The sequence below is a fragment of the Microtus oregoni genome, unplaced genomic scaffold (genome assembly GCF_018167655.1).
Source record: "Microtus oregoni isolate MIOR12 unplaced genomic scaffold, Mior012 000053F_ref0000044, whole genome shotgun sequence".
NCBI lineage: Eukaryota > Metazoa > Chordata > Mammalia > Rodentia > Cricetidae > Microtus > Microtus oregoni.
Window position 1 is genome coordinate 8,951,959 of NW_024543829.1, and position 71,333 is coordinate 9,023,291.

General features: G+C 46.0%; 1 protein-coding gene across 2 annotated transcripts; it reads left to right on the forward strand.

Moving 5' to 3' along the window:
* Positions 1-2,226: 2,226 nt before the first annotated feature.
* Azin1 (antizyme inhibitor 1) lies at positions 2,227-32,180 on the forward strand. Of its 2 annotated transcripts, XM_041637590.1 has the most exons (13): positions 2,227-2,633; positions 6,635-6,772; positions 13,894-14,039; positions 19,339-19,534; positions 20,519-20,692; positions 22,516-22,688; positions 24,109-24,243; positions 26,125-26,206; positions 27,167-27,241; positions 27,835-27,997; positions 29,574-29,689; positions 30,209-30,423; positions 31,510-32,180. In XM_041637590.1, exons 4-13 carry the CDS (start codon positions 19,433-19,435, stop codon positions 31,619-31,621), a joined length of 1,347 nt encoding a protein of 448 aa, XP_041493524.1. In that variant the 5' UTR covers positions 2,227-2,633; positions 6,635-6,772; positions 13,894-14,039; positions 19,339-19,432; the 3' UTR covers positions 31,622-32,180. The 2 variants fall into 2 exon arrangements, with proteins under 2 accessions (XP_041493524.1, XP_041493523.1); XM_041637589.1 differs by lacking the exon at positions 13,894-14,039.
* Positions 32,181-71,333: the final 39,153 nt, after the last annotated feature.

The following is a 71,333-nucleotide window of genomic DNA, read 5'->3' on the forward strand; positions in this document are numbered from 1 at the left end:
CTCGTCTCACCCTTTCCTCTGCCAGAACACTGGCTCTCAGGATCCTGCTTCCCTGGAACATAAGCCCCAGGATTCACTCGGAACCGTTTCCTAGCAAACTCTTTCAGTTAGCTGCAGTTATTTCCTCCTTCCTTAGGTCCTTGCAACACTTGCCTTGGGATCTGCCAACAATTTGGTTGTTTTATACATGTTCTACTTCTGCTCGGATTGTAAGAAAGTATCAAATGGTGTGTTCAGGGGGAGGAGCCTCCTTGGGAAGTTGCTGTGTTCTGAAAGGATCAGAAGTTACCAAAAGTGCAGGAGCCTGAGCATGGTGGTTCATCACCTAGAATCCCAGTACTCGAGAGGTTAAGTCAGAATTGACATGAATTCAAGGCCAGCATGGGCTACATATTAGCATCCAGTCTCAAAAAAGGAAAAGGGGAGGGGAGGGGAGGGGGGGGAGAAGGAGGAAAGAGAAAGCTATATCAAGAAAAATAGGGGAAAACAAACTCAGGAATTGAGCCCACAGCTCCCAACTCCCACCTAAAACGCTCTCCACCTCTGAAAAGCTCTGGCTTTACCAAATCTGCCTCTTGCTTTCCATTCTGATGATTTGCTAATCACTGTGCCGCTTACATGATAAATGGAGTGAAAGAAGGGCTCTAACAGATCTTAACCTTGGAGTGGCATCACAGACATGGCACAGGCCCGGAATCTCAGCCCTAGAGTCGAGGAAAGAGACTGGTTAACTGGAGGTCAGCTTCAGCTACATGCTACAATCCTGCCTGCCCATCCGCTCCCATTCATTTGTGCTGAGTCTGGAGTTGCGAAGCTTTAGCAGGGGAGGACTGACTGACAGCTAGGGCTAAAATGGCCTTTGTTTTGCTTTTTTGAGACAGGGTCTCACTATGTAGTTCAGGCTGTCCTGGAACTTGCTCTTTAAACCAGGCTGGACTTGAACTCGAAGATCCACCATCTTCTGCTTTCCAAGGGCGGGGATTCACTCCACACTTCCAATCAAGAAATGGCTTGTATTTTATTCTCCCCCACCCGCACGGGGACCGAACCCAGGGCCTTGTGCTTGCCTACCACTGAGCTAATCCTTAACCCTAAGAAATGGCTTTCAAACGTGCGTGCGAGAAAAAAAAAAATTAAAAAAAAATCACCTTGAAAGCCACATAGGGCAGCATGATTTGGTAATAGATTTATTAAAGAATAGAAAAGCCAGGTGTGGCACATGCCTTTAGTCCCAGCATTTGGGAGGTAGAGACAGTGGGAAATCGACTTCAAGACTAATCTGGTCTACAGAGCATTCCAGGACAGCAAGGGCTATAGAGCAACCCTTTCTTGAGAAACAAAAGAATGAAAAAATAAAGATGACTGCAAAAGGGAAATACAGGAGGTTAAAGAGGTGTGCCTTAAAGTCGTGTAACTTCCGCAATGTCTTCAGCGCTCGTCCCGCTTTAATAGGGCTGGGTCTGACTGCAACAACCCTTTTGAAAATGAAGACAAAGAACAGCTACACTTAAAAAAAATCTACTGCACCATATTGCAACACGAGAACCTCTGAGGAACACTGTGGCACGACCAAAGCCTCTGTAACCACACCGGACTGGTCCTTGCTGGCCACGGGAAACTCGCTTCCATAAAGGAGCTCCGCATCCCGCGGAGAGGCTGGAACCTCTCCCCCGGAATACAGTCCCCGGGTACCGTCCCCGGTTTCCACACAACCTAGGGAGCCGCACCGCACGAAGAAAGCGCAGTGATGGCGCTCATCGGCCTCCCTCCCCTGAAAGGCAGGTGTCGCCCAGCCGAGGCCCCGTACGCTTCCCGAGGCAGCGGCCAGCGCGGACTAGCCGCGGGGCTCACAAAGCGGATCTCTAGCCCGCCCGCCCGCCAGCCCGCTCGCTCCGCTCGCGTGGAGCGCAGGCGCCGCCAGGGCGGGGGCGCGCTCGGCCGTCGGGCGGGATGCTCGCCCTCGGCCCCGCCCACGCGTCTCCGAGCACGCTCGGGGGAGGAGGGGGGCGGAGGGCCGCGCGAGGGCGGGAAGCGACCGGCGGGCCAGCACCTGCCAGGCCCCGGCGGTCCCCGCCCTTCGGTCCCGTAAACTGCGCCAGGCGAGCCTTCCTCTTCCGCCCCTCCCACAGTCCCCGGCGGCGGCTGGCCGTGCCCCGCGCGCGCCGCGGCCCGGCCGTCTGTGACGTAGGCAGGCCCCGCCCCTGACTATAAATACTGGCATCTCCGGCGCCGCCTTCCCACACTCTCTGGCTGAACTCTCGGCTGCGGTGCTTCCGTCTCTCTTTCTCTCTGTCTCTCTTCCCCGGGTTGTCGCCTGCTCCGCTCTCCTCATCCTTCTCGCTCTGCTGCTCTGCGGTGTGACGAGGCTGAATCCTCTCTCCCCGCCCTACGCAGTTCGCGCCTTTCCTCCTTTTTTTCCCCCCCTCTCGCGCCGCTCCCTTTTCTCCCGTTCGGCTGCCGCCGCCGCTGCTGCTCAGCTGGTGTCGGTGCCGCGCGTTTCCCCCCACGTCGTCCCCGCAGCCTATGGCCCAGGCCGCCTTGGGTATTTCTGCTCAAGGTAACCACATCCCTCTTTAAAAATTCCGCCGAAAAAGAGAAGACGCTTTACCCGACTCTTTGGGCCGTTATCTCACGTGAGTACCGGACCGAGGGAGGGAGGGAGGCCGGGAGGGTCGGGCCACGCCGCCTCCCGGCTGTCCCGTCGTCCCCCCCCCCCCCCCCACAGTGCCTGCCCCGCAGCCGGCGGCCTCGAACATGGCGGCCGCCGGCGTGTGTGGCGGCGGCCCGGGTAGAGCTCCGGCGGTGGGGCCGGACACCTGGCCATCTGGGCGGCCGCCGGCAGCCGCCGCGGTTGGGCGAGGGGGCGTGTGCGCGTGGGGCCTGCGCTCGGGGAGGGGTCGCCGTCCCCGCCCGGCGGCATGCGGGCCCCCACCCCACTCCCGTGGTGCATTGCTATTTCCGGGGAGGGGGCCCAGCGGCGAAGCCCCGAGGGGTCAGGGTCCCGCCGCTTCCCCACCTCCCCGTCCGGGTCTCCGCGCCCGCCGCGGGGGCCATGACGCCGAGTGGCCCGGCTAGGCGATGGGCTGCGGCGGCCGGGGCGCCGGGTTATGAATGGAGCGGGGCGGGCCTCGAGCCGGCATCTGGTGACAGCTGGGAGGAGGCTGGATTCTTGCGGGCGGAGGGTGAGGTGGGGGGGTGCGGAGAGCGCGGTCCCCCTCTGCTGGAGGAAAGTTGACCTCACTCGGGGCCCGGCGGCGGGGAAGCCCGGGTGTCAAGTAGCGAGCGGGTAGGCCTTTGGCCCCTTCTGGAAACCTCGGCGCTGCTGCCCCGCCCCTGCGGCTCTCCTGATTGGGTCCGGTGGCTTTCACTTACCCCAGTCACCTCCTGGAGCCTGGAGATTAGTCACCATGGCTTCGTTTTCGGGTCCTCGCCGTGATCGCGGGGCAGAAAGAGGGCGAAGGGTAGGTGGATGCGGCTTATCAAGTACAACGTTCGCTGCCGGCAGTTAGTGATGACCAAGACGGGTTTTAACCGTGTCATTTATTTTGAACGCGTGTCCTGCCTAAGAAACGAAGCTGCCGGGGACACCGTTTCCAGCCTCGGGGTGTTTGAATCTTGTGGTGGATATGTTAGGTTGTTCCGTGTTCTGATATGTTTTACTGCTCAGTCTGGGTGGGAACTGATTAACTCTTTCCCCTTCCTGAGTGCTCAGCTAAGGATTATGTGGACTGTGAACTAGCCTGGCAGAAATAGGTCTGACACACGAGAACATGCTTGTACTGGCCATGCCAATAAGGCCTGAGGCGTTCACGTTAAGTAGGAAAGAATGTTGAAATAAAATTGGAGATAATAATCAATTTATAATCAAATAATCAATTTATTTCTCTCCCAGGGTTTTAATAGGATTCTTAACAAAGAAATGAGAGTGGCAAGTCCAACTTCGACCCCCAGCTAACATTGGGCAGTGCTTGTCTTACTGTCCAACAGTTTTACTGATCTCTGTTGCAGCTTTAGTATTTCCATATATTAAATACAGCTCTGATTTTTAAAAATTGGCAATAAAATTTTCATATCTTGTTCTGTGTAATTTTTTTTGTTCTTTGAGACAGGGTTCACTTTTGTAGAGCAGACTGAGCTCGAATTTACCTCTCCCCCCTCAGCCTGGTGCTGGGATTACAGGTTTAAATAAGTCTGGCTTCTGTTTGAGTTTTAACAAAGAAGTGATACAGAGGGTTGTACCTGCAGATCGAGGAAGTTTTTTGTTTTTTTTTTTTTTTGGTTTTTTTCGAGACAGGGTTTCTCTGTAGCTTTGGAGCCTGTCCTGGCACTAGCTCTTGTAGACCAGGCTGGCCTTGAACTCACAGAGATCCGCCTGCCTCTGCCTCCCAAGTGCTGGGATTAAAGCCGTGTGCCACCACCGCCCGGCTCTCGAGGAAGTTTTTGAAGCCACCCTGGGCCACATAATAGCAAAATCCTGTGTCCAAAGAGGGGAGAAAGCTCTATAATCTAAACTGTCAAAATATAGAACATTGCTAAAACTCCAGAGCTTTTTCCTTAACTGTTTCTGTGGAGGCCTATCTGGTCTTCCATTTTGTTGTTATTTTGTTTTTAAATCAAAGAACTTAAATGGAATCAATTGAAACACATTCTTTTGTGTAAAAGACTTTTAATTAGCATGTTTTTGTATATTAATCAATAGGTTGTACCCGAATTGTGTAAATTAAAAATAAACCATTTTTTGGAAAAGTTGCAAAAATAATAGTAACATTTGTAAACATGCCAAGAGAAAAACAATTTTGAGTAGTGTCAAAAAGGACAAGGTAGGCTGACAACTTTAATCCCAGAACTTGGGAGGCAGAGGAAGGGATCTCTTGAGTTTGAAGCCAGCCTGGTCTACAAAGTGAGTTCCAGGACAGCCAGGGTTATTACACAGAGAAACTCTGTGTCAAAAAAAAAAAAAAACAAAAAAAAAAAAACAAAACCAAGGCGAGTCTGGATTTGTATCTTAGTTGGTCAAGTAGACTCAAAAGCTCTTGATGTCCTGTCGGCCTGTACCCCAGTGAGTAGGTGCACACCTGTGATCCTACCTGCCGTCCATTTTTAGTCTCAGTGCTTGGGAAAGGAGGCGGAAGGGTGAGGATTCAGTGTCACCTTTGGTTCCACAAGAGTTCCAGGGCCAGCCTAAGGCAACGTGGCCTCAGCTCATTTCTACCTCCGTAATTTACACAAATCATTATAAATGATAGTCGGGTGTTTTTCTTTCCTCCTCCATTTTGGCTTTCCAAGACAGGATTTCTCTGCGTTGCCCCAGCTATCCTAGAACTCAGGGTTAGGTGGAACTCAGCCTGCCTCTGTCTTTTGAGGGCTGAGATTAAAGGCATGAGCCACCACAGCCTGGCTAGTAATTTGTTTTCCAGTCCTGCTTTCATCCACATTTCACTCACCATTCTTTATGCCTTCTCCTTCCAGATAAGCATGTGCGTTTATCCTGTATGTAATGTCCATCTTACCCTGGGTTCCACTCTTGGTGTCTTTTATTTCATTTTATTTTTTATTTTTGGTTTTTTAAGACAGGGTTTCTCTGTAGCTTTGGAGCCTGTCCTGGAACTAGCTCTTATAGACCAGGCTGGCCTCAAACTTACAGAGCTCTGTCTGCCTCTGCCTCCCAAGTGCTGGGATTAAAGGCATGTACCACCACAGCCCGGCCACTTTTGTTATCTATTAAATTGTCTTTGGTAGCTATGTTATGTTGCCAAGGCTAAGTTTGCTGTCCAGTGTCTCTGAGTGTTTGTCTTGGGTTGCCATGAGCCTCAGCATGGCTGTGAGTAAGATATGAAGACAACAACGTCTCATCTAGGGTAACTGTTCCATTCCTTAGGGTAGCTAAGAATTACCCGATTCCCAGCATGATTTAGTTGTTTTAAGATGAGGTGTTTGAAGAATCAGAATGTTTCTGATTTTAGGTGTGTATAGCACCTCTAAATCTTAACACCATCCAGTCAGTTATTGGGGTGACTTTCTAAAGCTGGTGTGCCAAGCTTCGCATTCATTTACTTCTGGGGATAATAAAATGGATCTAGAAGGATATATGAGGAGGAAAACTTGCCCAGGGCTTTTCAAGTTACTTTTTTTTTTTTTTGAGACAGCCTCAAAAAAAAAAAAAAACAAACAAAAAAAACAGGCTCTTGTTTTTGATAATGGATGACCTTGAACTCCTGGTTCCTGGTCCCTTTGCCTCCACAGCTGCTGGGATCACAGGTGTATACCACCTTGTCCTCCTCCATTCATAAAGCTTTTTAGTATTGTAGTGGGGATTTGTAGCAAAGGATAATTTGAACTTAACCTAAAAGGTATTCCAGATAGTTTCGATACTGTGCTAGAACATTACGCATTTAAAGTCATTTAGACAGACCTTGTGTAACCTAGGATGGCCTTGAACTCAAAGTTGTCAACCTGTTTAGCCTGCTGAGTTTGGGAATCACAGTTACACGGTGTCGTGCACAGCTGGAATGCCACTTTAATAGAGCACTACTAAATAAACTAAAACTTCATCTGTTAAGTCACTTAAATTAACCTGTGTGAAGCGCAACCTAATTTTTAAAACAGAACTTTCTACTTTTCTTTATTTCTCTAGGGCGAACTTTCTGACCGAGTATACAACTACCCAGAAGGCCTAGGAGAAGTGCTGTATAGAGAGCAGTTCGACTTCAACGCTGAGCCACCTTGGGAACCTAGCTGATGATAGGGGGGTTCCATCTCCTAACTTGTCCATGTGAGTATCTTCACACCTGAGGAGACCTTAATAAAATTGAAATATTACTTCAGTATTTTTCAGAATTTGAAATTATCTCTACTTCTTGGGACTTTACAAACTTAAGTTAGAGATTACTTCCAGGTGTGGCTGGTAAGGCTGTGTGCATTGTTTACCAATGATAGGATCATTGTAGCATTTTCTTGAATAAATAATAAATAATACTACTATATTTAGTGTATTAGGAAATTGTGCTGGGGTCTGGAGTGGTTAGGATGCTCACAGCAGCCTGTAACTCCAGCTTCAGAGGGTCTGTCTTCCCATTTTGGCCTCCTGGCCCCATCATACCTGTGCACGTACTCATACATAGATTCATACCTGTGTAGATTCATACCTGTGCACGTACTCATACATAGATTCATACCTGTGTAGATTCATACCTGTGCACATACTCATACATAGTTTCATACCTGTGCACATACTTATACATAGAGGTGCACATGTACATACATATACATCCACACAAGTAAAAAGTTGAAAATATGTTTTGGAATTGTACTAGTCTTGATTTTACTATAATTTGCAAAGTGGATTTTGACTTTAGGATTTATCATATTCAATCATTTTCTTAGCAAGTATGAGTATTGGCTGAATCCAGGGCTTCCTGTACACATGTGCTGCCTGAGTAACAGTTGCTGGTATCAAAGACATGTTAGTAAAGCACTCCCTTTAGTGTGTGTGTGTGTGTGTGTGTGTGTGCGCGCGCGCGCACGCGCGTGCGTGCATGCCTGCCAGCACGTGAGCCAGAAGAGTATATGAGACATGAGGGGACAGCTTGTAGGACTTAGTGTTCTCCTTCTACCAGGTGTGTTCCAGGGCTCAGATTTACCTGGGCCGTCTTGTCAGGATTCTGCTGCCATCCCCCATGGGAAAGCTGTGTCTTAGAGCTTGAGATGGGTATGAAAGCAGTTTTAGTTCATGTCTTCCTAGTAATGGTCATTCTGCCAGTCAAAGTTGTTTTGTTTTTTGAAGAGTTTTTCATTCATAAGATGGTTTCTTCTAAGTTTGTAGAAAACTAATGGTATAGGAGCCTTTTCTAAAAGATGATGCCTGAGAGTCCCCACATGCCTCATTTGAGATAGCCAAGGTTATTTTTTAGCTACTTAATTTTGTATGTGTGGATTATTTTAAGACTTGAGCCATTGTATAAAATGTAATTTCTCAGTAAACTGGCTTAAATTTGAGAAATTCATTTATCTGTCTTAACTCTTTTTTTTTTTTTTAAGGTGTTTTTTCACTGTGTAGCCCTGACTGGCCTACAGCTCACTAAATAGACCAAGCTGGATTTGTGCTCACAGAGATCCACCTGCCTCTGCTTCCTGAGTGCTCTGATTGAGGGTGTACCCTAACATACCCAGCTGGTCCACACCTGTAATCTAGTACTGGGGCTCACTGACCAGTCAGCCAGACAGGACAGGCCTAGTTGATAAGCCCCAGGTTCCATGAGAGGTTCTGTTGGAATAACACTTGACGTTTACCTCTGGTAAATTGTGTACACACAGTGACCCACACATACAGATAATTAATGCCCTAGATTTTATGGAATTGAAATTTGGTTTTTGAAACTGAGATAGGTCTTACATGAGCAGAAACAGCACTAGAAAGATCTCAGGAGGGGCAGTTTTCGAGCAATTGCCTAGCTCATTACTCCTTGCAGTGTAGTCAATAAAGTATTTCTTTGAAAAAAGAGAAAAATTTCAGGGAAACTAAGGTCAAAGCAGTGTTTCTTTTTTGACTTTTTGGAGTCAGGATTTTTCTGTAGCTTTGGAGCCTGTCTTGCAACTTCCTCCTGTAGATCAGGTTGGCCTCGAACTTCCAAAGTTCTTCCTCCAAAGTGCTGGGATTAAAGGCATGCACCTCCACTGCCCAGCTTAAAGCATTGCTTCTTTATTTTCATTATAAAGTAAATTTGGGAAAATAGATTGAATGAAAATGTTCTAGAGCTATACTACTTAGTTCTAAGTATAGTTCTAGAACACACTTACAGTCTGAGAATTTGGAAGGTAGAGAGTTGATCAGGAACTTGTGGCTTGTCTGGACTACATAAGATTCTGACTCATTCATAATAATTTTAGACTCATTTGCCTTAACCTCGCCACTGTTAGGATTACAGGCCTGTGTCACCAAACCTTGCTTAGACTAGTTCTTTTGGTTCTAAGTAGGCACATTAATTTTTCTTTTATTTATGTATTCCTTATATTGGTATGGGTAATAATAATTGTGAAAATTCAACAACCTGAAGCAACAATCTGCATTGTTTAGTGGTTTGTTTGCTACTTAATAGCATGCTTGCTACCAAATTATTTCCAAGCCACATTTTTAATTTCTATTAATTTTAATCTGGTCTGCTTTTGATTTATTATCAAATAATATTATCAAAATGTTCTCCCAAGGTTATTTTGCTTCGTGTTTTTTTTGAGACAGGGTTTCTCTAACATCCCTGGCTGTCCTGGAGACCAGGCTGGTCTCCAACTCACAGAAATCCACTTAACCTCTGCCTCTTGAGTGCTGAGATTAATGGCGTGTGCCACCACACCTGGCTTAAATTGGTTTATTTTTAAGTATCTTTTGGCACCAAGATACTTGGTGCAGAATGTTTGGAGGCTCAAGGTCTTCCATAACAGTAAGAGCTTATCTCAACAGTAGAAAATATATGTCTTTTGAAGTGGATCTGATTGCCACTTTTTCTTTTGATCAGTTGGAATTTTAAAAGATCATTTATTCATATTTACATTTTGTGGTGGGTGTTGGGGGGGGGGTGCACGTGCTGTTGCACATTTACAGTCAGTGGACAACTGACCTCACTCTTCTCTCCACCCTGGGAATCACTCAGGTTTCCAGGCTTGCCTGGCAAGTACCTGTTCTTGAGAAGATTTAACAGATTGTAGAATAGGATGTACAGATGGTATGTGTGAAAGTTAGAGGGCACTGTATAGCGTCTGTTCTTTATCCTTTTAAAAATACTTAAATTTGTTTATTGAGGTATGTGTGTATGTATATATCTGGACATGTGCCACAGACAGACGAACCTGTAGGGGCTGATTCTCACCTTCCCCCATGTGGTCCTGAGAATTGAACATAGGTGTCAGGCTTGCTGCAAGTGCCACACCATCTGGATAGCCAACTAATTTGGGAGAAAAACTTGACCTGAATTTGTGCTGACTTGAAGCAATTTTTATTGTTTATTTAGTGTTAATGTTCGTGAATTTTACTGTAGAAATACAGAGAGTTGTTCTCTTGTAAGCTGATACATAATATCTAACATGTACTACATGACTGCTGAAATTTGACAAGTTAATAAGTTCGGAAAGACATTGTTTCAAGGGTTTCACTAGAATAACAAACATGGTACCTCTCAGAAGTACAGTGTCTTTGTGTATGATAATTTGTGTCACTGAACACTGGGATCCTGGGATGAATCTTCTGGGGAGCCACAAAATATCGGGAAACTATTGGGAGAACTTAAAACACTGGTTTCCTGGAAATACCTCATAACATTGCTAAATATGTGACTGTAAGAAATGTATCTGAGCTGTCTCCATTGGGATCTTTTGTGCAGGTATTATAGACGCCATGATTGGGCATCAGGATGGGTTTTCTCTTCTCCCTGACCTTTTGTGTGTTTGGGGTGTGTGTGTTTGGGAGGGAGGGGGTGTACCGCTATTATACCCAAGGCTTGCCTGGAAATTACTGACTCCTGCTTCAAACTCCTCTAAGTATTAGAATTATAGGCTTATATCATCATACCTGGCTTCATGATAAGGTTTTGAGTCAGCCATCAATTTTAAGCTAGTTTATTTCATTAAGTATATGAAAACTAGATATTCTCACACAGTACGTCAGTCTCCGTAGCCTGCAGCCCCCCAAAAGGCTGATTTTTGAACTTCAGATTATAGCCTAAGTGCTGGAATGACAGGCATGTACCTCATAATCTATCAGACTCCTTTCAGGGGCTTGAGCGGTTCTCAGAGGAGGATAGTTAGATGGAGGAATTAATGATGACTACCAGTGCTTCACCATACTTTTTACTGAGCTGATCTTGTTTTTGGGTTTTCTCCTGATTACCTCTACAAAAAAAATTTTTGAGCGATTAATCAGTGATTAAAAATTATTAAAAAAATAAGGCATTATGTTCGAAGAAAGATTTGAAAATGTTTGAAAAGCTTTGAAAATGTAAAGGCTAGATAAATTGGCTGTTTTGAGATGACCATTTTCCAGTTAACCTTATAGGAATAATATTTCGGGGTCATCGATGCTAATGTTTGCAATTTGTTAGCATGCTAATTGAAGCGGGTTTCCTTTGTCTTGTTTTTGAGAGTTTCTATATGTAATCCTGACTAGCCTGGAACTTGCCATATAGATCAAACTGGCCCCAAACTCTCAGAGATCCACCTGTAGGCATGTGCCACCAAATCGAGCCAGAAGCAGAATTTTGGCTTTTTCTCTGATAATAAATACTGTTACTTTATGGCAGGAGTAGTCTTACGTGTCTTTTGAGGACATGTTGTGGAATGGTATTACTTTTTAGCTTTTGGAACACTCTGTATTGCCTGCTGTTCTAGAACTCCAGGATAATTACTATGAATGGAGCACCATTAATAGACTTAACCGACTGCTAACACTGATGTGATTATCACACTCAGACTCAATGGATACTCCCTCAGGTTTTTCTGGCTTGTAAGGGTGTGAGGTTGTATATTCTTATATATTCTAGTTGGGTTTTTTAGTTAAACATTGTTAAGATGTGGCATCGTATGACTATGGTCATGTAGACTGAAACTAGTATTGACTGTATGTTGTAAATTAAATTTTTAGTTCTTGCTGAGCAAGATGTAATGATTATTGCAGAGATCTCACTCAGTTTGTAAAGAATTATAATAAGGGGTCTGGAGAGATGGCTCAGCGGTTAAGAGCATTGCCTGCTCTTCCAAAGGTCCTGAGTTCAATTCCTGGCAACCACACGGTGGCTCACAACCATTTGTAATGAGATCTGGTGCCCTCTTCTGACCTGCAGGCAGAATAGTGTATACTGAATGAATGAATGAATGAATGAATGAATGAAGAAAGAAAGAAAGGAAAGAAAGAAAGAAAGGCATTATAATAAGTATAATTTTGGGCTGGTGCACTGAATGGCTTAGTTGACAAGGGTCCTTGCCACTGAGAAGCAAAGCAAGCCTGGTAGTGTGAGTTCAATCCCTGGAAGCCATATAAGGTGGAGGAAACAAACTGGCTCTCCAGCGTCCATGGTGGCATGTGCACACTCAATGATGAGTAGAATTAAAATGGGTGTTTTCCTTTTTTGCTTTTTGTTTGCCGTTTTGAGACGTCTCTGTATGTATGTCCTGTGTACTCAAACTCTCAGAGATCCACCTGCTTCTGCCTCCTGGTACTGGATTAAAGTTGTGTGCCACTATATCTGGCTCTCTGTATTTTCTTAGCTTGTAGTCTAGTGCAGCATAATTAACATGTTAAATTTGGTGTGAACAAAAGTAGGTTGGTATTTTTTGCTATGTTGGACATGAACACCATAATAGTCCTGAAATAGTCTTCTGACTGAACAGTTTTGTCCTAATAACTCCCGAAGAGCTCTGAGTTGGACATATCCCTTATGTATATGTTAGTACATAATGGGAAAACAAGTAAAAGATTTAAACTACTTGCCACTCAAAATCTTAATAGTTGTAGTTATGTGCCCCTAGACTGATGAACGTCTTGTCTAGTTTACCACACTCAGGATAGTGTCACTTGTACCATACTATAAAGTAGCATACATTTAAGCAGCAATTCTACATGTATAAGTATAACATGACTCTAAAATTCCATTATTTTATCATTAAGGTATTTTATTATTTGAAGCTTGGGAGATGGCTCAGCAATTTAGAGCTTTTGCAGAGAACCCAATTTCGGTTTCCAGAAAGCACCTGTGGCTGGTAGTTCACAACGACCTGTAACTCCAGCTCCGGGGCATTCCAGTTCTCTCTAGCCTTCCTAGATACCATTGTTCATATGCACAGAGACATATATACATAGCTTAAAATGAATCCAAAAAAGGGGGACGAGGGCAACTGGAGGTATTGCTCCGTGGTTACAGCACTTAGTGCTGTTTTCAGGGAATGTGAATTAGATTCCAGCAACTGTGTGAGATAGCTTTTATATCAGTGTGCGTCTCCAGCTCCAGGGTCCAATGGTTTTCATAGGCATATGCTCATGTGTGCATACAAATAAAACATGGACACACAGTTTTAAAAAAAAATGAAGACCAGATTGACCTTGAAGAGAGCCTACCTTCCCCTGTCCTCCAAGTATTGAGATCAAGGTGTTCACTGCCAGTCCTGGCAAAATAAAATTTTTAAAAAAGATTTTTTAATGTTTATTGTGAGTTATCTTAGAATTTGAAGTAAGTTGGTCTCATTTCCTTAGTCCTTTCTTCCCTCATATCTCCTGCTCTTTCTTGTTCTCTTTTAATATAACTCTTTGTGGAAATGTTTTCTGTCTAGGCATAGTGAATTGTTTCATCCCTGGAAAATTGTTTTTATTGTCATTATTAGCTTTCCAGTTACTGTTTGTTGAGGGCAAACCCTGTTCTGGATCTCATGAGTACCCCATGCAGGTTGTTTTCGGTCTGTCAATCACAAAAGTACTGTGAACTTTTATCTCCCACGGGAGCTTCTTGGCTACCTTCTTTAGTATGTAGCTTCCTGGTGCTTTTTCTCCTCCTGAAGGTTATAGTGCCAGTCATCCTGTAGAGGCCTCTCCTAGTAGTTTTTAGACAGGTTTCTTCCAGAGTTACCTTGTGTGGTAAGTAACATGCTCTGTTGCAGGTGGAATGCAGGGAGGGGCTTAGACACCCTTGTTATTTTTAAAGTTGAGCTGTTTAGTGCTTACGTGAAGAAAAATAGAAATGGCTGCAGTTAGCCACTGTACAGCAACTGTAGCAGTTTACATTTCAGAGACATTGTTTCCATTTGAGTGAGTAAAGGTCCTGCTGAGAAGTGGTTGGCCTTTAGTAAGGTCAAGCTTCCTGATTAGGTGTCTGCCAAACAATACTCTCAACCTTTCAGCTCTCCCTGTTCTACTTCCAGGGAGGTCTTCACTTCAGAAACCCAAGACTCATATTCATCCAGCCTGGTGTCAAGTGGGCTGTTGCTGCCAGAATTATCTTGTGATTATATGAAAGATGTATCAGTTTCTTCTGAAGTGCAATCAACCATAGAAGCCTTTGTAGCAGGTGTGTAACACGGCAAGTGCCCAGCTGCCACAACCTTCACTTTTGAAAGTGAGCATGAGGACTCGGTCACCTCATGTCAGACTCCAGGGAGCAGTGTGGTTCTCGGAGCCATTGTTTCTTTTGGCAGCTTCTTCGTGGAAAGTGTATTCTCAAAACACCAACACACAGGTGGAAATAAGACATAGTTTTTTTTTTTTTTCAGAAGTGAGTCCAAAGGAAATTATTTACAAAAGTAGTACTGTGATTTCAGCAACACTAAATGAGCTTTTATTCAATCAGACTTTAATAAAAGTTTTAGTTGCTAGATAGCTTTCAGCGTGGTAGTGACTCGAGAATGTTTCCTAGTAACTGCTCTGGGCTTCTGGGTCCTGTTGTGCCCTCTGCTCACTCAGTTTAACCTTCCTGTCTCAGACCAGCACACCCAGCAAGTTTATTCTTGTGAAAAGAATGGGAAGGTTTAGAAGACAGCTTTTTGGGGAGGATTAACTTGTACTTTCCGACCCGTGGTATGAACTATTCCCACTTCCCATCACCACATGAACATTTATTTTATTTTATTTTTTCCTCTTTTGCTTGTTTTTGCCTTTGGTTTTCTAGACAGTCTCTACTTGCCTCAGGCTGGCCTTGAATTTACAGATCTGCCTGCCTCTGCTGAGTGCTGGGATTAAAGGTGTGGTCTATCATACCTGGCTTTAACATTGTTAATGCCTCTTAAAAACAAAAACACTTAAAAAAATTTGTCTTCTATGAGAGTAGAGTTTAAAAGTATTTCTACTAAAATAAAGAAAATTGCTTAGCAACTAAAGTTGCTTGCTGCAGTCAAGCCTCACAGCCTGAATTCATTTCCCAGAATTCATGTGGAGAGAGAACTGACTCCTCGAGTTGTCCTGGGACCTCCACATGGGCTTGGGTTTGTATGCTTGCAGGTGTTTTTTAAAATTCAAAACTGAAAAGCATTCCTGGAGTCTCTATACTGCTTTTTAGGGCTCCAGTGAAATACTGTAGAGGAGGAATAGGAGAGACACGATGAGGGTATCAAGACTCTCTTTAGTCCCTTTTTAACTGCCCAGGCTGTTGTCCAACTTCACTATGTAGCCAGCAATGACTCAGACTCCAGCCTTGCCTCTCTCCTCAGTACTAGATTATGGATGTGTGCTGCCATGCCCTGCTTGTGCCGGGCCAGGGATTGTCCAGCCTCAGACATGCTAGAAGCCCTCTATTTTGGTCCCACACATACATACCCCACCCCCACTCTCGAGTTCAAGGACCTTTTTGTGCTTGTTGACTTCAGAGTATCTTAAAAAGTCGGTGTCCTGGGGTATTTATGTGTAGCATATTCTTTCCGTTTTTCTGGACCTAACATGTAACTTAACAGTAATTGATAGCTGAGTTTGTCAGTTACCTACTTGTGTGATAAGGGCTTCTAACAGTTTTAAGATTGGAGAAGATAGATTTGCTTTATTAATATTTTTGTTGTGACTGGTTTCATGTAGCCAAGTCTGGTCTTAAAATCATGTAACTGAGGAAGATCTTAAACTTCTGGTCCTCCTGCCTTGGCCCCACCACTGCTAGGCCTATAGGTGCTTCAGCACACCCAGTTTGTTTTGTGCTGGGAAGTTAAACCAAGGCCTGGGACTTCTCAGCTGAGCTACATTGCAGACTCCTGGGAGAAGAACTTGATAATTAGACAGGGAATTTGTTGTATTACCGTCTCTTAAGCTTAAGACCTTCCAGTGTGGCTAGGGATGTGCAAGGCGCTGAGTTTAATCCCAGGCTGCAAAAACAAAAATCAGAACCTTTATTTATTAATTTACTTAGTATCTTTTTGTTTTGTGTTTTGTTTTGAGGCAAGGTTTCTCTGGAGCCCTGGCTGTCCTAGAACTTGCTCTTCAGAGCAGACTGGTTTTGAACCCAGAGATCTCCCTGCCTCTGTCTCCCAAGTAACATGATTAAAGGCATGCACCATCACTCCCTAGCTAGAACTATATCCCTGAGACTCTGGTCTGGGCTCGTAATTTGTGGGAATCTCAAAAATGAAGATAAAGTTTTTTTATAGTATTGATTTTATTGTGATTCCAGTGTAAGGAAATCAAATAACATTAGTGCCACATTTATTTTACACTTGTTTTTATGGTTTTGGGTGTATGGTAATCAGAATTTTTTTTTTTTTAACTTTATTGAGACAAGGTTTCCCTGAGTAATTGGGCTGTCCTTGAACTGATAAGATCGGGTTGCCTCTGCCTCCTGAGTGTCAGGATTAAGGGGGTGTCAGCACGCCTTCTTTTTAGCAGTTTTAGGCAGCCTATGCCCAAGATGTGTGTGTGTGTGAGAGAGGCTAGTATATGAAGCTGGCTGTTTGACAGCCAAGTAATGTAAACTTCATTGGAAGTTCCTTATCTTACTCTTTCTAATATTTACCTTGGCACTCATCTTTTTCATTGCTTTTGGTGTTTGGTTGATGATATCCCTAAAATTGATCTTCTAGCTGGAGTTACGCTGTTTAAAACAGTCCGTGCTTAGCCTAAATATCTAGTCTCAATGAACAGATTTATTCCAGTCCTAGTATAACATCCTTTAGAGAATGTCTAGGCTGTGGTCTCTCTCTACTGTGAAACACGCATCTTATACAGATAAATTCTGTCGTAGCACAGGAGGTTTGTTTATTGAACGGAGTGTTGTTGTCTTGAAAAGGAATGTTATAGTGCCTTCCAACTTTGAATTGAGTGTTAATTGTGTCATGAAATTTCACTAATAGTACAGCTTATTAATGTGAGTAGTTGATTTTATTGTTAAAAAAAGCTGATACTGCTTAGGAGCTATTGAATGAACTGTGTTCAGGTTAATGGGCAAGGTGGTCTCTAAAATGGGGCGCTGGAGTGGGGGTGGAGGAGTAGCAGAAGGAACCAAGTACCCGAGAAAGGCTGTCCAAGTCTGTCTTGTTTTGTCTCAGGTTGTTTGGGTTTTTTTTTTTCCCCCTTCCCGAGACAGGGTTTCTCTGTAGCTTTGGAGCCGGTCCTAGAACTAACTCTTGTAGACCAGGCTGGCCTCAAACTCACAGAGATCCCCTCCTGCCTCTGTCTCCCGAGAGCTGGGATTAAAGGCATGCACTGCTACCACCCAGCTTTTTTTTTTAATTAACTTTTTATTTTTATTTTATATGAATTGGTGTGAAGGTGTCAGATCTCCTGGAGCTAGAGTTACAGACACTTGTGAGTGGGAATGTGGGCCCTCTGGAAGAGCAGATTCTTTTGTTATTTGTTTTTCAGGGTTTTTGTTGTTGTTGTTGTTGTTTTTGTTTGTTCTTTGTTTTTTGAGACAGGGTTTCTCTTGTGTGTAGCCCTGGCTGTCCTAGAACTTGCTCTGTAGACCAGGCTGGCCTCAAACTCACATAGATCCACCTACACCTTTGTCTCCCAAGTGCTGGGGTTAAAGGCGTGCGCTGCCACCTAACTGAATTCTCCATATTCTTGATGCTAAATTAAACTTAAACACTGTCATTAGTGATTGTAATTAGTGATCCCTTGGACTTTGGTCTTTGTGCTGTTTCTCTGTTGAATTCTTAAATAGTTACCATTTTCAGTGCCATCAGGAAGCAGGTCATCACCCTTAAATCAACAAAGGTGTCCAGGTATTCTACCTAAGATTGATTCCTTCTCAGTAGAAAGGGCCTGTGTGTATGGAGGTGCATCTGTAGAAGGTAGGCCGGGGGACAAGAGCAGGCAGAGGCAGCTCAGTGTCCATAATTAGTGCGCCGTGTTGGTGCTGTCATTTCCTGTGGTAACCTAAGGACACAAGTCCCAGCTCTTGTCAGGGTATGCAGCCCCGGAGAATTGTTTTCCTGAACCCAGAAAAAGAGTAAAGGTTTATTTTTGTTTGAGTCAGAAGAGGATTTATCCTGAAAACCCTTCTTAAAATTGAGGCTAACCTAGGCTATATAATATGGCAAGGTTCATATACAGTACCTGACTTATACCAACTATGGCTGTTTTATGAAAATAAAAAGCAACATCTAATGTATCTCTGCTAGCTACTATGTACTCCTTCCTGGCCTCAGACTAGCAGGTTCTCAAGAGCTGAGAATATAGGTGGGTGCCGCCTCACAGCTATGACCTAGAGTTAGTTTTGCATTTTAGACAGTTCCGTTTTAGAGAGCAATTGTACATGCACACACAAACACACACATATGTTGTGTGTTTTATTATTTAGACAAGGGTCTCTTAGGCTGGCTTCACTTAAGTGGTTGAGGAAGAACTTTAGGATCCTGCTACTGTTAACTCTTAAATGCGGGGGCTTGTCACAACTACTGTTTGAGAAGTTACTAAATGACATCACTCAAAATCGGGGTTTGGTGCCTGTTAAATAATTTTACCAAGTCACATGCACCTTATAAGTGACCTACATAGCTGTAAGAGTACCATTTAACTTGAAGGTGCAACTTAGATAGCTTCAGGGTGTCCCTTACCTGTAATTTTTCCTTTTGCCTACGTGTGCAAGTTTTTGTGAAAGTGTCTCATTGTTTGTACAGTCTAGGCTAGCCTGAAACTCATGGTAATCATTCTTACCTTCGCCGCCCAAGTGCTGGAATAACTAACATGAGCTACCAAGCCCAAGTGTCTAGAATTTTATTAGAATACAAGCATCTTTGTTTGAGACAGGGTCTCTACATAGCTTTGACTGTACTGGAACTCATGGTGGCTACAAGTATCCACACTTACTTTACATTGTTAGGTCATATAACATGTTATGGGACTGCCCTTTTAGTAAGTTGTATTGAACTTACTTTAAATGTTTTATCTGCATTTTTGTGGTAATGGGAGATAAGAATTTAAGTAGCCAACGTTACGCTTGAACTCTTGATCTTTACTGTCTCCTCCTCACAGTGCTGTTTTTATTATATGCCTGTATATCTGGCCTTATTTTGTGTGTAGACATGTGTGGTTGTGTGGATCAGATATCAACACTGGGTATCTTACTCAGTCATTACCCGTTTTTGTCTTTGAGATAAGCTCTCTTTCTAAACACAGAGCTTACCCCTTAATAGATTGACTGCTGCCCCAGCTTTAGGATTGCTTGCATCTGTTATTGTAGTGGGCGTTGCAATGGGTGTTGGAGATGAGGCTTCAGGCTCTGATGCTTACCCAGCAGGCACTGTACTTCGTTTAATTTACTTTTAAAGGTCCAGTGGGCCACAGACTCCTCACAAAATTAAACCCTTGGCAGTTTTAGTGACTCACTCTTAATACACCACGTCTTAATTATGGAAGTAATGCGGAATTCGATCTAACTTCTATTTTGACAGTTTGTTGCATATTCTAAGGACCCGACATAGGCTTCGTGGCCCGTCTCTTGTTTTTCCTGGTTTATGACTTTCGGCTTTGTGGAATACGGCTGAGATGAAAGGATTTATTGACGATGCAAACTACTCCGTTGGCCTGTTGGATGAAGGAACAAACCTTGGAGATGTTATTGATAACTATGTTTATGAACATACCCTGGTAAGTGTGCGATCATGTTTCCAAACTTGAAAACAGATTATTGATTGTGTTTCTCAGACATTGGTCTAATAAAATGACTTGGTCCAGTTAATTTTTGCAGCTTTATTTTTATGCGTTTTTGCCTGCGTATGTTGATAGAATTTGATCACTTACTGTGGTTTATGATCTACTATCTCAGCGCACTGCGACAAACCCTGTTTATTAACACATGAAGTTGTTTGTTTTCATTTGATTGTTTCCATTTATTTATGTGAATAGTGTGGCAAAGTTTTGTTACCTTTGTTTGTTTGTTTTGGGTTTTCAAGACAGGGTTTCTCTGTGGGACAGTCCTGGCTGTCCTGGAACTCACTGCTTCTTCTTCCTGAGGGCTGGGATTAAAGGCATGTGCCATTGCTACCCAGCAGGATTTTGTTCCTTTGTGAAAGATAGATTTCAGCAAACTTGGAGAACACAGAGTTTTAAAGTTGCTCTAGTTTTCAGTAAAAGTACCAGCCAGGCAATGGTGGCACATGCCTGTAATCTCAGCTCTGAGCTCAAGGCTAGCCTGGTCTATGGAGTGAGTTCCAGGACAGCCAGGACTGTTAACACAGAGAAACCCTGTCTTGAAAAACCAATATTTTGAGGGAGGGAGGAGAGGAGAGGGAGAGAGAACCTTCACAAATATGACCAAGTCTCCTAGCAAAATTCACTTATTTGTCTTTTGTCATGGGGTGCTTGAGGGGAAGTGGTACTTGATGATGCTAGGAACTCCTGAAAACAAAGGCCATTCATTCTCACCCTATTGTTAGGGACTCTTAATCAAATCTGATGACATTAGTTACTTGCTTTTCTCAGGTCAGGTAGAAAGAAACACCACTTCCGTTCTGTTTGACATTTAATGTCGTGGAGTAGTTAATGAAGTACCCTTAACTACTTAATTAAATACAGTGGGTATCTTTTCAGTGGTTTTTTTTTTTTTTAACCTTTTCTCTTTATCCTTAACAGACAGGAAAAAATGCTTTTTTTGTGGGGGATCTTGGGAAGATCGTGAAGAAGCACAGTCAGTGGCAGAATGTGGTGGCTCAGATAAAGCCATTTTACACAGTGAAGTGCAACTCCACTCCAGCTGTACTTGAGATCTTGGCAGCTCTTGGAACTGGATTTGCTTGTTCCAGCAAAGTAAGTGTTTCTCCTTTCCACCAATAGCATCATTTTAAAATTGCTGACTGCTAGCTACATTTACCAGTAGATCAAATGTAAGAAGTTTGATGTTGGGTTTTTAAACAACTATTTAAAGGGTTTCTGTTGGAGTGAAGAGACACCATGACCACGGCAGCTCTTAGGAGAACATTTAATTATGGTGGCTTACGGAGAGTTCAGAGGTTTAATCCATGGTGGGTCATGGCAGTGTGCAGGCAGACATGGTGCTTGCTATTTCTTGATCAGAATGCAGTAGGAAGCTGGCTGTCTCACCGGGCGTGGCTTGGGCATATTTGAGACCTCAAAGCTCTCTCTCCTCCACAGTGACACCTCCTAACAGTGCCATTCCTTTTATTTTCAAACCATCATGGACATTAGACAATAGCCTATTAATTTTTCAGCTATGTTGATGAAAGGGAAGTTTTTTTATTATATAATATTTTTGTCTCTATGTGTCACATTGCTTGCCTGGTACTGATAAAGGCTAGAAGTGGGTGTTAGATTCCCTAGAAGTAGAGTTCTGGAAGAGTGTAAGCTTCCATATAGTGAATGCTGGGACTCACACCTAGGTCCTCTTCAAGAATAGCAGTGTTTTTAAGCTGACTGTGATGTTTGATTCCTTTAATCCCAGCATTTTTGAGACAGATCACTCTCAGGACTGGTCTTAGCAGCATAGTGAGTTTGAGCCAACGTGGGGGGGGGGGGGGGCGGGTGAAACCCTGTTTCAAAACAAAATTTCTTCATTCTTAGGCTGTCTTCTCTTTGTCTTTTTGTACTTTCCTTTTGAAACAGGATCCGTAGTTCAAGCTTGTCTTAAAACTCCCTATGTCACTGACGATGGCTTTGAATTTCTGTTCCTCTTGCTTTAACCTCCCAGGTTCTAGGGACATGTATAGGCTGCCACATCCAATTTATATGGTTCTGTGGATCAGACCCAGGGCTTCATACATGTGAATTAACCAAACACTCTATAACACCTGAGCTACATCCCCAGTCCTGTTCTAAGATACTTCTGACAATAGTAAATATTTGTAAACTATGAGATTGTTCTTGTTAAAAGATTTTTGTGGGGCTGGAGATGGCGGTTAATAGTGCTTTTGCAGAGAAACCTGAGTTTGATCCCCAACACCCAGCATCCCACAATTACCTAGTTCCAGGAAATCCAATGGATCTGGCTTCTGTGGACACTTCTACTTGCCACAAGCACACATATACTAAATCATTGTGTTTTTAGATTTGATTGTGTTTATGTATGGGAGTTTGCAGGTCCCGCAGTGCACCCGTGGGAGTCAGGACAACTCTTGAGATAGGTTCTTTTGTTCTCTATGTGGGTTCAGGGGATTTAACTTGGGTAATCAGACTTGGTGACAGGTGCCCGTGTATGCTGAGCTATCTCACTGGTCCTGTTTTGGTTTGGGTTTTATTGTTGTTGTTGTTTTGTTTTTTGTTTTTTTGAGACACGGTTTCTCTGTAGCTTTGGAGGTTTCTCTGTAGCTTTGGAGCCTATCTTGAAACTATCTCTTGTAGACGTGACTGGCCTCAAACTCACAGATCGCCTGCCTCTGCCTCCCAAGAGCTGCGATTAAAGGCGTGTGGCACCACCGTCTGGCCCTGTTTGTTTTTTTAAAAAACACAGGGTAGGGAAGCATTGCCATTATGTGAATTCTGTGACATATTGGTTTAACCAACTGTCTAGAAGGCATGTAGTTCAGTCCTCAGCATTGGCAGGAGAAATAGGATATGGTACTTAAAGTAATTTAAAATTTACTGTTAAATAAATGGTAGTGTTAAATCTTTTACAGAATGAAATGGCTCTAGTGCAAGAATTGGGTGTATCTCCAGAAAACATCATTTACACAAGTCCTTGTAAGCAAGTGTCTCAGATAAAGTATGCAGCAAAAGTTGGAATAAATATCATGACATGTGACAATGAAATTGAATTAAAGAAAATTGCAAGGAATCACCCAAATGCCAAGTAAGTGTGTACCTAAGTGCTTGAAAATGTTGTCACTGATTAGTGTTAGAGTTCGTCCCCCAGAGAGGGGGGCGTTAATGACAGAGCCAGTGCTAGCTATTGTAACTTCACCTTATTTAGAATCTATGAAAAATGCTAACAGCATTTTATGTTCTGCCTACTTTTTATGATCCTTTTTTATGGACTTGAGAAACAGTGAAGCATTCTGGGATATGACTTATTAGCTCATGGAAGAAAATTTGGTGTTGTCATCAAATTAAGGCCATAGCTATGTGTGTTCCTGAAAGTTTATATATCGTTTGTCTAACTCAGTGGTTCTCAGACTGTGGGTCATGACCCCTTGGAGTGCGTTGTCAAACAGCCTTTCACGGGGGTGCATTAAAATTCATAATAGTAATAAAGTTACAGTTAGGAAGAGGCAATGAAATTAATTTTATAGTTGGGGATCGCTACAACATGAAACTGTATTAAAGGGTCACAGCATTAGGAAGCTTAACCACTGGTCTAAGTTGGTGGCTTTAGTGGTGTTCAGGCATTTATTACCTTGAAAACCTCTGGATAAAGGCCTTTGGGGAAAATTATAGAGAAACCCTGTTTTTCTGAAAAAGGTATGCCCTGTGATCTCTAGGAGACGACTTTGGCTTAGTGTATGCATTGTTTGACAGCTGATTCTAACTGTAAGGAAAATAATTAACTTCTATCAAGTCTTGCTTTCTGATCAGGAGTCATTCATCAGAACTCCTTGGGAAGAGTTTTACATAAAGTATTTATGCATTTGTAGCTTTTTTAGCATCTGATCATTATTTAACTCCTGATAATATTTAGTCAGTCTAAGTCTTAGTTGTTAGTAGTTAGTGGTTGAAAAGAAATCACTAGATATGAATCAGGGATGGTGTTGGGATATGCATTCAGTGACTAAAATGTCCTAGCTTTTTTCATTAGAAACCTAGGGTTTGAGAGATTTGTTAAGGATTAGCTAGCTAGAAAAATCTGGAAACTTTGATAATTAAAACAAAACAACAACAACAAAAAAACCCCTGCTATTTTTATTGAAAGACCTTGATGGCATTGCTGTTCAATTTAGTCTTTTTTGGTGGATTCATGAACTGAATGACTTCATTTGGAAGTAATGTCATCTTTCATTACAGAGCCCAACTGACAATCTTGCCGCTACAACAGAGTTTTAACTTGCTGCATTTTCCAAAATCCCATCCGTGCAAGCGTCATGCTGTAGGCCCTAATTGCTAGTTTTTTCTCTATACAGGATTGTTTTTCATTAGGTTCACTTGATTCATCCATCCATCGCTGGATTTGGGAACACTGGCAACATAATCAACACACTTCCTACAATCTTCAGGCTTCACATATGCTGATGATGATGTAAACCAACTCTGCCCCAATCATCTTCCCCTTCTCTTAGGGTCTTACTACATATTGCAACAGAGGATGATATTGGAGGTGAAGATAGTAACATGAAGTTTGGCACTACACTGAAGAATTGTAGGCATCTTTTGGAATGTGCCAAGGAACTTGATGTCCAAATAATTGGGGTTAAGTGAGTATTTATGTCTTTGTTTGTTTTGTTTCAGTACAGAAAAGAATAGACATGTCTTTTCTTTGATTCTTCTTTTAGACAAGGTCTTCTGTGTAGTCTTGGAGCTAACTATGCAGCTGTCCTCAGCTCAAAAATCTGCCTGCCTTTGTCCCTTGAGTGCTGAGATTAAAGGCATGCACTACCACTGACCAGCTAAACATGTCTTTTCTATACTGTTTAGTAAGGTTACATCTCCTTCCTCCTGTTGAAGTGACAAGCTAGCACAGGGTAATGAAATCTGTTGGCTTGGGTTTTGCTGTGCCAGGTGTTGAACTCAAGCCTTGGCTTTATCGCTGCACTACATCCCATCTCACTATCTTTTACTGATTTTCTTTTTAGTTTTTTTTTTTTTTTTTTTTTTTTTGAGGCAGCCTTACTATGTAGCTCTGGACTACACATGAGATTCTGCTGTAATTTCTCAAGTGTCAGGATCGTTGATATATGTAGCACCAGCTAAATCGCCTTTTAATTTGAATGTGAAGAATTTACTCCTGATTCTAATGCTTGTTAAAATGGCATTCAGCTTATAAGTTGTAGGTTTCATTTTGTTTCTTTTTCTAATGATTTATTTTTCTCTCAATCCCTCACTGGCACTTAAGTAAGTCACACTTTGAAATCAAGTATAGTGGTACCTACAATCCCAGCATTCAGGAATTAGAGAGAGTGGAAGAAGGCTTATAGGTTTAAGGTCTGTCTATAAGAGACCTTGTCTTTAAAAACCAAAAATGGGAAAAAATGAGCTTTCTCTTTATTTTTTTTTTGTGTGAGGAAACCAAGACTTAAGTCGGTTGTTCTTTGGGTTTTACTTTGTTTAGGACAGTCTCTCTAGCCGTGCTGGTCTAGAACTCTGAAGTCAGGTGGCTCAGTATTCAATGATGGAGGTTTGTAATGTCAGTTGATTGGTGCTTGTTACTTTCTGTATACATAAAGGAAGCCATGCTTTAGTTAGATCCATGGCTTCCAAATAACCACACAGAGACTTATTATGATATGAATGCTTGGCTGATAGCTTGGGCTTATTAACTAGCTCTTACATCTTAAGTTAACCTGTATTTCTTACTTACGCCCTACCACGTGGTGGTACATTTTTCATTATGGCATGTTCCTCTTCTCTCTGTGCCTCCTGGGGACGCCATCCATTATCCCAGTATTCTCAGTGTGGTTTTCCTGCTGAACTTCTTTCTACCTGGCCTTTGGCCACTTAGCTCTTTATTAACCTAATGAGAGCAACTCATCTTTACAGTGCACAAAAGGATTATTTATTCCACAGCAAAGTATGATTGTTCTGTGTTAGCATTCTGTTGCTATAATAAAAACTTGGAGAAAATGGGTGTATTTGCCATACAGGTCCATCAGGGAAAGCCAAGGTAGGAACTTAAGGTAGGAACCTGGATGCAGGAACTGAAGCAGAAACCAGGCTCACTCTCCTTGACTTGCTCAGCCTGCCTTATACTATCCATAGAAGTGTCATTATTCATAGTGGGCTTACAATTGTACCCAGAGGCAATGGATGCCAGTCTGGTGCAGGAGGCAGTTCCTCACTTGAGTTTCTCCTTTCCTGGGTAAATCTAGTTTGTGTCAGATTAAAGCAAACAAAAACAGCTAGCCAGCGGTCACTGAGTGATGCTTGACTCATTAGAATATGCTTTTGCTTGTAGACAAATAATATAAATAATATTGTCCAAACAGTGTCATAGCATGGGGTACTTAGAGTCTCTGGTATCAGATACTTGGTAAAGATGAAATGTGCGCAGCAGTGTCATTACCTAGTGATAACTGAAAGGGATTGCAGGAACTGCTTCAGAGCCACGCTGCTTTAAATGGCTACCTTTTTTCTTTCAGATTCCATGTTTCAAGTGCTTGCAAAGAATATCAAGTATATGTACATGCTCTCTCTGATGCTCGGTGTGTGTTTGACATGGCTGTAAGTTCTCGAATTATTATCTTTAAACCAGGGTGTTATTTCAGAATCATTTTCAATTAGTATGAATTAGTTACTGTTTAAAATTAGTATGGCATACACATGATTTTTTTTCCTTTTTTTTTTTTTTTTCAAAACAGGGTTTCTCTGTAGTTTTGGAGCCTGTGCTGGAACTAGCTCTTGTAGACCAGGCTGGCTTTGAACTCTCAGAGATCTACTGCTCTGCCTCCCGAGTGCTGGGAGCGCCACCACCACCCAGCTCACATGATTTTTTAAAAAATTTTTAGGTTTTATGTTGCTTGTATGTATATATGTGCACCATGTTCATGCCTGATGCCCATGGAGGTCAGAACAGGGTGTTGGAGCTCCTGGAACTAGTGTTAAGGATGCTTTAAGCTGGGAACTGAACCCAGGTTCTCTAAAATAATGACAAGTGCTCTTAATTATTGAGCCATTTCTTCAGGATTGCATACTTGAATTTTATTATATTTTTGGTTGAGACAGGGTTTCGCTGGCTGTCCTCTGTAGACCAGACTGGCCTCAAACTCAGAGATCTGCCTGCCTCTGCTTCTGAAATTAAAAGCGTTGTACTACAACATCTGGCTTCCTGATTTTATTAATGGAAAGATTAAAGGTTCCACACATTAGTACTTCATATTGTTTAAGTGGACAAAAGATTGAAGAATAAAGCGAGCACAGGCAAGGATGAGGAGACAATACGGATAGGGTTTATCTGTTCCCGAGTCTGACAGCAGAAATCTGCTGGTAGCTTGAGTACTCAGAAGACTGAGGCAAGACCATCAGTGTGCAGCCATAAAGAGAAACAAAACCATAAGAGCACAGGAGCGATTGGTATCACGGTAGAGGTCAGAAATATTTACCTACCTAGGAAGAAGAGGTTTTTTTGTTATTTTTTATTTGTTTGCATTATAATTTGGAAACATGAAAGTTTTTTGTCTCTAGGGAGAATTTGGCTTTACAATGAACATGCTAGACATTGGTGGAGGCTTCACAGGAACTGAAATTCAGCTGGAAGAGGTAAACTTTCTGGGGTTGGCTGTACATGATTGGTGGGTACATGGACCAGAATTTTTATAATAGCATTACCTAAAGCCTGTTGTAACCGAGCTACTCTAAATCTGGAATTCTGTGAACCCCATCAAATCTCAAAGTAGACTCCTACTTGTTGGATTTATGATGTACTAGACATCAGATTCAGTCTCACAAGCTAGGCAAGTGTGCCACCACTGCGCTACACTGTAGCCCACAGAAAATGTTGTTTGAGTTGTGTTTTATGTGTTAAATGTCGCATGAGCTTCCAGCTTCATGACTGCAATAGCAAGGTGCATATCACTCCTGCCTTTATTCTGCAGTGTCTGGAAACTGAATTGAAATTTATTCCTCTACCAGCAGTCAGACACAGTATTAGAATTGATGTGGGTTTTTTTTTTATTTAATTAATGCTATTGTAATTATTACCAAAAAAAGCTGATGTAAAAGCTTGCCTAATTGAAGATACCTGCTATGTGGCTAGGCTTGCTCTGCAATTGGAATTGCTTAGTTTTCTTGGTTAAGAGCTAGACTTCTGTGATCCAGTATTGAAATTTAAGCCTGTAATTTAAAACCCATAGGTTAATCATGTTATCAGTCCTCTGCTGGATGTTTACTTCCCAGAAGGATCTGGCATTCAGATAATTTCAGAGCCTGGAAGCTACTATGTGTCTTCTGCGTTTACACTTGCAGTTAATATTATTGCTAAGAAAGTTGTTGAAAATGATAAACTTTCCTCTGGAGGTAAGTTACAAAGTTTATATCTGATGTTTTAAATAAAACTTCCACCATGTGATTTTTACCCTGAAAGCCAGTGTTTTGTTGTTATTTCCAGTGCACTCCTCCTGTCTCAGAAGGAGAATCTGCCTTGTATTTTGATACAGGGCCAAAGTGTTCTTTAAATCCATCTTGAAGTCAAACCAACAAAATTGTTTTGTGTCATTGTAGAATACAGTTTGCATTAATAAGACCATTTTTTTTCCACTATGGAATAATCTTTAGTCCATAGAAAAATTTATTTCCCCACTATTATTTATTTATTTATTTATTGCTTTTAAGTATTTATTTATTTATTTGTTATGTATACAGTATTTTGCCGCCATGTATGCCTGCAGGCCAGAAGAGGGCCGCAGACCCCATTACAGATGGTTGTGAGCCACCATGTGGTTGCTGGGAATTGAACTCAAGACCTTTGGAAGAGCAGGCAATGCTCTTAACCTCTGAGCCATCTCTTCGCTCCCCCCCCCCACACTATTATTCTTTTTTTCTTTTGTCTTTGTGTCTTTGTTAGATTTCAGTTCAGGACTGCTTTGTATGTGCTTTTTCTCTTTTTTATTTCTTTACTGATACTTTTGAAGGGTAGATCTTTTTGGTTTGGTTTGGTTTTTTTGATGCTTCATCTTGGTGTGGGCTTTATTCCAGAGTTTTGGAATATTCTGTGTGTCTCATTAGGAAGCGTATGCTAATGGTTTGTTCTAATATGGTTTGTTCTAATATGTTTGGGCTTGGTGGCAGGTACATGACTGGCTTTTTTGTTTAGTGGTATTTGTTTGTTTGTTTGTTTTCTTTTTTTTTATAAGATATTTTATTTTTTTTAATATTTATTTATTTATTATGTATACAATATTCTGTCTGTATGCCTGAAGGCCAGAAGAGGGTGCGAGGCCTCTTTACAGATGGTTGTGAGCCACCATGTGGTTGCTGGGAATTGAACTCAGGACCTTTGGAAGAGCAGGCAATGCCCTTAACCACTGAGCCATCTCACAGCCCTGTTTTTTTTTTTTTTTTTTTACTCACATGTGTGTGTGCCTAAGAGGCTAGAGGTGTGGGATCCCCTGGATGACGCTGGAGGTCATGGTCAGTTGTGAACTGCCTTTCAAGGGTCATAGGAGTTGAATTTTGGGTCCTCTGGAAGAGCAAATAGCATATGCGCTCAGCTGCTGAGCCATCTCTCTCCAGCCATCTGGGTTTTGCTTTTATTTTCTTAGAAACCAGTACTTACTCTTGAAGCACAGGCTGGCTAGGAAGTCTGTGTAGCTAAGAATTCGCCTGTGTGAGATGCTGGGATTGCTGACATGAACCCCAGCAATTGACCTAGTACATTTTCGGTTCTGGTGCATCTAGATTCTGGGCCCATTGTTTTTCCAGACTATATCCAGTCATTTTCTCCACGGAACCCTCCCTGGTTTATTTTCCTGGAGGGTAGAATTTCAAATCCAAGGAAGGGATATTGGTGTATAGAGAGTAGAATTGCTATGTGCTGAGTAAGATGCACTCGTTTTGGTTTAAATTAATCTTCCTCTTTGCTATTTAATTTCAGTCGAAAAAAATGGGAGTAATGAGCCAGCCTTCGTGTATTACATGAATGATGGTGTTTATGGTTCTTTTGCGAGTAAACTTTCTGAGGACTTAAATACCATTCCAGAGGTTCACAAGGCAAGTTTGTTTGTTTGTTTTTCCAAAATGTCTTTGGCGGTGTAAAAAAAAAAAAAAAATAGAAAAACTAGCCTGCAAAGATGACTTAGTTGGTAAAGGCATTAAGCCATTGGACCCACGTGGCAACAAAAGAGAACTGATCATGCAGGTTGTCCTCTGACCACGCACACAAACACACCCTACACAAAGAAATAAATTGTAATTTTTTAAAAAGTTTTTTAGTACAGTGTATTGGTACAGCTCATTCATTTGCATGTCTTGGATTCAGTCGGCAAGAATCCTGCCTCCTTAAATCTTGATTATTATATGTATCATATGTTTTGAACTGTTTTTCTAGGATTCATATTCTGATCTCCTCTTCAATTTATTTCCTAACTATGCAGTTCATAGTAACAGTTGAGACTTATGCCTGATCCTCAATCTCCCGTAGATATATGAGATCTGAGAAACTGAAATTGCCTTTTATTTTTCTTAAGATTAAGTACCTGAAAGAATTTGGTAACTTTTCTTTCCCTGTAGAAACACAAGAAAGATGAGCCTCTGTTTACAAGCAGCCTTTGGGGTCCGTCCTGTGATGAGCTCGATCAGATTGTAGAGAGCTGTCTTCTTCCTGAGCTGAATGTGGGAGACTGGCTTATCTTTGATAACATGGGAGCAGATTCTTTCCACGAACCATCTGCTTTTAATGATTTTCAAAGGCCAGCTATTTATTATATGATGTCATTCAGTGATTGGTAAGGTGATTTTATTTTATCTGAAAACAGATGGGATATTGGAAGTGGTATTTTAGATTTGCTAATACCTTCAGAACATTTCATGAAATTTCACACTGTGATAGATAAAGGTGATAGTTTCCTTTTTGTTTGAGACAGGGTCCCTTACTAACCCTGGCTGGCCTTGAACTCACTGTTGCCTCTGCCAGGATTAAATCACTAGTGATAGTTCCTTCTTTTTTTTTCTTTTTTTGTTTTTGTTTTTCGAGACAGCTCTGGCTATCCTGGAACTCACTCCATAGACCAGGCTGGCCTTGAACTCACAGAGATCCACCAGCCTCTGCCTCCCTAGTGCTGGGATTAAAGGTGTCCGTCACCACCGCCTGGCTATAGTGTATTCAGCCCTTGCATTAAAAGTAGAAAAATCTTGGGGCTTTGGAGATGGCTGCCACATAGGCTCAAACAGCTGAAGTTGGGAAATAGAGGGATAAGAAAGAGGCAGAAATGAATAGAGTCATGGAGCTGGCTAGACAGCCATTCTAGCCACTTGTTGAGTTTGGGGCTCAGTATGAAACCCTGTCTCAAAAAATAAAAGAGGGAGAGAGCCATTGAAGACAGCAGAGGATAATGGCTGGCCTGCACACACAAACACCTACTCCCCCTTCTTGTCTGTCCATGTATGCCTGGATCTGCTGCACTACCTCATGAGAGTGTAGGTCAGGCTCCGTTTCTTTCTTTCTTTTAATTGTTTTTGTTTTTCGAGACAGGGTTTTGCTGTAGTTTTAGAGCCTGTCCTGGAACTAACTGTTGTAGACCAGGCTGGCCTCAAACTCACAGAGATCCGCCTGCCTCTGCCTCCCGAGTGCTGGGATTAAAGGCGTGTGCGCCACCACCACCCGGCCAGACTCCATTTCTGTCAGCATCCAAACCCCCTTTCTGTCTAACATGGGTTTCAGAAACTAAACTTATTATCAGGCTTACATGGCAAGCACCTTTACCATCTCCCTGTCCAAAAACATAGTCTTTTAGGGAGGCTGGAAGACTAGTTGTACGTGTTGTGTGGTTTTCTAAATATTTAAACCCCAACTTTTTCATTTTTCTTAACAGGTATGAGATGCAAGATGCTGGAATTACTTCAGATGCAATGATGAAAAACTTCTTCTTTGCACCCTCTTGCATTCAGCTGAGCCAAGAAGACAGCTTTTCCACTGAAGCTTAAACAGGCATTAACGCTTCTTTAGATCTGAAGTCGCAGGTTAAGCTTGTCTGGTCTACATTCCAGTGTGGGGAAAATTCAATCTTCATTCTGTTAATTATCTTGGAAACAAATTCATAGTAATAGCTATTTGGGACCAGACAAAATCAGCTTTCATCTATAATTCATTGGGGTAAGAGGGATTTAGATAATGTATCCAGATTTAAACATATCAGTTTGACCCACCCCTTAAGCGTTTAAAATAAAATATGCAACAAAATGGATGACTTAGTGGAGATGGAAGCCCATTGTGGGTTCCCCATCAAATCGTTTACATACAAGTACACAGTTTTATAATAAGGATTCCTGTTAAAAAGTCTTGTAAAGTTGATGTCTTTCACCCAGATATATCACATGTGAGTGGAAGACCAGTGTGACTTCATTAGATACGTTTAGTGTATTTAGAATGTGTAAATTTGTGCTTTGAACTGTAGTTTAATAAATGTAAAATTGCATCATAGTGTTTGTTGTATTTGACCTAATGTAACCCTTGTATGATTGCAATAAAACTTTGTGTAGATTTTACTGTTTTTCAGGCTAAAACTTTGGGAAAGGGGCTAGCTAGAAAGGTAGTTTTGAAGTAGTCGTGTGTGTGGTCTGTTTTAAGGGTTGGTTTTCTTTATAGCCCATTTAAGTTTGGTTTAGCTCAATACACTTTTAGTTATTTAATTAGTAATTTAAGTAAAGTGTTTGATAAATCATTGTGGAGCTGAGATTATGGAGAGTTGATGTGCAGTAAGCATGATGTTTAACAATTTAACACCAAAAAATGTTAGTCCTGCATAAACCAATTGTCATGATAGTTATACAGATAGGATGCTTAGCGTACTTTAGTAAACCTTGAAGTTACAGATCTTTCAGCTGATGGAGAAGATTTTATTAAACACTGAAAACTTGGTGGGGAGGGGAATGAGACTGCAGAGGACTGCAGGACCCTAACCTTACAGAAGGGCTATGTCTTATTTCCAGAATCCTGAGGCCCTTTCGCACAGACATTTAAATGCAGAGGGCTTTGGGATGGTGAAGCACACTTTCTTCAATTTCTCACTTGTAATGGAGGGGTTATTGTTTTGGGGTTATTTTTGTTGTTGTTGTTGTTATTGGTTTGAACCTAACCCTTTAGTTTGTTATTTCCCATTTGTTCAGCTTAGTAATTCTTTTCATACTAAAGCTTGTTGGTGGTGGGGAGGGAGTTAGCATCACTAACCTGACACTGTTCACTGCTGGTGTGTTAGTCCTAGGTCTCAGAATCACAGTAGCAATGAGACAACTTACAAGGGTCCCTTTACCTCACTCTGTGCTCACAAGTGGAATTCCTGTCCCCAAGAGGAAATGTGACTTCACTTTGGTGCCAAGGACAGAAAATTCCACTTGTGCTACATAAGGGTGGTTTGGGATGCCCTTACATAGCTGGTTTTCACACCTTGATTTCAAGGTGGAAAGAAATTGATCATGAATCTCTAATTTCAATCTCAAACCAGTAGGTGCTTAATGTTTTTGATTTGACAATTGCCCACTTGAATATCATGGGTTCTATTAATTATACAAAGAACTGAGAACCCCAGTCCATTGTCATCCATGCCCTTGGACTTTTTTCCAAGGTGTAATAAGGGGTTTTATTCAAAATTCCAAGCTACCATGTAACTTTGAACTAACAAGGAGGGGAAATTGTTTCTTACCTCATTTGTATTATGCATTGTTGTGGTCCAGAAATGCCAAACCTTGGAAAGGATGGTGCAGCCTGAGTCCGTGGCTTGACTGTACAGGCTTGAGCTTTGTGGCCTATCAGTTTGCCATCTGCATAGGAGAGCTGTTGTATGTAAAACAGCCCAGAGTGGCAAATCTCACATGGGAATGATAGGTAAGCTTAAGAGTGTCTGTATTGTATTTGAAGACTGTTTGCCATAAATCTAAAGTTAACCTATGTATTTCAATTTGGAATGCTTACAAATAATTAATGTAAAATCTTTTTTATATGATATTGTAATCAGTTCAAAATTTAATTGAAAATATAAAACCCAAATGATTTCTATATATAGTAAATTGAACTGTAAAGGTGACTTGTGTGTGATTCTGAATACACAGATAAAATGTTTTTATTCCTCATGCTTTACTTTGATGGCTTCTATCATGAAATAGACGTGAAATTTTATGAATTAATTTTGTGTACATTGCCCACGTTCTTTCAGAATCTATTAAAAGTAAAGTGATCTTGGAATTGCCTAGCACAATGAAGGTTTTGATGAGTTGGGTATTCATGTGGCCACCTTTTTAGACTGGGAGGTGAATCACTCACTGTTCAGTATAAACTTAGATTTAAGAAACCATAATTATTAAACTGTGTTGACCTGCTGAAATTAAAATCAACACTTCAGTTGTTTGTTGCTGTGTAGCCTGATGGAGAAACCAAGAGAGGATACATTAGGTTTAAACAGTTTTGTTTAGGTAATAGGCTGAGCATTAAAAGAGGTAGACTGGATTCATCCTGCCTGATTCCAACCCTGCTTCTGCATTTGCTCTTCCAGCAGAGGCTAGACACCTTACTTCTCTGTACGGATAGTGCTGTGCACAGGAGCTGGCGGGTCTAAGGGTAGTTAGGGGGCCTGGTCACTGGGGATTATACTTGCTTTGTCTGGCAAATGGTTGCAAATGACAGAAGTCTAACTCTTCCTGTTTGTTTCAGCCTTGTATTTAAATTAGATGAACTAGCATTAAGTTACAGTGTTAACCTAAAACCATCTAGCCAGGAGTTGTCTGGCAGCCTGTTAGTAAGCTGCAGGAGTTTGTGCAGTGCAGCTTTGTAGTGAGGATGAACCTATCCAGGAATTAAAACTGTAGCCCAATCTGGCCTTAAAAACCACTATGTAGCTTCAAACCTAGCAGTTCTGCCTTGGCCTCCTGATCATGGGCTGGCAGAAGGTGTGCACTGCTGCGGGGGGGGGGGGGGGATTTGCTAGAGGCCAGTGTTTTGTATATTGGTTTGCTTGTTTGTTTTAAAAGTCTTAACGCTAAGTAGCTTTAACTACGGCTGTTTTCCTCTGATTGAACTAGTTGTCTTTGAAGAAATTACTGTAAAAACCAGGCTGGAAGGCATCCTGCTTGTGGTATAACCGAACCACCCATTTACAAGAAGACAATGCCTGTGTGTGATGTGATGACTGACATAACTCCCAGGCTACAGAGAAACAGTAGATGCATACAGTCGATGTTCAGCTAAGCCAAGGAGTGGTATTGTTTTCCCAGTTTCTGGGATATTTTCTCATCTCTAAATTTCAAGCCTTTTTATCCTTAAAAACAAAAACACCTGATCTCAGTAAGTTTCCCAGGCTGACCTTGAACTCTTGGCTCACGCCTGGAAGCAGTAATTGGTACTTTTCCTGTTAGAGGGTGTTTCTCTGATATCTCAAATATTGAGAATCTGAGTGGGTTTTAAAGAATTAAAGCATAAGTATAGTTTATAAACTAAAAAAATCTGCTCTGGCAAATTAATTGGTGAACAATGTGTCATTGCTGTGAAGTCTACTGGTTATCAGCCCTCCTTATATTTTGCCTGCCTGGAGGATAATGGGCCATCTGGCAACATTGTCGAAGCCCAGCAGGGTAAGAGGGTTGGTTGGGCTAAAAGCTTGTCCCTGTCAGTAAAGCACCCCTGCTATGAAAGCTGTCGGACTGATGGGCTTGCCGGATGGCGGGGCAGTGCCAGCTGTGTGTTGTGTGCCTGCCTCTGCGGGTCAGACTGCTTCAGTCACTGCAGTTTTTAAAGGGGATGTTTACTGTGTGTCCATGTGGCGTGGCCTACCTGTGGAGGGCAGGACACCCCCAAGGAGTTGTGTTTCACTTTGTAGACCCAGAAAGCCAGCTCAGGTATTTGGATAGGAAAAATGGATACCAGGGGGCAATCCCTGCCTGGTCATCCTAGCTAAAACAGCAAGGTCCAGGTGTGTATCTGCCCTGTGCCAACATCGGACTCCATACAGGCACATACACACAGTCTTTTAAATATAGAAATAGATACTAAAGGAAGCAGGGAAGGGTTAATTAGTGCTGTGTGGTGTATGTGTAAGGGTGGGGCTCGTCACACTGAACAGAACTCAGAATCATGTAAGGTGAAACTAGGTAAGCACTTCCATAGGTGACCAGCCTGAGCTGTGGCCAGTTCCAACCCAGTCTTAGCTTAGTGAGATGCAGCAGAAAGGGAAGGGGGCAGGGCTTAAATGGTACACAAAACATGCGGGACACTGGTGGTGCGTGCCTTGATTCCAGCATTCATGAGGCAGAGGCAGGTGGACCTCCAAGTTCCAGGACCATCCAGGCTCCATAGAGAAACACTGTCTGCCCCGCTCCACCACCACCACCTCTGCGCCAAAAACAAAAGTTAGATGCAAAAGCAGGTGTGCGCAGAGACCTCTAGTGTATAGACTGCAGCAGCAGATACTCACACTAGATGGCGCTCCCAGGCCATGTTTGGTACAGTGCTGGCTGAGTAACACTGTTTGCTAAGGTTCTCATACTAACATGTCACCTGCTTCTGCCTCCCAAGTGCTGGACTTGGAGGTGTGTGCCACTATTGCCTGGCTACCTTCCATTTGTACGGCTCCATGTTGTGAAGTGTCAGGAAGCCAAGAGGAAGACAGTTTCAGTCTCTTCCCCACCCTATCCCAAATGCATACCCCAAGTAGCAAGCAAAGGTTTCCCTTTAACCAAAAATACTGCTGGTAACTCAGAGCTGTGCTGAACCATAGCAAAAATATGGGAAGGTATCCTATGTCTGAAAAGAATTCCAGGACAGCCAGGGATATGCAGAAACCTTGTCTCAAAAAAACTTTAAGAGTATCCCTTCCATGTTGTCCAGGCTTCAGCCATCCTATGGCACAGCTGAGCCGACAGGCATATGTACACTGAGCCCACTTCTGACCCCTCCTTCCCACCCCCAGATTTGCCCTGCCTACTCCCTTGCAACTATTCCTCATGAAACTGCCCAGTCTCCACCCCACTCCCCCAGACAGTTTTGGAGCCTGTCCTGGAACTCTGTAGGCCAGGCTGGCCTTAAACTCAGAGATCTGCCTGCCTCTGCCTCCTGAGTGCTGAAATTGAAGGCGTGTGCCACCACTGCCCAACTGAAATTGCCCAGTCTTACTGCCACCTTCTCCCTGCTTAGTCTCTGATAAGATTCTTGTAATCCACCACCTTTTTAAGAGTTCTTGAGGACACAGCTTCTTAATATCCCAGGGGTTATGCATGCTGGGCCAAGTATACTGATGGACCACATCCCCAACCCATTTTGAAAGGCTGAGTGAGGTGGGACTGCCTTTCAGGGCCAACCTAGGCAACAGGGGACCCTGCCCCCCCCCCCAAAAAAAAGTGTTTTTAAGAGGGACTAAAGATAGGCTCGCTTCTTGGGAGAGTACTCAACTAGCATGTTCAAGGCCCCGTGCTCAGCATCCAGGGCCACCTAAGTCATGTGGTGTGATGCACAGTTGGAATGCTGGGAGGTGGAGAATTGGGCATCCTACACCAGACAGATAAGGCCGACCTCTTTGAAAAGCAACATAGGCTGGGCCCACTGACCTGATCGGGAGCTTTTCCTAGGGAATTGGCAATTGCACAGACAGATGCGAATGAATAAACAGTTTAAGTGGCAGGGTGGAGGGAGAATTTAGCACGCTCAGTGTGCTAAAACCCAAGAAAGTCAACACAGTGGTGCGTAGAGACTGCAAGCAGCATGTAGACCATTGAGGGCTCTGCAAGCCTGTTGTAGACACGGTTCCATTGCTGTGTCAAAATGCCATGACCAAGGCACTTTATAAAAGCTTTTAATCTGGGACTCACCTTTCCAGAGGATCAGACTCCATAGCCCATCATGGCAGGGAGCATGACAGCAGACAGGCAGGTGTGTCATTTAAGAGGAGGTAGCTGAGAACTCATTTTGATCCACAAGCATGAGGCAGAAAGAGAGCTAACTGGGAATGGTGTGGGCTTTTGAAACCTCAGAGCTCACCCCGTGACACACCTTCTCCAACAAGGTCCCACCACCTACCTAATCCTCCCCAAACAGTTCCACCAACTGGGGACCAAGTCTTCAAATACAGGAGCCAGTTAAGCCCCACATAGGCTTCCAGAGATCCAGCTTTAAGAGAAATGGGGTTGCAATATTGTTTTGATAACTGGGTGTGTGGGGCTGGAGAGATGGCTCAGAGGTTAAGAGCATTGCCTGCTCTTCCAAAGGTCCTGAGTTCAATTCCCAGCAACCACATAGTGGCTCACAACCATCTGTAATGGGGTCTAGTGCCCTTTTCTGGCCTGCAGGCATACAGACAGACAGAATATTGTATACATAATAGATAACTGGGTGTGTGCTGTGTTTCAGAGCTGCCTAGTGATTCTGCAGACTGAGTCTGGGGAGTACACATGCACACGTGCTGTGTGTGTGCTTGTGAGAGAGAGCCTCATTTCAGAGAGGTTTGTCCAGCCTCATCGTAGAAGGAAGAATGGGCAGCATTGGGGCCTGCCTGCATTGGCAGTGGTGAGCCTGACTAGGCTCTTACATTGGGACCAGGTGGGAGTTGTAGAGTAAGAACTGCTTCAGGGTTAAGTGGGAAAGGTGAGGCAGGCAGTAAAAGGTTGTAGTCTCTAGTTTGTGTAGCTGGACGGGTGACTGATGGCCTCAGTCACTTCCACAGATAGCAAGAGGACAGGTTTCCAGGGGAGATGTGTGGCCTTGGGCATTGTGGAGTGAAGGCTGTTGAAGTGGAGGGCTAGGAGATGGCCAGAGCGGCACATGACATCATCTGGAGGAACTGCACCACACATGACTTTGGTAAGCCTGACGTGTTTGCTTCTCATACTCTATGTGAGAAATTGCAGCCTTTGGCCACTGCGGTGCTCGCTGTAGAGATTTTCATGTCCCACATGGCTTTTGGCCTCTTGAAATGAGAGCAGCTGGGCTTGTGCACAAGGCCCTCACAAGGCCGGGCGCATAAGACAGGGAAGAATGGGGTCTCTCAAAGGGGTGTGTGTGGACCTTTCTCTGTAGGGAGTCTGTGAAGCCCTGGTGAAGGACTATACTGTTTGGCCTGAGGACCCATGCCTCAGCCCCATAGGAATACAAAGCCTTCCCCAAGTGAGGCTCAGGGGATGGCAAAGTCTTCCCTGGTCCAAGTGCATACATATGTTGACTGTGGGCAGAAAGTAGTCATTGTAGCCTCTCCCATCCCATCCCTGCCATGTTTACAGCCTGAAGAACCGCTTCCCCACAGAGACCGCTCCCACTGCCTCCTTGTGTATCTGTATAAAATAACAAGCCCTACTTCATATAATAAGCATGCTGAGTATGGTTTATTAGTAAGCACTCACCTGTGCTCCCGTGTGATCCCAGGCAAACCCACCGGGTCACCAAGCTAGATTTAGGATTATTGATCTGTTGTTAGCGTCACACCTGTTGTGTGCCTAGGCAAGTTCGTGCCAACAGCTGGCACCAAACAAGGATGTAATGGGGCCAAAGATGCTTTGGGATCCAGCCATAAAACAGGCGAATGAAGTGCAGCGATCCAAGGATGGGGTTTCGGGGGGGGTCGTCCAGAGTGACCCCCATCCTTATGGGGTACAGAGGGATACATCTCCATCAGTGGGGGTCTGCCCCACGAGCACAGCGTGCCCCCACGTGGCCAGAGCAGATTATAAGCAGGTGTGGCGGGGAGATAAGACTTGTGACTGCGGCTGTTTGCTCTGGAAGAACTTGCCTGTGTAGGGAACATACACACCATGTAGATGCTGTTCTCTGCACTAGCCTCAGCACTGGGAAGAAAGATGGGACAACAGAGGCCTAGATGGGGGGGGGGTCATTTTGCTGTTCCTGTGGGTAGAGGGTGGAGAGACACAGATGAGAGTCGTGCTAAGTGACCCTTCCTCATAGCCAGACTCTCGGAGCCCAAGGAAGAACTGGACAGTGAGGGGAGAACATGCTCAGAGTGATAGAAGACATTGCGTTCATAGAGAAGAAAGGGACCGTGGGACTCCGTGCGCTGCCGGGGCACGACTGCAAGGCAGATGGGCACAGGAGTCTGTAGGACAGGCAGATGGGTGGGACCCCTGTGAGCGCTGTGGGAGTGAAGAAACTAGAATTATCTAAGGCTGTGTAAGCTGAGGCAGTCTGAGGGAAATGGAGGTTAGAAATGCCTCCACTGCCCCCCAGGCTGAGGCCTTGAAACAGGTAGCCCCAGTTGGTGGCGCCGTTTGGGGAGCTCACAGGTAGGTATGGGCTGTGAGAGTCTATAGCTTTACACTACTTCCGGTTCACTCTCTGCTCTGTGCTTACTGTTGAGGATGTGAGCTCTCAGCTTCCTGCTCCAGGCACCATGTCTGCCTCTGGAACTGGAGGCCCAAATAAACTCTCCTCTTGACGCTGCCTTCATAGTGTTTTCTCACAGCCACAGAGAGTATCTGAGACACAAGCAGTTACAGGCACTGGATTATCCCGGACTGAGGTCCCCATCCATAGTAGGGACTGGAGACACCAGAGGAAGGACAGGATCAGTGCCACCAAGTCTGATGACCTGAATTCTATGATGACCAGGACTTTATGGTGGAAGGAGAAGACGTAGGATATCCTCTGATCTCTATAGGAGTGCTGCAGCATGTAGACCTCCACACACACACACACACACACACACACCACACACACTACACACCACACACATTACATACACACTACACACATACACTACACACACCACACATCCACATACCACACACAAACACACATTACATTCACACTACACATACCACACACATACACACCCAGGCCTGCACTGAATAGTGGCTGTGGTATTTGATGCCCAGTCACTGAGCCTGCTAGGACTATTGTCCCTAAAGAATTGACAGACGGGTGAGATGGCTCAGCAGATAAAGGCACTAGCCACCAGTCTCGGCAATCTGAATTTGGTCCCTTTGACTCACATGTTGAAGGAGAGAACTAACTAGTAAATTACCCTCTGACCTCCACACATGCCTGGGTGTGCCTATTCACATAGACACACGTGTAAAGAAATGAATGTGATCTTAAAAAGGAAGTAAATTCAGCAGGGGCCTTTGGGACTTAGGTATGGAGGCATTAGCGGGATCCCAAGGTGGGTCGTGAGCTTTACAAGGCAGAACAGGCTCGAATGATGTAGACTCAGCACGCAAACTTGGTTTTTACAGAGCTAATGTAATGGAAAGGAAAAGAAAAGGCACTCAAAAGCCAGTGTAGCGAGATTTGTGTTGAGTCAGACTTCCTAATGAAAAATGGTGCCGGGCGGTGGTGGCGCACGCCTTTAATCCCAGCACTCGGGAGGCAGAGGCAGGCGGATCTCTGTGAGTTCGAGACCAGCCTGGTCTACAAGAGCTAGTTCCAGGACAGGCTCCAAAACCACAGAGAAACCCTGTCTCGAAAAACCAAAAAAAAAAAAAAAAAAAAAAATGGTGACAGCCACATTCGGCACTTGGATCTTTACCACCTGAGTTCAATGGGTTTTAAATGAGAAACCCGTGCAAGTGGGGAAGATTAAATCTGTGTGTGTTGTTGGGAAAGGGGGATTGTCCTCCAAGAGAGGGCCATGTACACCTCTCTCCTGCAAGTAAATATTCTAGGGTAGAGTTCGGTGTTCCAGCCCAGGGCCCTTTCAGCAGCCAGTATAGCCGATGGAGAGGCAGGGGCTGGCTGTAGTACCCCAGTCCTGAGTCTGTCGCATCTGGGCTTGGCAGGATGTCTAGAAACAGCTTCCTGCCCCCAGCTCCTCAGATGGCAGGACCCTCCCCAGGATGTGAAAATGGCTGATGGAAAATTCAGGACTTGGAGAACTCAAGTTGGGACTGAGCTGGAAGTCCCTGCTCCCAAGCTAGCAGGCAAAGGGAAAGTCACACTGCTGCTCTCCTTCGGAAGCCCCAGGTAGGCTCTCCAGGAACAAGGTTAGTCCTAGCAGTGGGGCGAGGTGACAGGATAACACTCCACTGGGGGTAGAGAAGGCATCTGGCCATACTTCCAAAGGAACCAAACCCTGCCCTTCAGAAGCATCTCACCAGCAGGCAGAACTAGAATACAAAAGAGGCAAATCCAACAGACTTGCTCACGGCAGCCTGTCGGTGGGCACAGGGGCCAGTGTTGGTCCACTCGACCTTCTGCTTCAGGCTGCAGAAACACTCTGGAAAACCCATTTGCCCTGACCAGACATGTAGCCTGCAGCAGCACCCACTTGTCCACTCCATGTGAACAGTCATCCATTCTGCTACAGAAACTGGGCGTGTTTGATTGCAGGGTGTCGTCCTATAAGTTAGGGGACAGGGCGTCTGATGTCACTGTGAGCGGTCCTCCGTCCCAAATCCATTTGGCCTCCGAATTCTAATTAACCTGCATAGTGGGCTATTCCACTGTGAGTTTTGTGGGTACTCACAACCAGGGACGCGGGAACCCCGTAGGAAACATAAGAATGGTAAAAAAAAAAAAAAAAAAAAAAATGGTGGAGTTAGCTGGGTAAGACGGACCCATTTCTACAGAAACTAAATGTTTTGAGTATCAATATCACCAAAACAAACTGTCTGCATTTTTTCTAAAGAAATTATCAAGGAGTTTGTGATGGCAAATACTGTAATCACAGTCCCTCAATTCAATAACAAGACCCTGTATAAAAAACAAAAACATATATATATATAAATTTGCAAATTTTTCTAGAAAAAAAGGTATTAAGACTTTTTTCTTCACATTTCAGAATGTCCTGCAACGCACACGGCTCATTTTTCAATTCGGATAGCTTCTTTTTCCCTGCGAGGATGGCAATATTAAGGACGTCCCCCGCAGCAGTTCTCCGCTTAGGTCCGGGCGGGGTCCCTGCTTAGCTCCGAGGCGTCACCAGCAGAGGGCGCTGCCGCCCACGGGCTCGGGGCGGGGCCGGGCGCGCTTTTCTCCCCAGCAACAGGGGCCCGGCGTGGCGCTCCGGGGCGCGGCCTGGAGGCTTCCCCGGTCCCGCCTCTCCCCGCCCTCCCGCCCTGAGAGCGCCAAGCTGGGGCGTCGCCTGCCTAGCGGGGACCTCTCCCCTACCGACCCGGGCGCGGCAGGGCTGGGGACCACTCCCGTGCCCGCCCCTGGCGCAGCCTTCCCACGGGCTGGCCCGGCCGCAGCTGGCTCGCACTTTGGAGCCGGATGGGGAGACGTGACCGCCGAGACTCGGGCGCGCCAGGAACGGGCGGGGGTGCGAGGGGGAGGCTGGGCTTTGGAGCACCTGGGGCAGTTCGCGTTCCCCGGGGAGGGGAAAGGGAAACGGGCGCCCCAGCTCCGGCAATGTGCGTCCCCGGGTACGCGCGCCAAGACCAATCCTTCGGTTCCTCTTCCCGCTCCAGAGCCTGGCCTGGGATGGGGGCCAGGCCACCACCGGTCCAGCCCGCAGTCACCGGACGAGTAAGGATTCTTGCATTGGAGTAGGTAGACTTCATGCATTGCAGTAGGTTTACACAAGTTAGTGACGGCGGAGGCTCACTCCCTCCTCAATTTCCTAATCTACAAAATGAGAACCTGGATCACCCCACCCGCTCTTCCACCCCGACCTGCAGATCTAAAGACTGAGAAGCTTTTAATGCTACAAGGGAAGGGCCGGGGAGGCAATCCCAGTGACAAAATTACCAGAGTGTGTCTGCTATCAGTTTCCAGGGAAGTCAGTCCCACCTCTGATTGGACATTCGGTACCACTTCTGCATTCCCCCAAGGACCTTAAATCTGCTTGCCCGCTACCTTCCCTACCCCACCCCCAGGAAACACTTTGCTATGGGTTAGCTGCTTTTCAACCACAGTTTTCTTGGTTTTAACACCCAAACGCCTATGATTAGGGATCTGTAGCCGGACGTGCACACACAGCAAAACAAAGTCCCAAGACCTTAGAGACAAAGGTCACGGAGGAGTTGTCGAGTTCCTTTTAATGCTGGTGTTTCAGATTCCAGTCCCAGCACCGCCACGTGCTGCCCCAGTGGGGTACAGTGTCTCAGTCTGTTTCCTCAGCTGACGAACTATAATGCTTGGCAGTGTCAGATCTGGGGCTCATGAGAAATCCTCTCCCTTGGCAGACCCCCACGAGTCCTCTAATGCTGTTATGTGTCAATAAATGATTCCTACAGTGCTCCTCAGGCTCCGGGCCACATCACTTCTTCGAGAAAATATCTGGTCACCTAGTGTCCTTTTCCTTGCAGCAGCCTGGCTATATAAGGCCTTAGATGGGACTTCAGGGCCTTTCTTAAACCCCGTGGATCAGGAAGTGGGTGGTGATGGTGGTAAATAAATTCAGGGAGGAATCTTGCCCAGATTGGGAGTCTCGATAAATTTTCAAAGTTACAAGTAATAAACCAGGATCAAGGGGAAAATGATCACCGCTGGGGAATTTACCTCAAGATTCCCAGTTATCACCCAAAGCCCCCATCTGTCCATAACTACACCTTGGTATCCCTCCCGCCAGGTATGTGTGTGTGGGGGGTGGTTGGGGATGTAAGTGGGCTGCCATTGCCTTGGGGGATTTACTGCCTCTCCTGCCTCCCTCCTCCTCCTCCTCCTCCTCCTCCTCCTCCTCCTCCTCCTTCTCTCTCTCTCTCTCTCTCTCTCTCTCCACACACACACACACACACACACACACACACACACACACACACACGGAGGTCCATGGTAGGTATCACCAGGAAGAAAGGGCATCTGGTTCTTGCTCTGCTTCCTGCTAGAACCTTTGACCTCAGCTGCCGGGTGGGTGGATGCCTGGGAAGACATAGTTGCTCCCGTTGGCCTGCAGCATCCTTAGCAGCCAGAGATGAGGAATCTGAAGGCTGAGTGTAGGGCTGATCCAGACAGTCTTGCTGGTGACCGTCTCGATCAGCGGTTCTGTGAAACCACATTTCCGGGCAAGAGGGGGGGGGGGGGGGGCAGGCGCCTCTCCTACAGCTCCTCTTTCACTGTTTTCTAAAGCAACTCTGGGAAACCCCACTGGTGAACCGAGAAGTGTTGGTGTAGGCCAGTACAGTGACCGAAGGACGGAACAGGAAAAGAATGTGAAATCTGGACTAAAAAGGCTCTGCATCGGGCACAAAATCATCAAAAGCCACCCAAGGCCGAGCGAGGCTCCTGCAGATGTGACAGAGCAGGACTGTGGGATGCTTGGAAAGGACCCATGTGTCTGGGGATGGGCATGGCTACATGCCCGGAGCAGTGAGCAGAACCATCTCCTCCTGGTCCCTCTGGGCCACTGAGCATGCTCCTGTGCCACAGCTGTGCTGAGCACCTAGTACTCTGGGCTTTCCCAAGCAAAGTGGAACTGCTTGCTGTTTGGAGACTTCCCCAGGGCGTCTGGGGACGTCCCTCAGGGTATTTGGATTGCCTTTTCTCACCTGTCCAAATCATTCCTACCAATATCCCCACCCTAACACCCGACCACTAGGGTTTAAGCAACTGTTTTCCGTACCCACCCCACCCCTTCCCGTGACTGCCTCCGGTGCACACGTTACACTGTACAGAACTGCAAGCCTGTGGGGTCTTATCAGATCCTGCAGTATAGTCCTACCTGGGTGGAAAGCCTTGCACGGGGAGCCTCACACAGCTTTAATGCTAGAGAATTTGTCCCTGTTTAGGACAGGGTGGACACTACGCAGACACCTCCCCCAGATCCACACCCCTTTCTGAGAATTCTCTGACCCCGGCTGCACTTCCTGAGTGCCATGGGGCCTTGCGGTCAGCCTTCAGTGACAGGAAAGATCTGGAGCCAGGCTTTGAGCCAGCGAGCGGCGTCCACCGCCGCAGTGTAGTTCCCTAGAGAGGGCTAGGGTAAGATTAAGGTCAGGAAGGAAAGAATCCAGTCCCCGGTACTGATGCATGCCCTGCTTTTCCCAGACAGACCTCCAAGTCTTAAGACGGGGGGGGGGGGGGGGGGGGGGCAACACCAGTGACCTCGGGTAACACCCTAGTCGTTGTGGACGCCTAGAAACAGCTCTGCGACATCTGGGAGGGAACTCGCTGCCCGCCTCTGGGCACAGGAAACCACGGAGTGTGGGCAGGGGTGGGGGATGGTCCAGCCTACGGTCGCTCGCAGGCGGCCGCGCTGCAGGTGGCTCGAGCAGCTGCCAGCCATGCGGCTTCCCGCTGCAGTGCCCGCCCGCGCCCCAGCCTCTTCTTGAGGGGTTTTCCGGCTCCGGGCGCCCCAAAGCCACCCCGGCCGTGCACAGCTTTCTGATGAGTCAGCAGCCGCCGGGAGCCTCCGGCCGCCGCGGGCATCTGCTCAGTGACGCACCGTGAGTCACGGGCGCCCGGGCAGCCGCAGCCGAGCAGCTTCGCTGCAGCGCCGCCCCCACGGCGCCCACCGGGCCGCTCGCCCGCACCCGCACCGCCTCCCGCGCCCGCCGGGCCTCTCCTTAGCCTCCCCGCCGCGGCCGGCCGGGCTCCAGGCTGACATCAGACGCTGGCCGCCAGGCCACCCTCTGAGTCAACAGTTTCCGAAGCGCAGCCTGCTGCCAGGGGCGGGAGAAAGCGCAGCCTCCCGGGGAGGCGCGGCCCGCACAACTGGCTGCGGTGGAGGGCGGAGGTGGGTGGGGACGAGCGGGGCCTTTACCAGAAATCACGAGGGCGAGGGAGAAGGGAGGGCCATCGCCACCCTGCGGGGTAGCTGGGCGCCGTGGAAGACCGCCGCTGCCCCCATCCACGTGCTGCAGCCCGCGCTGGGTGGCAAGGCTGGAACCGCCCCAAGGGCGGGAGGAGAGGAAAGGCGAGGTCCTTGCTGGGAAAGGCCCCAGGCCAAGTTTCTAGAAGCAGGACTTGCACCTCCCTAGAGACCTCTCTCAGACTTAGGGTACCGACCTGGGCGGGGACAGGCTTTGGGGCTGAGACGTGGCCTCCAATCAGGGTTTTGATGGGGGCAGCTTTGATTAAGCCCCTCACCTTACTCTCGGTCAGCGGCAGACCCTGTAGTCAACTTGGGATGGGGAAGTGAGGAAGCACCCTTGTTCAGCTAAAGAGGTGTAGTCAAAGTTAAGAGTTAACAGAGATCTAGTAAATGGTTAGCAGATGACGTCCTATGAAACTGGGCGGTAATGGTATAAAGAAAGGCATAAAAAATAAGAATTCTGAGAATTTTTTTTTTTTTTTAAAAATTATCATTGGAGGGCATGATTCTTCATCACTAAGCAGGTTTCCAGAAGCTGGGGTTGTGGCTTGGTGGTTGAGCGTTTGCCTTCACACGCAGGTCTAGTTCTCAGGCGTTGCATGTTGGGGGTAAGGTGGGGGAGACTGAATTGCCAAGCCCCATGTACTGTAGAATAATCTAGCCTTCTACAAGGCTAGGCGTCTGGGTGCTTCGAACTGCCTCAGAGTCTGCCCAGCAACCAGTCCGAGAGGCGCTCTTTTTCCAGGAGGTCCAAGGAGGGCGAAGCTGGAGCTCCGGGGACTGAAGACGTTGCTGGTGGTAGGACACCTCCCTAGCCGGCTTCATCAGGCTACAGCGGCTAGCTCTGTTCTCCAGCCACGGATGCAACAGTTAAAAAAAAAAAAAATCAACATAAGAAACATCTACCGTCAGTGAACTTCGTGGCCTCTGGAAGCTTCTTTAACTCTGGGAGTTTTTCCTTACCAGGTCAAACAGGAAGGCAGGTTATGGAGGCGCCAGGACACGGAAGGCAGCGGATGTTACAGGTTTGGTTTTTCTCCTTCGCACACGGGCACCTCTTTGACCCGTTCATGACCCCAGGATGAGTAAGACTGGGCCTCCAGCCGGAGTTTATCCTGGGCCTCTTTCCTGGATTTGGCTGTTCTTCCCAGAGCCACCACTTAGCAAGTGATGCCAGCCGGGGAGGGAGGTGTCTGTGTCTCGCCTTAATGGCGGGGCTTTCAGAGAGATCCTGTCTGTAGGTAGCCTTTGAGAAACACCGTGTGGGCTTCTCCTTGCCCCACGTGACACTCATCTAGACTCAGCTCATTTCTGCCAATCCACTCCATCTGGGAAGAGCACTGAAGCATTCTGGGAAGCCCTGTGCTTTTTTTTTTAATTAATATAATTTTTTCTGCAGAAGAGTTAAGAATGGCGGCTCTTGGGAAATCACAGGGCCTAATTTGCTGATCTGGAGGCAAGCTGCAGAACCCTGTAACATCAGAGGACGAAATAGTGGCCAAGGATGTGGGGCTTGAAAGTAGTCATGGTTGAGGCCCCAGGCCTGTGTGGTTGCCCTTCAGGGAGTGTTTGTGGGCTGGAGCAGCGTGTGTTCGCTTTGGAGCAGAAGACAGGTGCAAGAGGGCTGCAGCTGTTGCTTATACCACAGACTCCACAGCTCGTAGCTTCCGCGTTATCCAGGCCCAGACTCCACAGCTCGTAGCTTCCGCGTTATCCAGGCCCCGAATCCACGCTCTCTTCAGAAGGGTTTCTCCCACTTCTGTCGTGGGCCCAGCCCAGGGGACACTTGTCTCCTCTGTGTAGAGCTGTTTGCTCCTCTGACAGCGTCACCTTGACTGCTAGTGTGCCTGGCTTGCCCTGCTTGTCCCTACTACCCAGAGGCCCTAAGAAGCGAGAACTTAATCTGCTGGTCCTGGAGGAAGTGAGTGTGAGCTGCCAGCTCTGCCCACCTCTTGCACCTCGGCTCCACATCTGGCCTCGGGAGCAACCTTTGTGTCTGACAGGGCTTCCTGTTTGCTGTGACCGCTTCCAAGGCAGCCTTATCTTGACTTTTGACACCAGCTCTTCCTTGTCTGACCAAATAGCCCAGCTCCACTTCTTGGCAGCCCCAATGGTCAGTCAGATTGAAGAGCCTTGGCACCTTTTCATGGTCAAAATCAGGGCAGGGAGCCAATGCCTGGCCAAATGTGTGTGTGTGTGTGTGTGTGTGTGTGTGTGTGTGTGTGTGTGTGTATATATATATATATATATATATATATATATATATATTTGTCATGTTTATGGGTGTTTTGCTGGCTTATCTCTACCACATGTGTGCTTGGTGCCTGCTGAGGCCAGAAGAGGGCATTAGATTCCCTGGGACAGGAGTTGCTGATGATTATTAAATGCCATGTGGGTGCTGGGAATCAATTCCTGGGTTCTCTGGAAGAACAGCCAGTGCTTTTAACCACTGAGCCATCTTTCCAACCCCCAAGTATGTATTATCTCAGTCATCTACCTTGTAAGAGCTCTAGTGAGAACCAGGTGGTCTCTGTGAAATTGAAGCCAGCTTGGTCTACACAGCTGGGTGTTAGGGGCTGTAGACTCTTAGACCCTGAACTTTCTATGACCTCCTACCTGCTGGAGTAAACAACTTGTTTTCCTGTGCTTGCAGATGCTCTGAGCACAGAACCCTCGTGAGTTCCTAATAATAAGGGAGTGGTTTCTAGTGGGCTTGCAGTAGAAAATCCTGAGAGCGAGGGCTTTGCCACTAATCAAGGAGAGCACTATATAAGCTGCCCTGGAACACAGTAAAATTGGCATCATTGCTTCAAGAGTGACCCATGTCTCTGTGTTCTTTAATCCCAAGACCCTTGCCTGGTCATGGTTCTAGTGAGACCAGAAAAGGTCAGTGAGACCAAGTGGACAACTTAGTTAAGAATTGTTTAAAAACTACCCATGCGGCTGGGTTACAGCTCAGTTGGTAAAATGTTTGTTATGTGCATGAATCTCTAGATTTGATCTTCAGCACCACATAAACCAGGTTTGGTGCTATATACATGCCTATCATCTCAGCACTTGGAAGAGTGCTATGGGCTAGCCCTTCTGTATGCTGTGAATATACATTGCTCTCATTGGTTGATAATACAAGCTGCTTTGACTTATAGTGGTGCAGAATATAGTGAGGCAAAAAAAGCCAAACTGAATACAGGGAGAAAGAAGGACAGAGAGGGAGAGATGCCAGCCAGTCTCTGGAGGAGCAAGATGTATTAAAGCACAGGTAAAGCCATGAGACACATGGCAAAACATAGATTAATGGAAATGGGGTAATAGAAATGTGTTAATTTAAATGTAAGATTAGCTAGTGATAAGCCTGAGCTATTGGTTGAGCATTAATAATTAATATAAGCTTCTGAGTGATTATTTGGAAGTGGCTATGGAGCAAGGCAGGACAGAGGAATCTCTGTTTACAGAAGAGGAGGAACGGGAATTCAAGATGGTCTTCAGTGTCCTCATTCATTGCTTGCCTCATTGCTGTTAAAAAATATCCTGACAAGCTAGGGGGTAGTGCTGCACAACTTTAATTCCAACACTATGGAGGCAGAGGCAGGCAGATCTCTGTGAGTTTGAGGCCAGCCTGGTTTACAAAGTGAGTTTCAGGACAGTCAAGGCTATGCTGTGAAACCCTGTCTCAAAAAATAAAACAACAAAGTCTCAAAAACCAAAACAACAAACAACAAAAATCCCCAAATGACAAGAGCAATTTAAGGGAGCAAAGCCTTATTTTGGCTTGCAGGTCTAGAGTGCAGTCCACCCTGGTGGGAAAGGCATGGCAGTGAGAGTATGAAGCAGCTGGGTCACATTGTATCAGCTGGAAGCAGTTTGCTACATTGTATCCATAGTCTAGAAGCAGGTTGTCACATTGTATCTATAGCCTGATAGCAGGTTATCACATTGTATTCATAGTATGGAGGCAGATTGTTACATAGTATGGAGGGGCAAATTGCTACATAGTATCCATGGTATAGTGGGCAGATTGTTACATAATATCCATAGACTAGGGGGCAAATTGCTACTTAGTATCCATGGTATTACGGGCAGATTGTTAGATAGTATCCATAGTCTGAAAGCAGATTGTCACATTGTATCCATTGTCCCTGCTCAAGTTTGTCTCTTTTGGTATTCAGTTCAAGACCAAAACCTAGGGACTGGTACCACCCACTTTTAGGCTGGATCTTCCCATTTCAACTGGTTCTTTTTTAAATTTGGGGTTCCGGGGGATCAAACTCAGAGCCCCATGCATGCCAAGAAAGAGCTCTACTACTCACCACGAAGGAGGGCTGTCTTCAGCTTTAAGTCTGCTCAGGATGGAGAAGGCTGACCACATGGAATAACCTTTGTGAAGCCATCACTAGGAGACCAGCATTTGAGGAGAAGTGAGCCATTTAAGAATGCACAGCCTGCTCCACTCAATGTTCTCAGCTAACTAACCCGGAGACTAGACCCACCAGACTAACGCCCAATGACAAAGGTGGCTGTGGCCCTGACAGGCACAAGTTATACAAGAACCACTAAAAGAAGGCGTTAATGTATGAGGGCTGTAAGAGCCTGATGCCCTATTGTGTTTAATGCAAGAGTTCAAAGCAAAAAATACTGAGTTTATGGTTTTGTGTGTCTTTTTGTCCTGTGAGATATAGCCACATGTAGTGAATAGTGGGATCTGGAGTCTGGTGATGTTCCTGTTCCAGGGACAGACCTGACTGGGGCAGCAAGGAATAAAGAAAAGACACACACACACACACACACAGAGAGAGAGAGAGAGAGAGAGAGAGAGAGAGAGAGAGAGAGAAAGCTGGGATCACGTGGTCTGGCCTCAACATGTTTATGATATATAGCTGCCTGGGAGGCAGAGTCACTGCCTACAGCAGGACCAGAAGGCAGGGGTGTTGCAATAGATAAGGGAGGAGGGATGATTTGTGGTTCATAGCTGGCTCAAGGAGGCAGGGTTGGCTATTCTTGGTAGGAGAAGTCTCTGTAAGAGAGCAATCTTCAGGTCAGTCATGGGGGTGGGGCATGGTGGCCATTTTCTGTGCACACTATCAGCACTCGGACTTCTGAGGCAGAGGCTGTGGGGTCCTTGGCAAGACTGCTTTGTCAACAACACATTCATTCAGCTACCGACTAAAGTGAAATCCTTTATCAGACCTTAAACAGGTTGTAGACTGAGTGTGGCAGACAGGGGTACTCATTACACTACATGCTGACATGGGGGTAACCTGCAAAATGGAGCCAGAAGTTGGTATGTCTACCAGGAGCCTCTAAAACATCCCCTACCCCACTTTTCTTTAGCGCTGGGGAAGTGAGCGTAGGTCCTTGCACATACTTGGTAAGTATTCAACTGCTGAGTTATGTCCCCAGTCCACAGTCACATCTTTGAACTCAGTGATCCATTTCTGCTCTGGGACAATGGTCTTGTGCCCTGTAAAGATTTATCAATTGTGTTGCTTTAATAAAATGTTGATTGGACAGTAGCCAGGCAAAAAGTATAGGCAGGGTGACCAGGCAGGAAATAGAGGTGGAGTGACAAGAACAGGAGAATCCTAGGAAGATTGTCACCCAGACACAGAGGAAGCAAGATGAGAATGCCTTGCTGATAAAAGGTACCAAGCCACCTGGCTAGCACAGACAAGAATTATGGATTAATGTAGGATGTAAGAGTTAATAAGAAGCCAGAGCTACTAGGTCAACCAGTTTATGATTAATGTAGACCTCTGTGTGTTTCTTTGGGACTGAATGACTGCAGGACTGGGCAGGACAGAAATCTCAGTCAACACATTTCCATCTAAATGAAGCAAAAAAGGAAAAAGAAAAAAGAAACATTAATAATGACCAAGGATATGATCCAATGGTAGGATACTTGTCTGGCATTTTCAATGCCCTAGATTTGATTTTTTTATTCTTGTAAAAAAAAGAAAAAGTTAACTTTACAAAGTAAGTTGATAAAACAGCAGGCATGATGGCATGTGACCTGTAATATCAGGACTCAGGACTCAGGAGGCAGAGGCAGAGGATCAGGAGTTCAGTGTTAGCCTCAGTTATATAGTGAGTTCAAGGCTAGCTTGGTCTACTTGAAACTGTCTCAAAGAATGAGCGAACAGGGGTAGAACTATATCTCAGTCAGTGGAGTACTTGCCTATGTATATAAAACATTGGTTTCAACCCCCTACACTGTAAAAACTAGGCATAGCCTTGTACCACTTGGGAGGTAAAGGCAGGCCTGCCAGGACATCTTCAGCAAGTTCTAGGCTAACCTGGGCTACTTGGGACCACGTCTCAAAAAACAAAGCAAATACCTAACAAAAAGTTGATAACTTGTTATGCCTAAAAGATGTTTCATCTCAAAATTGTTTAGTTGTTGGGAGTAACTTTGATGTCCTACAAGGGAAGGATTATAAAAGTAAGGCATATCCACTTAATGGAGACATTGTGCAGACCTCAGAGTGATTAGTTAAAAAAAATACAGGAGACATTGCTATCAAATCATTTATTTAGTGTGTTGTCAACTTTATTATAAAAACACATAAGGAAGAAACAGCATAATGTTACCAACCATCTCTCCCTCCCTTGGTGAAGGGTCACAAGTGTTTTATTATGGCATCTTCTAAGCTTGCTACATTAATTATAATGAAGGCAGAAGAAATTAGTGCTATTTTTAAAATAGAAATATAAATAATTTCTTAGAACATACATTCCGGGAAAGCTCTGGCTGGGAGGAGGAAAGCAACTGTGGCTGGTCCAGCTGATTCCTGTTTTAGCTGCAGTTTGGACCCACGTGAAATAGTGTGGCCACTTGTTCAGAATTGCCCAGGATGCTTCTTAAAAGTTCATACCGCAGAGCTCAGCATATTGGTTAAATCAGAGTCTCCACCCCGGGGCTCAGGAGTTTACATCTATCTTCTGTCCCTCTGTTATGTATTCATTTATTTTGAGACTTACTCCGAGCCCAGACAAGCCTAGAATCCTGATCCTCTTACTGTCACCAACCACGGGCTGGGATTACAGGTCAGTGCCATGGCTCTAGGCGCAGGGTTTAGCATTTCAACAGGTTTTGGTTTTGTATATTTGAATTGGAGCTCCCACCTCCCCACACCATCGACAATCAGTGTGATGGTGCACACCTGTAATCTTAGAGCTTGGGAGGCAGAGTCAGGAGGATTACTGTAAGTTCATGATCACTTAGTGAACCTGGCCTAATTAGTGAGTTTATGTTCAGTCCACTCAGCATGCACTACATAGTAAGATTTTTTCTCCAAAATTAAAAGAAGGAGACCGGAGAGGTGATGGCTTAATGGGTTACAGAACTTGCTTTGCAGACATGAGGAGTGGAATTTGTACCCCATGACCCATGCAAAAAGTGGGGTGTCAATCAGGCAGTGGTGGCACACACCTTTAATCCTAGTACTCTGGCAGCAGAGCCAGGCAGATCTCTGTGAATTTGAAGCTAGCCTGGTCTACAAAGTGAGTTCAGGGCTACACAAAGGAATTCTGTCTCAGGAAAGAAAGAAAGAAAGAAAGAAAGAAAGAAAGAAAGAAAGAAAGAAAGAAAGGAGAGAAGGGAAGGAAGGAAGGAAGGAAGGAAGGAAGGAAGGAAGGAAGGAAGGAAAACGGGGTGTGGTTGCATGCACCAGTAACTCCAGGTTTTCCAGAGGTAGAGCCAGGAGTTGGGGATCGCTGACTTCCAGCCTCTCACTGCAGATCCAGTGAGAGACTGTTCACAAGGGACTATGACAGAAAGGAATAGTGCAGGACACTTGGCGTCTTTCTCTGGCCTCTGTGTCTATGCAATGGAACACGCACCCACACAGAGAATAGTTGGCTCAATAAGAAAATAACCCCCACCAAGAGAAGAAAGAAAAGTGACTGCAGCCCCCCTGTGAGAGGCTATAGACAACACACTCGCCAGCCCTCCGGTGTGCCCCCACCACCATTTATACCCTCTGGTCCTTTCCAGATGCTGGGGTGAAGGTCCTGTGTCTCATTCACAGTGCCCAGCCTCCCTCCTCCATTCTGGGTATCAAGCCCAAGGCCTGAACATGGTGGCTGGACACTCGCTCTACCATTGAGCTCCGCCCCAGTTCGGCCTTGAATTCTTCCAACGCTCTGCGCTGACTTTGAAGAGAGAGAACAAATAATCAGAGAAATTACTCTTTTTATAAAGTCAGTTCTTGGTGAGGTCTATGAAAAGGTGAACATTCTGTACACAGGTCGTTGACAATTATAGACACAGACATTTCTTTCTTTAGATGGCTTAGGACTCATTAGTTAGCTCAGGCTGGTCCCAAACTCATGGCAATTTTCTTGCCACAGCCTCTGAACACTAAGATTATAGGCGTGTAATGCATTCCCATGCTGAATTTTAATATTATTAAAACTTCTTTATAATAATAATGGGGTGTGTGTGTGTGTGTGTGTGTGTGTGTGTGATGCTTACTTGATGCTGATGATGCTGTGTTGGAGGGAGAGAGCCACTTGTTAGTTCCCGGCTGCTCAGCTCTGAAATAACCACACAGAAACTGGATTAATTAAATCATGGCTTGGCCCATTAGTTCTAGGTTATTATTGGCTAACTCTTACATATTAATCTAACCCATTTCTATTAATCTGTGTATTCCTATATGGCAATGGCAGGAAAAGTTCTGTCCGCTGATCCTGCCTCCTTTCTCCCAGCATTCAGCTTAGTTTTCCTCACCTAACTCTGGTCTTTTGCCCTATCACAGGCCAAGACAGTTTCTTTATTCATTAACTAATAAAAGTAATGCATAGAAGGACCTCCCACACCAGTGCTGAGTCATCTCCCTGGTACCTGGCTTTCTTCTCTTTTTTCTTTTTTTTCTCTCCAAACAAGAGATTGCTAAACTGCCAGAGTTGGCCTCAAATTTGTGACCTCCCTGTCTTGGCCATCCAAGGGCTTAGATTAAGCTACGACATGATTACCTTTAGTCCACCTTTATTGAGGGGCCCAGGGAAGTGATATCTGGGACATGGGATTCTTCATTTTCAGCTGCACCCTGGCTCAGGAAAGGGGTGGCCTAGAAGGACCTTCCAGGTCTGAGATGCTGTGACTTGTCAAGCCCCAGAACAGCTGTAACAAGCTCAGAGATGTCCCAACAGTCACACAATTAGCTGTCTCCTAAGTAGGTGAAATTCAATACCACAGAGGGCAGGGGTTCAAGGCATTAGCCCACACTACTTCCTGTTTCCAGAGTTGCTCATAGCTTCTTAGGAGAAAAACTGAGCCATCTTGGGAACGGCAATGTCTGTATACATGTGGAGCAATGCACGGGGCGGGGGATGAAAACAAGGCACAAGAACAAGCTCTGCCTGGAACCTCCTGGAAGAAGGGGTCACATTCCATCCCTGGGCCTTCAGGAGGTGATCGGTACCCCTTTCTCTCCTTGAGAACCTGAGGATCAGGCTGTGGAGGGGCCTAGTGCTGGGTGGATGCAGGTGACAGTTACTGTCTGTGGTTGGTTGTGAGCCAAGGCAGGGGTGGAACCTCCTAGGGGTGGAACCTCCTAGGGGTGGAAAGTGAGGTCTGGCCTGGAAGAAAAGCTCTGCTCAGCAGCCGGCAGCCCCAGGCATCCAGCAGGGAGAGGCAGGCTCCAAGTAGCCGAGGGCCTGAGGTCAGGCAAGTCCATCCTTTCCGCGCTGGGGGATGGGGAGCAGTGGAAGGAGCCGAGAGGTTAGAGCTCACCCAGAAGGAAAATTTGTTAAAGGAAGGTCTGCATCCTTCACACAATGTGTAATTAGCTCTCAGCAGAAGATGCTGCGGATTCATAATAGGAGCCGACCGTGGGGGAGGAAGACTGACAAGCCTGGGATTCTTGTGGGCTTTTTAATTTAATTTTTATAAGAAACAAGAACAGTTGCAATTATAATTGCGGACCTTTAGTGATGGTGTCTCCCAGCAACAAGCCACATCTCTCTCTATCCCACTCTCTTCCCAGGCAGAACGAACTGGAAGGTGTTGCCTGTCATAGAGCAGCTCCACTCCACTCCTACTCTGACCTGACCCAGCCGTGGCCTCTCTACTCCCAGCTCCCTCAGCCTGGCTGTCCCCTGAGCCCTGTTCTCTTTACGACAGCGGTCCTTGAGTCATCTCAGCCTCCAGCCTGGGACTCTCTCGTGGTTCTATCAGAGCTAGGTTTCCTCCTGAGTTCCTGCCCTCGGCAGGGTGGCTGTCTGTACCCTGGGAGGAAGGGAGGTGCAGAGGAGAGGAAAGGTGGGGAGCCCCAGGAGGTGGTAGTAGGAAGTAGGCAATGCCTGGACACCTGCCAGAATAAACAGGCCACCCCTCTCCCAGGCACAAAGGGCTCTCTGTGAGGACACTCCCAGACTCATGTGGAATCCTGGAGGCTCACATTTCTTAACATAAAAGATGCCCATTCCCAGCCAGGCCTGGGTGTGGTCTGTGGTTTGACTCGTGGTAGGCGGGGCTTGTGGACTCCCAGTGACCCATCTGGATGGTGTCTGTCCTTCACAGGAAAATGGGGAGAGGCCAAGTAGACACAGCTTCTCTTGAAGGGCATGGGTAGTTAGTTCTGCTCGCCTCTGGAGAGAGCCTTCTAGTGTCTACACCCCTGACATCTCTCCAGTGTCTGTCTGTCTGTCTTTCGCTCTCATTATCTATCTGTGCCTGCTCAGATCCACATGAGAGACTATCAAACTGCCCCTGGTCTTCTCTCCTACTTCAAGCCATTGTCGCAGAGAATTAAGCTAGGACTCAAAGAAAGTAGGTTTTGTCTCAGCATCCTCTGGGTGCCCGTGGGGACAGACTGCCCAGGAGGTTGCTTGACCCTCTGTGGACCTTATGATGTTTTGTTTCCAGGTGAAAGAGTTGGAACAAGACAGCTCAGGTCTCAGTTCTCACCTCCGAGCCGTATGAGCGGACAGTCATCCACCAGAACCTGGTGCCACACAGTTGCATTATCTCTGGTGCCAGCAGCGTGCACCTTGGGAGTGGCTGGTGCCGTTCCTCCCTGGGCTGCTAATGGGGCAGGATGTCTGACCCCTGTGGTCTCCGTCTATCCTGCACGTTTGGCTGCTTGAACTACAGAAGAGACAGTTATTGAACAAACCTTTATTTTTTTAAAAAATTTATTTACTTTTATGTGTGTGGGTGTTTTGCCTGCATGTATGTCTATGCCATGTGTGTGCCCTGTGCCTGCAGAAGCCAGAAGAGGGCATCAGATTCACTGGCACTGGAGTTACAGATGGTTGTGAACTACCTTGTGGATGCAAGGCCTCCAGAAGAGCAGCCAGTGCTTCCAGCTGCTGAGCCACTGCCCCAGCCCCTGCACAGACCTTTCTTGGGCTCCAGCTATGGCCCAGTAAACGAAACCCTTGACAGCCAGCTCTCTGGGGCTCACCTTTGAAAAGATGCGATTCTTCCCGTACTAGTTTGCTACCGTGGGCCTCACCAGTTCTCTGTCCAGCTGGCTCACAGAAAAGAAACGCTGTCCAGCAGTTCTGTGGGCCGTTGTCTGCATGGTCACTGGGCAGTGTGGGAGGATCTATTCAATGCCTTTCTGGGAGCTCCTGGTGCCTTAGGGTATGGACTTCCTTGGCTTGTGGAAGCATTACCCAGACCTCTGCAGCATCTTCTCAAGACGCCTTCCTGCCTTTGTGTTCAACTCTACCTGAATTGTTGTTGTTGTTTGTTTTGTTTTGTTTTGTTTTGTTTGAGACAGGATTTCTCTGTGTAGCCCTGGCTGTCCTGGAACTCACTTTGTAGACCAGGCTGGTCTCGAACTCAGAGATCCACCTACCTCTGTCTCCTGAGGGCTGGGATTAAAGGCATGAGCCACCACACCCAGCCACCACCAAATTTTTCTTTGTTTTATAAGGACACACACAGTCATTGCATCAAAGCACGTGTTAGTGACCTCATCCTGACCTGATCTTTCCCCAGGACCATTTCCCTGTAAGGATGCCTTCTGGGGTGCTGAGAGTTAGGATTCCAGCATGTCGTTTTCGCGGTGAGTACAGCACCTTCTCTGGGAAAGTGTAAGACAGTGGAGAGAGAATGTTGTCCCCAGGGGCCTCCAGTTTTGGCTTCGGACAAGGTCTTCTGTGAACTCCCTTGATTGGTGAAACCCAGTCACGTGTCCACTCCTCGCTGTCATTCTAGTTAGGAATTTAGTCTGACTCTTGTCACGGTGGTCACGGGAGGTAATGTGGGCTCTCCTCGGTGCAGGAAGAACATTCCAACGGCCCGTCTAAACAAGACCACGAGGAGACAGAACTCCACTGTGCGAAGAAGAAGGAGGGGGACCCTGTGCAGGGGTGAGGGCAGCAGCTTCATCTTCTGCCCCCTCCTTAGTGTCCGGGCTTCTCTGCTGCTCATGCCAGGGAACCAGCCTCTCACAGTTCATAGGCACTTCCTGTGTGCCAGGCTATGTTCTGCCTTTATTATTTATTTACTCCCTCAGCGGCCGTTCGTGTAGGCCAATGTGTGGAGCTCAGGGTAGTTTCTTCTCCTTTCTCATTTGTTCCAAGGATGGAACTCAGGTAGACATAGTTTTCTAATCTCTTGGATTGCCTTTGGAACCCTCACAACAGCCCCCTGAGAAGGGATGGCTCTGGTCTCCTTTCACGGATGAGAAGGCAAAGAGAGAAACAGGAGCTTAACCAGGCAGGCTGGAGGGGTGCAGTGGAGCCCCCGTAGCATCAAACTGAACTTACCCACAGTGCTCATGGAACTGATGGTGAAGCCTCCCTGGCCACTGTCCAGAGACAGCAGGTGAGCACTGTGAAGCCACTGCCCTGCTGCCCACCTAGCAGCTCCACAGAGTTGGCCCTGGATGGCATGCCCATTGCGTATCCCTGAGCCGAGGCGGGTGTGCTATGGGCATCCAGCAGCCTTGCCTCTTATAGGCATTCAGTCCAAGAGCTTGCAAACCCTGAAAGGGAGGAGGAGAGTGAGTGCACTGGAGAGCTGGAGACCGGCCTGGAGCTTGGAGCCTATGCCTGCGTAGGTGGCTGAGGAGGGCACTACGTCAGAGGGCTGGCTCCTGAACTTGTGACCCGCTGGGAGTTCACAGATGGCTCCCTGCAAGGGCAGGAAGGGCCTCACGCTGGTCCCTTGCCAGGGTGCTGCTACACACAGGGCCAGACTGTTCCCAAGCTTCTTCCCTGGGGACCTGGGAGAGGCTGTGTGACTGACAGAGCCGACCTTTCTAGCTGAGCCGCGTGGGGAATGTGGTCAGGGACTTACCACATGGCTAGAGGCAGAGACCTGGGACCTCTGCCTCCTCAGAAGGGGCCTCAGATACTGAACCACTGACTTTTGTCCTCCTTTGGAGAGAAGGTGGGAACAGGAGCAGAAGAAGGCAGAAATATGAAACTATTCTCCCAGCCCTCTGACTGCCAGCCAAGAGCTCCTGGTGCCTGTAGAGGTTTGAGCTGGGTTTTGAGCCTCCCTAGACATGGCACAGAGCCAGCTTTTGTGACTATGTTTGCACCAGGGACATCTGTCACTGCAGGGAGCTCCGCATCCGCATCCGAGCACTTACCTTTCCAAAGGAAACCAGGTCTGTGTCGGCACCGTGGCCTTGGAGTTTGTGTAGTAGCCTAGGTCATCAGTCTTGCACACACCCCATTTCCACTGAGCTACTGGTCCCAGACCCCAGGTTTTAAGGGGGCGGGGAGGCAGGAAACAATAGTAAAAAGCGCCAGGCATGGTGGCAAGTACCTCTAATCCTATCTGTTTGGGTGATGAGGCAGGAGGATTACATGAGCCCAGAAGTTTGGGTCTAACCTGGGCAACATAGCTAGACATGATTACAAAAGATAACAAAAGCCTAAAGCAAACAAGAAAGACAAAGGACGTTCTCCTTCAACAGCTTTGACAATCGGGTAAGAGGAGAATCGCTTCCTATTTGGTAGTAGTACATTTCCCCAACACACAGAAGGAAGAGGAGGAGAAAGACATTATCCACGGGAAGTCTTTATTGTGATCTATGAAATATGTAGTTAATAAAAAGTTGCAGAAACATTTCCAAAAGAATCAATAATGTCCCAGAGTTTTAAAACTGGATTAATTTCATAATAATGGGAGAGTATTAATGTGTGATGTGGGCTCTTATTCTTAAATGTCTCCCTACAGATCAGCAGAGAAGTGGGCATTTATAGAACTCAAACATAAAACAGGGGCCTGGAGTTCCAGGCATCCTATTCAGTGTGAAGTCTAGATAATTCTAGACCCCTTTAAAACATATCTCAAAGATTGTATGGGGTTTGCTGATACTAAAAGAATTATTTATCTGACGATCTAACTTAAGCAGCCACCCCATGTTTCTCCTTGTTCCAACAGGCCGCCTTAGGTCTGTTCTTGAATGCACCTGAGAGGTGGGGCAGGCAAAGGAGTGGGGGTTGAAATAGCTGTTGGGGATCCCAAGCCCCTGAGGCTGGCCTCAGGGCTCTGGAGCCCCAGGCTTCCTCTGAAAGCGCTGTCTCCCTGGAGGGAGCAGGCAGGTCCCACTGCAGCTGTAGGATGCCTTCAAAACAACTTGTAGACAAGTCCGACAAGAGGATTATGGGAGCCCAGGAATGGGGCACCTGACAATCAATGCAGGAGCCACCAGGCTGTATGGGGTAACATTGGCAAATACACCAGGGCCCAATCACAGGTCTGCCTGGCTCCCTGGGACTTGATGGGCCTGCCTTGCTACCTGGGAGGTTAGTGACGTTGATCCACATCTCCGCTGGCCCAGTAAACTCCAAAGCCTGGCCTGACCTTCCCTTCAGGCCCAGCTGTCCAGCCCTTCCCTGTACTAAATTCCCCCACATTCTCCAGAGCTGAGGTCATGGAAAACTCCCGGGGTGGGGGCTGGCGGGGGGCTGCCAGGCTGAAGTACCAGTACAGGGGGATTAGCAGGGTGACTGGTCATTTGTTTATCTGTAGAGGGGTTGTGTGGGCAGCTGCTCCTGGGAGCCAGGGAGAGGACAGGAGCACAGCTTCTGTGGGACAACTCCAGCTCCGTAGAGGCAGGTGCTCTGGGCCTCCCTGCCCTCTCTGCGCTGCCCCTGGGTCCAAGGGGAGGGTGAGAGCCAGGGGCAGGCCTTCCTGGGAGGCTTCCCGAAAGCCTTAGAAGGGAAAGAAGAAAGGGAAGGTGCCTTCTAAGCTCTTTACCTTGGTGGGGATGCTCTTGGGCCCATTTTTATAGACTCAAAGAAGTTGGGGGGGGCGCTTTCTGTGCTTAAGGAGTGATGAGAAGTCCCTTGCAGGTCACCCCAACACTAAAGCTGGACCTGTTCCATTACTCTTTGCTGCTCAGAGAAACCCTGCCTTCCTTCCCTCAGAAGGAAACAGCTCCGGTCAGCCCTGGCAGGTTATATAGTCATGTTCCCTGTTGTTCCTCTGCTTCTGCAGGTTGGTCTTTATCTGTGAAATTCCCACTAGAAACTCATGCTGAGAAGAACCAGCTCTACTTGTGTGTCCATGCCAGTGACCCTGTCTCTCCGGCTCTGAGCCTGGTGCACTGTGTGGATGAGGCTTCATGGGTTTGGTGTGCGGGTGTCTGTCCCCCATCTCCACCCTTGTGGAGTCTCATTTGAGAAACCCTGGCAGGCTGAGGACCAACCCCATAGGTCTTGTCTATGTGGTTGGCTGGGTTTGACAACATGATGAGATTTTGGCCTTCGTCGTACCTCACCCAAAAACGGATTCAAGAGGTCGACCCTGCCCCTAGGCCCTCTTCAGACTTTGCCTCACAGAAGGGTCAAGTTTTGCTCACCCGTCTTACTTGCCTAGGGATTCTCTCACATTGTCTGAGGTGACAACGTCCCCTGTCACCTCTAAACCATCTCCCACAGGAGACTTTCCAGGAGTTCTGCACGTGTGCGGAGAGAATCAGAGACAGGGTTGGGTGCTTAAGGAGGGAGAGGGAGCAGGCTCAAGGGCTTCTAATCACAGCCTTGGGGTAGACGTTTGCCTGGGAAGATGGATACATGATGCCATAATAGAAGTCAGCCCATCCCCCCCACCCCCTTGTCTGCTCAGGGTCTAACCAAAGGCATGCAGGCCACAGGGCTAGCCCTCCAGCACCTCACAGGTTGAGCTGTGACTAAGTAACATTTTTCACATGCTGCAGCTCTTCCCAGTCTCTTGAAACACTCTGCCCACACAATGCCTTCTCTTCCCCTCTCCCCAGACAAGATTTCTCTGTGGAGCTTTGGAGCCTGTCCTGGAGCTCACCTTGTAGACCAGGCTGGTCTCGAACTCACAGAGATCCACCTGCCTCTGCAGCACCTCCCCCCCCCCCCCCGAGTGCTGGGACTAAAGGCATGTGCCACCACCACCCAGCACAGTGCCTCTTTTTACAAAGTGAATTTTAGAGCCAGGTTTTCCAGAGTTCAAATCCCACCTCTGAAGCATATCAGACTCAGAAACTGCTGGTTTGAAAGAAAATCTCCCCCAAAGGGAGTGGCACTATTAGGAGGTGTGGCCTTGGAAGAAGTGTGTCACTATGGGGGTGGGCTTTGAGATTTCTTTTCTTAGGCTTCACTCAGTGTGACAGTCAGTCAACTTCCTGTTGCTTCTGAGTCAAGATGTAGGACTCTCAGCTCCAGTACCACATCTGTCTGCATGCCACCCTGCTCCCCACCATGATGATAATGGCTGAACCTCTGAAACTGTAAGTGAGCCACCCCAATTAAATGTTTTCCTTTATAAAGTGTTGCCATGGTCATGATGCCTCTTTACAGCAATAAAAACCCTAACTAAAACAGAAGTCTTACTTAATTCTTCCTCCCCCCACCTCTCACCTCCAAAGTGGGGTTCTGAGCACCAGCTGCCTGGCAGGGGAGGGGGTGCTGTGGGGATTAGGCCATCAGTCATGACATACGACTGTAACTGTTCCTCGTGTGACGATGTGACTGCTGCCTCTGCTTTGCTTGCCTTCCCCTTACTCAGCCCAACCTCTGCCAGGCACTCTCTGCTCTTCCACGGCCTCAGCAGCCTGACTGAGGAGATCCACCTGGCCAGGTGATGACAATGGGAGACAGATGTTTGGAAGGTTCACATGGAAAACAGCCTGAGAATGCCCGTGACCCACCAAGGGCTTCTGAGGGGGAAGGAACACTGTTGCCACCTGCTAGAATAGAGGGTAGGGGCAGCCTCTAGTGAGACACAGTGTTCTTTACGATAGGTGCAGAGAATTCCATGAGGGTGGTTGGGTCCACACAGCACAGAGCCAGGGGCTCAGGTCTCTGGTGGAGCCTCCCTTGTTCTGACCCCCTCCCCCAAACCTGTGGTTGAGACCTTATTCTGAAAAAAGTCTCTCAGATATAATTAAGAAGTTCAAACTGAGGTCACCCCAAGTTCTCTGGATGAGTGTTAAGTCTAGTGTCGCGGGTCCTTACAAGAGCAGTGCAGGAGAAATAGCGAGGCAGAGTGAGCTAAGCCACAGTGAGGCAGGGGAGGCCTGGAGTCACGGACGCTCAGCAGGATGGAAGGGGCCCTGCTGGCACTTAGACTTTTGATTTCTGGCTCCAGCACACAGACAAAGTTCTATAGTTTTAACCATGCAGTCTGTGGTTGTTTGTTACAACATCGACAGGAAACTCGACACCAGCTTCTACTGCCAAATCCCTCAGAAAAAGACAGGGCTCTGTCTTGGTCAGGTTGGGTATTTGTCAGAGTTAGTTGGTTTATGTCAACTTGACACAAGCTGAAGCCATCTGAGAAGAGGGGCTCCATCAGATTGCCAGTCTGATGCGGTCGGGTCCAGCCTGCTGGGGGTGGTGCCATGTCTGGGCCAGCGACCCTGAGTGGTATAAGAATGCAGGCTGAGCAAGAGGTGAGAAGTAACCCCCAGAAGGGTCTTGAGCTCCTGCCCCAGCTTCCCTTCATGAGGAGCTGGGCCATAAGTCGCAAGGGGAAATAAATCCGAGTCGCTTTTGGTCATGGTGTTTTATCAGGGCAACAGGAAGCAAAGTAAGAGGGTATTATAACAAAAGTACCATGGCTCTGTGGCTAAAAGCACTTGCCATACAAACCCGATGACCCAGGTCCTTTAACTTCCCAGAACTGTAGTGGGCTTTCTTGTGCCCCCACTAGCCCCCAAATCATGACACTGAGACTCATTATTAGTTATGAATGTTCAACTTTATTGTACGCTTGTCCCACTAGCTCTTATAACTGAAATTAACCTATTTCTCTTCCTCTACATTTTGCCTCGGGGCTTTTTACTTTTCGTTCATTTTGTATATATTACTTTCCTGCTTTCTGTGTGTCTGTCTGTCTGGCTCCTGGACATCTCCCTTTTTTTCTCCCTCATTTTTTCTCCTCCTACTTAATCTCTCTGCCCTCCAGACCCACCTATCCCTCTACTGCCTAGCTATTGGCTGTTCAGCTTTTTATTAGATCAATCAGGTGCCTTAGGCAGGAAAGGTAAAACAGGAACACATCTTTACATAGTTAAACAAATGCAACGTAAACAAGTGTAGCATAGTTACAGTAATACTCCACAATATACACAAATGTAACACATCTTTACATAGTTACAGTAATACTCCACAATATACACAAATGTAACACATCTTTACATAGTTACAGTAATACTCCACAATATACACAAATATAACGCATCTTTACATAGTTACAGTAGTATTCTACAATATACACAAATGTAACGCATCTTTACATAGTTACAGTAGTATTCCACAATATACACAAATGTAACACATCTTTACATAGTTACAGTAATACTCCACAATATACACAAATGTAACGCATCTTTACATAGTTACAGTAATACTCCACAATATACACAAATGTAACACATCTTTACATAGTTACAGTAAGACTCCACAATATACACAAATGTAACGCATCTTTACATAGTTACAGTAATATTCCACAATATACACAAATGTAACGCATCTTTACATAGTTACAGTAATACTCCACAATATACACAAATGTAACACATCTTTACATAGTTACAGTAATATTCCACAATATACACAAATGTAACGCATCTTTACATAGTTACAGTAATACTCCACAATATACACAAATGTAACACATCTTTACATAGTTACAGTAGTATTCTACAATATACACAAATGTAATGCATCTTTACATAGTTACAGTAATACTCCACAATATACACAAATGTAACACATCTTTACATAGTTACAGTAATACTCCACAATATACACAAATGTAACACATCTTTACATAGTTACAGTAGTATTCTACAATATACACAAATGTAACGCATCTTTACATAGTTACAGTAATACTCCACAATATACACAAATGTAACACATCTTTACATAGTTACAGTAATACTCCACAATATACACAAATGTAACACATCTTTACATAGTTACAGTAGTATTCTACAATATACACAAATGTAACGCATCTTTACATAGTTACAGTAACATCCCTATTCTGGTATTTTTTATTTATCAAGGAGCATATGGCTTCTTTCACTTGACATAATCTCTGCCATGGCTTGTAGTCACACTCATCCCATTTTCTGACTGACTACTGTGTCACTGGAGGGACCATATCATGTTTGTCCATCCAGCCTTGATGGACATTTGGTTGGTTTTATCTTTTGGCTATTATGAATAATGCTGTTAAGAGATTACAAAACATAAGAGAATCACATGAATTTATTTTATGTATTTAGTACATTTTTATTATTTATTTTTGGTGGGTGAGTGTGGGTGATGGCATGCCATGGTGCATATGTGGGGGGGTCAGAGGTCAGAGGTGACAACATTCAGGACTCAGATTGGCAGGCTTGTGTGGTAAACACCCTTACATGTTGCCATGTTTTGTGTGCAAATCTTTGCTTGAAAGACCAAATTCATTTGTCATGGTCTACATTTAACAGGGAACTACCGGGCGTCATGTGGTGACTCTACATTTAATGTTTTGATGATTTGCTGCACTGATATCCAAAGCAGTTAAACTATTTAATCCCAGGAGCAAAGCATGTGGTCCCAGACCCTCCGCACCCTCACTGACACCCACCGCTTCTTGGTATTCTTTGCAGTACTTGGGATCAGACCAGGGCCTTGACCTGCTAAGCAATCCCTGTGTTTCCAAGTTTCACTCCTCCATTAGAAAGCATTATATTTACCTGTATTAGTTAATTTCGTAGGGACAAAATAATGTCACTGTGTGCTGGGCATCATGCCAGGCGCTCTAGGCTGCAGAGGACACAGCAGAGGCCTGCTCTCAAGGCAGCTCGGTTCCAGCAGGGACAACATAGGAGAGCAGAGACAGGAAAGGAGACATTGGAGGAGGTGGTGCCGCCTGACTTGAAGCTGGGGAAGCTCAGCTGGGCTGCAGATCCAGGGCTGTTGGAGTCTGACTTAGGGTGTGTGTGCATTCATGTGTGTGCATTCGTGTGTGTGTGTGTGTGTGTGTGTGCCTGTGTGTTTCTGCGAGTTTCATTGGGCTGTTCACAGAAGCAACAATGGACATTTGATCAGTGGCTTTTATTTTATTTTATTTATTTTATTTTATTTATTTATTTTTTTTTGATTTTTCGAGACAAGGTTTCTCCGTAGCTTTTGGTTCCTGTCCTGGAACTAGCTCTTGTAGACCAGGCTGGCCTCGAACTCACAGAGATCCACCTGCCTCTGCCTCCCGAGTGCTGGGATTAAAGGCGTGTGCCACCACCACCGGGCAGATCAGTTGGCCTTTACAAAAGTAGTGTTTCTCCCTCTCCCATCAACCCTTAGCTGTATATAAACCCCTCAGGAGCAGTGGGTCCCATGAACTTCTCCTATCCTTTGCAGGTGTTGGTGGACCCTGTCTCACCGAGATCTTGGGCAGGCTGTCTCAGCCATGAGTCTGAGAGTACACTAGCCACAGGTACTCTCACCTCCTCTGCTTTTTCCATCCTTTCTCCTGAGGGGGTGATGCAGACTCCCCGTTTATGGCTGGACATCCGATAGGTATCTCATGATACTTTTGCAGTTATGAGGAGTGGGCATCAATTCGGTTAGAGAGCTGTGGCTACCTCTCAGTTCCTTACCACTGTTATACCAATGGGCTTATCTTTCCTGACCTCTAATAGCGGTATTTTAATGACATCAGTTTGAGGGACCTGGCCACTAGCCTGTGATCTGAATCACCTGTCACTTCTTTGATAAGGAGTTTCTCCCCCAGCCTCAGAATTTTGAGTATGGGCCTGGGAATCTGCCTCTCTCACTTCCTACACTCCTTCTTGTCAGGAGGGTTAATGCACACCAGAGCTTGGAAGCTACCAGAACCAACTGGAAGGAAAGCAGCTTCCACCACCGGAGGGCTGTGCTGCAGGATCCTGTTACCTGTTTGTGCCGGTCTGAGTATCCTTTGGCCTGGTCCCAGTTTCTCAGGGCAAACAGCCTTGCAGAGCAGGCCTCGCTGTGTGCCAGGGACAAGGGAAGGTGGACAGTACCCCGCCCCCTGCCTTACTCCACTCCGCAGTCCACGTGGGGAGACATCTGGCCCAGTGGCTTTTACCCTAGTGGGCAGTGCACTGCGTTCTCATGCCTGTTGCTTCCTGGTCAGTGTTGTCTGGACGGGAACCCTGGCCTGGGATGCTGGCCTAAACTCAAGTTTAGACTCAAGTTCTATGAAAAGGTTTGCAGACAGCCTGGGTCCTGACAGACGGTGTTAAGCAATATGTTTGCAGGTCTCTGGATTTATGGTCACAGCTGTGGTTAAAACTAGTAGGTCTTGCCGGGCGGTGGTGGTGCCTGTCTTTAATCCCAGCACTTGGGAGACAGAGACAGGTGGATCTCTGAGTTTGAGGCCAGCCTGGTCTACAGAGTGAGTTCCAGGACAGCCAAGGCTACACAAAGAAATCCTGTCTTAAAAATAAAAAAATAAAAAAACCCTAAAACAAAAACAAAAAACAACAACAAACCAACCACCCACCCACCCAACCAAGCAAACAAAATTCTCCCAAAATTAGTAGGTTTCTGTTGGAGACATGATTCTGAAAAATATAGGCTTCCTTCTAACAGTAATAACTCCCTCCCTGGTTCATTTGAAGCCTCCACAAATACTTCACCTTGTTCACAAGGCAATCGCCAACAGCCCATGGCATTAATTCCACCCTAATATGTGCAGTTCCCAGGGTTCAAGGATGCCAGACAGGGCTCCTCCCCTCGTGTCCTCAGCCAGGTCTCACAGGGCTGAGGCTGATGGGAGGAGCAGATATATGTGTTATCCAAGACAGCCAGATAGAGGGAAGCAAAAACTATGAGTGTCCATCTTTATAGAAAGAATCATCAAAGCTGTCCGTGCCCGGGCCAGCGATATGATTCAGTGGGTTAAGACGCTTGCCACCAAGCCTGTGTATTTAAGTTCAAGCCCCTTGACCCACAGGACAGAAGGCAAGAACTGACTTCTACTAGCTCTCCTCTGATCTCCACATGTTCGCTGTGACATGCATGTTTGTAGGTTGTGTGTGCACACACACAGAGAGAACAAACAAATATGTCAAAGTGAGTTGAAGGAATGGCTTAGTGGTTAAGAGTGTTTTCTGCCCTTCCAGAGGGCTTGAGTCTGGTTCCACTCACAGCCGTCCATAACTCCAGCTCCGGGGTATCTGACACCCTTTTCTGGTCTCCACAGGCACTGGCACACCCTTATCTAGACTTTCATAGATAGAGACATTCACTAAATAAAAATAAAGGCCTGGTGTCTGGGTTCACACCTTTAATCCCAGCACTCAGCAGGCAGAGGCAGGCAGATCTACAGAGTGGGTCCCAAGACAACCAGGGCTACACAGAGAAACCCTGTCTCAAAAAGCCAAAACCAGTCCGAAAAGAAACCCCACTACCAAGAGATCCATTCGCCCGCAAGGCCCCCAATACACATTGCAGCCGAGGGAAGCACTTCTGTTCATTTTCCCAACAGAAAATAACAAGGAACAAATTAATAAACTGTGGTTCCATGTACATTTCTACACCTACAGGTTCTATTTAAGTGAAATCTTATACCTAGATTACGCTGAGCAAATAATGCCAGCTGTTAAGAACCACAATCAACATAAACCATAACTTCTATAAAGGTTATAGCGATCTTAATACCTGTAATAAAACATGAAGCGCTGTGGAGTCTATGAGCAGCAATAACACAAGCTACTGCCTGCGGAAGGGAACTCCAGCTACGTCAGGTGTGGTGCCGAGCACTTTGTTCCGGTTGCTTCATTTAAATTTTACACCTTAGGCTCTTCATCCTCAGAACCTCTCCACCAGGGAAGCAACACCTCAACCCAACAGGTAGAGAAACTGAACCTGAGCCCGCTGGAGGAGCCAGAGGGTGGACACGGCTTGCGTGCTTACATGGTTGGCTCTTTGATGGCCCCTCTCAACTGTTCTGGAGAAGGTGCTGTCACAGTTTGATACACGATGGGGGCAGGTGTGAGGGGCTAAGTAAAGCCAGAATCTGTGGCTCTCCAGTTGAGGAGACAGGACTCATTTGGTTAAAGGCAGGTTTTATGTAGACCAGGCTGGTTTCCAATTCACTATGTAACTGAGGGTGACTTCAACTCTTGATCGTCCTACATACACCTCCCAAGTGCTGGGGTTTCATGTGTGCATCACCATGTCCAGTGAGAAGGTAGGATTTAAATCCAAGGAGATGTGGCTCCAGGAGCATCCTTCAGCCTTTGGGTTTGATTAGGAATTTGTCCCAGTGAAGCCCAGCTCAGATAGACTCACATGAATATAACGCATATATATAATATATATAATATACACATACACACATGTTTACTCAGGGCAAATATTGGCAGCCACCTATATGTCCATCACTTGGAGAAGGTCATACAAGCTGGGACACACGCTTTCTAGTAGGTACAAGCAAATATTAAAAGAAACAAGTTGGATCTTATATTTGCTGATGAGGAAAGACACACTGAAATAGAAAACCGCATGCACATACGCTTTAGAAGTAAGGACACACCGTGGACAGTTTGCTGGGCACATACATGGCCTTGAGTCCACTCCCCTGCATCATGAAGAAAACAAACAAAAACCGTGAGTGTACATTATACCCAGGCGTACTCTTGGACACATTGACCGGTTTGAGGAAAGTTTCATAAAAGGAGTATTTATAGATTCCGGGCTGGCTATAGGAAACACACAGGTAAAGCATAGTACCCATGAGGCTCCATTATCACATGCTAGAACCCAGAGGTGGGGGAGCTGTGCAGAGGGGCAACTTCTGGGTGTTGAACCCCTCAGTAGAGGGTCACAGTCACTCACTTTAGACAGCCAATGAAGGGGAGAGGAGCCTAACAAGCCTCCCTCTCCACCACTGCCTAGTGCTCCCAATTTGCCAACCCTGCCTGGGAGTCCAGAGGGCAAAGGAGCCAAGTTGGTGTAGGGCAGCCTCTCTGGGCAGCTGAGGTGAGTGTGAGCCTGGAGGGCAAGCAGAAGACATCCCGCCTGTTCACACTCAAATACGCATTTGTCAGTGCCTGGAGAAGGAGCTGAAAAGCTACTGGTGTGCCGAGGTGAAGGGCAGTGTGCTAGAGGGACCGTGGCTGTCCACTTCATTTCCTCTATTGCGTGACTCACAGCGGCAGAGAAGCACACCCTGGGACCCTGGGAGGAAGCTGTGCCACCCTGGTTCCTTTCTGGTTTCTGAATCATGGCACTGTGGGGGAGGGTGGGTAGACATGCTCTCTGAGGCTGGCCACGCCAATAGGCACCCATCCCGAGTGCCCCCTCTGTGGTGTTGCATGGGTGTTCCTCTACAGACGGCTGGGGGATGGCCATCATTTCCTCTGTCAGCAGGGTTTCCTTCGCTGAAACAGAGTACCCGAGGTAATTAGCTTACAAAGAGAAAAGGTGTATTTTGGATTCATTGTTTTAGACGCAGAACCGTTGTTTGTGGGCCTCTGGTAGAGGTGCCCAAGGTGAAGGCAATGAGTGTGTGGCACAGAAAACTGCTCACTTTGTGGTCTGAAAGCAAAAGCGAAAGAGAACACAGCGCAGGACTGAGATGGTGC

Coding starts and splice junctions, on each gene's coding strand:
- Azin1 (XM_041637590.1), top strand. CDS start 19,433: ATGAAAGGATTTATTGACGATGCAAACTACTCCGTTGGCCTGTTGGAT. Junction 24,244..26,124: donor GTCCAAATAATTGGGGTTAA/GTGAGTATTTAT, acceptor TTTTTCTTTCAG/ATTCCATGTTTCAAGTGCTT. Junction 27,998..29,573: donor TGATAAACTTTCCTCTGGAG/GTAAGTTACAAA, acceptor ATTTAATTTCAG/TCGAAAAAAATGGGAGTAAT.